The sequence below is a fragment of the Microcaecilia unicolor genome, chromosome 8, assembly GCF_901765095.1.
Source record: "Microcaecilia unicolor chromosome 8, aMicUni1.1, whole genome shotgun sequence".
NCBI lineage: Eukaryota > Metazoa > Chordata > Amphibia > Gymnophiona > Siphonopidae > Microcaecilia > Microcaecilia unicolor.
The window spans coordinates 226,526,715-226,598,803 of NC_044038.1; the positions used below are offsets into that span (position 1 = coordinate 226,526,715).

General features: G+C 46.7%; 1 protein-coding gene across 1 annotated transcript; it reads right to left on the bottom strand.

Annotated features, from left to right (window-relative positions):
* Positions 1-503: 503 nt before the first annotated feature.
* Positions 504-36,022, bottom strand: DNTTIP1 (deoxynucleotidyltransferase terminal interacting protein 1). The gene is made up of 13 exons (XM_030212567.1): positions 35,818-36,022; positions 26,465-26,535; positions 23,769-23,865; positions 18,782-18,880; positions 16,068-16,136; positions 14,027-14,083; positions 11,462-11,523; positions 11,139-11,184; positions 9,439-9,497; positions 7,404-7,464; positions 6,571-6,642; positions 2,745-2,800; positions 504-1,341 (listed from the first exon to the last, which is right to left on the bottom strand). The coding sequence occupies exons 1-13, from the start codon at positions 35,929-35,931 to the stop codon at positions 1,233-1,235; spliced, it is 972 nt and encodes a 323-aa protein (XP_030068427.1). The 5' UTR covers positions 35,932-36,022; the 3' UTR covers positions 504-1,232.
* Positions 36,023-72,089: the final 36,067 nt, after the last annotated feature.

The window sequence follows — 72,089 nt, forward strand, 5'->3', positions numbered from 1 at the left end:
ACATCTTCCTGTTTCTGGTATCCTTGGTCGTACTCCCACTCTTTATACATTTTTGTTTTTACCGTGGGGTGCTTGAGTTTTCCGCCTGTTGGTGGATCTTTTCTCACTAGTGGAATAGCAACATTCCATGTAGAATCTCAAATAGTAGCAACAGTGGAGGAGTGGCCTAGTGGTTAGGGTGGTGGACTTTGGTCCTGGGGAACTGAGTTCGATTCCCACTTCAGGCACAGGCAGCTCCTTGTGACTCTGGGCAAGTGACTTAACCCTCCATTGCCCCATGTAAGCCGCATTGAGCCTGCCATGAGTGGGAAAGCGCGGGGGTACAAATGTAACAAAAATAAAAAATAAAGCAGGTTATAGTCATAGTACAGTATTCTTGAGTAACTTGGTCCTTTTTGTATTCAAAAGAACAAAGGAAATGTCAAACAGCAGAGAGCCAGGACTAAGTATTTAAGCTTGTTTTCACCTTGCTGGAAGTTTGTACACAAATGCATACACCAGTATGGTTTCAGACAGTTTTAATAAAGAACTGACTTATGCACTCAGATTGTACTAAATTGTCCAAGGTTTGATACTAGATTTTATTTTCCCAATCTTTAAGTTACAAGGAGACAACTTGCTTCATTTAACAATGAAAGCGTGGCTGACATATTGTCTCATTTTAGTACAAACTATTTAGGTTGGCATTTCCTTTAAAGTTGCTTCTATTTATCATCACCCTGTGCATCAGACATACTATAAGTAAAAAGTACAACTTATCTCCATGAGCAAATATTAAGATTTTCCATGCAACAAACGGAAACAGCCCCAGTAAGAGACATCATTAAAAAAAATAATAAAACGCAGTACTTGAGCACAGACGTAGAAAAACAAATCTCAGATTTTTAGGAGAGAGCCTTTTGGACATGGTCTCGTTTTCCCCATTTCATGGTTATTTGCTCTTGAGCACTTTTGCCCTGTGTGTGCACAATTGCTCCCAACTTTCCCAGAGACCATCCCGTGGGAACTCTCAAACCCCGGGAGTTCAATGTAAGATGGTTCAACCTGAAGTGATGAGAGGAGAGTGGGGAGCTGAAGTTCAGATGCCACCGTCAGATCAGATCTAGAGGCTGCTCCAGAGATCACCGGTGAGGCTGAAACGCACTGAAAAAAAAAAACAAAGACCTGCTTTTCTCCTCCTCCTCTCTATTCTCATCTTTTTGTCCTTGCAGAGTCTCAGCTTTCAGCTGTGATTAGTTGTTTTCAGTGCGCATGCTTTCCATGCATTTCTGCATCTTCTCAATCATCCATGGGGGAGCGCTGAAGGGCTTCAGTTCATCCATTTTCAATTCAGGGGAGCCCCTGGAGAGCCAATGACCAAACAGGAATTCAGATTGGACAGACAGGGTGTGACAATATCAATGACAACCACATCTAAGTCTTAAGGTGCACTTAGGTGACATTCAGGCTTATTTTCGAAAGAAAAGGGTGCCCATCTTTAGACAAAAATCGGGAGATGGGCGTCCTTCTCCTAGGGTCGCCCAAATCGGCATAATTGAAAGCCGATTTTGGGCGTCCTCAACTGCTTTCTGTCGCGGGGACGACCAAAGTTCACAGGGGCGTGTCGGAAGCATACCGAAGGCGGGACTGGGGTGTGCTTAACATATGGGCGTCCTTGGCCGATAATGGAAAAAAGAAGGGCGTCCCTGACTATAACTTGGCCAACTTTACTTGGTCCATTTTTTCTTGCGACCAAGCCTCAAAAAGGTGCCCGAACTGACCAGATGACCACCGGAGGGAATCGGGGATGACCTCCCCTTACTCTCCCAGTGGCCACTAGTCCCCTCGCACCCTAAAAAAAAAAAAAAATAAAACTTTAAAAATATTTTTTGCCAGCCTCAAATGTCATGCCCAGCTCCCTGACAGCAGTATGCAGGTCCCTGTAGCAGTTTTAGTGGGTGCAGTGCACTTCAGGCAGGCAGACCCAGGCCCACCCCCCACTACCTGTTACATTTGTGGAGGAAACAGCGAGCCCTCCAAACCCCACCACAAACCCACTGCACCCACATCTAGGTGCCCCCCTTCACCCTTTAGGGCTATGGTAGTGTTGTACAGTTGTGGGTAGTGGGTTTTTTTTTTTTTTGGGGGGGGGGGGGGGGGGGGGCTCAGCACCCAAGGTAAGGGAGCTATGCACCTGGGAGCAATTTGTGAAGTCACTGCAGTGCCCCCTAGGGTGCCCGGATGGTGTCCTGGCATGTCAGGGGGACCAGTGCACTACGAATGCTGGCTCCTCCCACGACCAAATGGCTTGGATTTGGTCATTTCTGAGATGGGCGTCCTCGGTTTCCATTATCGCCGAAAATCGTGGACGACCATCTCCTAGGTCGACCTAAATGTTGAGATTTGGGCGTCCCCGACCGTATTATCGAAATGAAAGATGGCCGCCCATCTTGTTTCGATAATACGGGTTTCCCCGCCCCTCCGCAGAGGACGTCCTCAGCAAAACTTGGGCGCCCCGTTCGATTATGCCCCTCCACGAGACATATTTTCAATGAACTCCCACAGTAACTTATGGAACTTTGCACGTCTACGTGTTTTGAAAATAAGCCCCATTGTAATACAAGACAAACATGGTCAAGAAAATCAACCAGTACAGCAAATTTAGAAATACCAAGAAATGAGAAACCAAAAAGTGGTAATAACCACCACAGAGTTAATGTTCAGTCCCTGCATGAAAGAGGAGGCTTAGAAACCTGTTATCTTACCTGTAATCTTTACTGGCGGCCAGATCCTGAATATCCTCTTCTAGGAGAAGATACGCCTGAAACAACAATAAGCAAAGAAAGCTTGAATACTTTTATTTTTTTCTTGCATTGTTATCACCTTCCTCTTACAGTCCCAAAATTGAGCAGAAGCTTCTAAGCTCAAACCTAACTCACACAAAAGAAACTTTTGAAGCACTATTCCTAAAACTGAGCATGCTCATTCTGGTAGCTAAAGAGGAAAGATAACTCAAAATCTGCACAGGCAAGCAGACAGGCATGTGAGGTCTAAAGCACAGGTGAACACAGACTTCTAAAAATAAAAAAATGGGAGAAAGGATTTCTGGAAGACCTACGTGCACAAATGCTCACAGCATGAGAAATAATGCCTCGAACATGAAGGCTGGCATGACAGATATCGTATACAGAAAGCTGCAACTGTGATACAGTTCTACTGGGAATCATTTATTCAGAAAGGATAGAGTAGGAAGAAAGGGAGAGGGAGAGGGAAGTGGTACTATATGTAAAGAACTATAGATCTTACAAAGTTAGGAGGATGCACTGTGGTTTATTCTAGAATAAAGAATGAAGCGTTCATTTACACAGGTGTAATATACATATATTTAATCAATATAGCACAAATGAAGAGGTCAGGTGGTACAAAACAAAACAAAAAGAAGAGTATTAAAGTATTTTGCTGGTGTTTGATAATAGAGAACCCACAAAGCCCTAAATGGCCATGTTTCGGTGTATGCCTTCTTCAGGGGCAGGATTTCTTGTGATGTCTAGACCAGCAGTTCTCAACTGGTGTGTTGTGAGAAACTGGGAGGTGTAACAGTGCAGGCACATAAAGTTGCATGTTTATTTATTTTTATTTTTGGTAGCAGGGTCTCTCTTCGCTTTCTTTTCCTTCCCCTTCCGTCCTGCCGTGGATCCAGACCTCACCAACTTCTGACCGCAGGCCTGCGCTTCCCCCCCCCCCCCCCCAACTCCAGCGCCTCTCCTTGGCCAGCCTGGCGGTCAAACCTTTCCTTCTTTGCCAGCAGCAGCAGTCATAGCGAACTGCCTGGACCAATCCAGAGCCTTTCCTCTACAGCTGTCTCACCCTCAGGTAAACAGGAAGTTGCTTTAGAGGGCAGGACAGCTGCAAAGGAAAGGCTCCGAGTCAGCCCAGGCAGTTTGCTGTGACTGCTGCTGCTGAGGTTTGACCTCTGGGGGAGGGGGCTGGCCAAGGAGAGTTGCCGGGGGCCCGATGTCAGAAGAGGGTGAGGTTCTGGATGCGTGGGGGGAACTGAGGCACTGGAGTTGTGGGGTGGGGGGATGTTCTCTGAAACCACAAGGGGGGGGGGGGGGCTCTGTAGTCGCAAGGGGGGATGGCTGAGGTGTTGGAGCTGTGGAGAGGCTCAGGGCAGGTGAGGGGAGCTGAGGGAAGATGGTTAACGGGGTGGGGCTCACGGAAGATGATGGAGATGTCCTGCCTCGTGGGGAGTGGGGATGAGAAAGAACAGGGGAGATGGAGGCAAGGGGCGGAGATGTGCTGGATCTGCCGGGGGGCGGGGGAAGAGAGTGGACTGGCCTGGCGTTATTGCAATTGTCTGGAGGTGGCAGAAGCCCACCCCACCAAGGCAGATGACCTCCTGTCCCCACGAAAGGAAGACTGACAGAATTGAAATCGCGACCTCTGGCCAAAGGAATGCCCACCTGGCCTGTATTTCTTACTGTTCCTGAACCGTGACTGCGCCGACCCCAGGCTTGTCCTCTGGCAAATGCTGTGAATTCGATTTCACCAAGTTGCTCAGGTCTTCTCCAAACAGTAACTTGCCCCGAAAGGGCAACCTCACAAAGTGAGACTTCGAGGCCACATTCGTAGCCCAAGTACTTAGTCACAGCTGACTATGTGCAGTGACTGACAAGGACGTGCCCTTGGATGAGGCCTGCAGCAGGTCATACACTGCATCTGCCAAACAGGCCAAATCCACGTCCAGCCAAGTGGCCTGGGCAGACTCCCACGAGCCAGCCTGCTGATGCCACTGCAAATAGGCCGTCAGAAAGGAATTGCAGATGGACGGCTGGAGCCCCAGGGCTGCCATTCAAAGGCCTACTTCAAAGCCTGTTCCAGCTTCCGGTTTTGCAGGTCCTTCAGGGCAACGCTACCACCAACAAATCCACCTTGGGCAGATTGAACTTGTCCTTTTCCTCAGGCACTAAAGGGTAGACGAGCCATGGCTCTCCCTACCTCGAGTCCTGTGTCCGGGCTGTTCCATTCCACAGAAATCAGATCCTGAGTGTCCGGATGCAAGGGGAATGCTTTGGCTGGACCCCTCATTTTGCTAGAGGGACTAGCCACCGGACTTTGACACAGAGGGCTCCTCAACAGAAAGCACCTCTAAGGCTTCAGAAATCAGGAGCTCAACTCTTCCCTATGAAACATCCCAAGGACCATAGGGTCATCTCCCTCACCAGCAGGGAGCTCACCCTCCTCCAAAGACTCCCACAGAGAGGGCCCCTCAGAACAGACTAAGGCCCTCTCTGAACAAGTGGAATCCTGAGGCCAGGAATCCCAACAGCCCTCCGGCAAGTCCAACCTGGACTTCTTGGGGGCAGCGGAAGCTGCTAAAACACTCACAGCTGCCAGCATAATAGAGGAGGCTGGCATCGAAGCTCCCTGCTATAACAAAAAAGGATGGTGGAGCAATAAACTCGGGGGAAAAAGACATTTGGGCCCAGAGCCCCCAGTGGAAGGTCCCCCCGTTGCCACATCCTCCTGCACGGGCATATCCAGTGGCAAGCCAGCAAACATGGCTGCCGTTCCTGCCTCAGAATGAGGCAAACCACGCTGGTGCTGAGTCAGGGAGAACGAGGCTGATGAACCTGGCTGCCACTGAATGCTCTCTCCTCCTGTGGCACCTGCGTCCGTGTCCTCCCCAATGTTCAGGCCTGCCGGACTGCACACCTTGCAGCGGCCTGACGGCCCCAAATGTGGAGCAGCGCTTCACCCTCTCGGTGGAAGCCGCCAATGCTGCACTACTTATTTAAAAAAAAAAAAACGCTGGAACTGTGTACCCACAGAGGACACCCCGCAGCTGCGAACACCCAGCTTCCAACATAGTTCTGAGGGTGGGACACCCCCTCAAGGTGCCTACTCCTCTCCTTACTGGCTGATCCAAAGGGCCAATGCTAACCCTCTCCCCGTCTCACAAGGACAGAAAGACCCACTGCCCCGAACCTGAGAGGGGAAGAGACTGACTCCCGGGTCACAACAAGGCAATAAACCAAACCTTTTACTTGTGCATCGTTGAACAGACTCCAGCAAAACCAGGCACAGGAGAGGAAACCCCTGGCAGGGACTAGAGACCCAGGACCACTAGGTATGTCTCCTCCACAGTGGCCACAAGATAAGGCTCAACTGGGGACCAGCTGACCAAATGGACCAGGAGCCAAGGCCGCAGAACCCAAGACCGAACAGTATGTCCATCCACCTGCTGGAGATAGAAAATACTGAGGAACTGGGCTAAATGGAAGGGTCTATAAAGGGTAGCACAGTTCTGTGTTTTCTATCTCCATCTGCTGGTTGATGGACACGACTATCCCACAAGTCCTGGAATAGTGCGAAGAAACGTAATGGAAGATATGGTTTGTACTGTTTCATGATTCCATTACTGTCTAAGAAAACTGTTTTATGAATGGTTAGTATTTAAAGAAACATGCAAACTCATACTGCATAAACCACTCCTTAAACCATTGTGATGCACAGCCATGGCCACATGAAGGTTTAGACTTCTCTGAAAATCCATGTGAACCTACTTACAAGGAGCACTGCGCTACTTACCATCTTTCCTCCTGTAGCTCTCATGTGCTGATTATCCGCTAGCCACTGCTTATCCTGAGGATCTGCAGCATACTGGAAATAAGAATTTATACAAGTAAATAATCAGGAGCACAGATTAAGCACTTAACGTTTGTCTCTCGTGGACTGCTGCAAGCACACAGCCATATACACAAACACACACAGTCCTCATATGGCAAGCATGCATGCAGAAAAGTGTCAAGTGCATAAATGGCCTGATATAGGGATGTGTACTGACACACATGCAATATCCATCTTGACTTTTCCCCATGCTCTGCAGTGGTCCCTTCTGCTTTTTCAGCTCTCTACTTTCACACGCATGTTTTTCCTTGGAACTCAGTCTTTGTCTCTGCTGACATACTTCCTACCTTCCCGATTTTCTTGTTCCAGCATCACGAGTGCCTCCCTGCTTTGCATTCCTATCTTGCCCGTCATGTCTTCAGACAAAGGGACTGATTTACTAATATTTTCTTACAGACACAGATGGGGGGTGGGGGGAGATGGTATTTTGGATTTAGCTCACAATTTCTGAGTAGTAGCTTAAGGCAAGTTACATTCGAGAACAGCAGGTATGTTCCTGTCTCCAGAGGGCTTACAATCTAGATTTGTAGCCGAGGCAATAGAGGGTTAAGTGACCTGCTCAAGATCACAAAGAACATCAGTGGGATTTGAACCCCCCAACTTCAATGATTCTAAAGTCCACTGATCTAACCAATCGGGCCTTAAGCCATTTGGAGTCGAGTCCTGTACTAGGTAATGGGTCTTTCTAAAAACTCTCACACAAGTAAACAAGGTGTTAATTAGATGCCCCTCACCTTGAAAAGATCAGCGTGTTTAATATAGATTCTTCCTCTGGTCCCCCCCATACCAAGAGCTCTGAAAGAAAACAGTATGACTGAATGCAGAACTGAGCCCAGCAGGACACAGCAGCTGTACAAACAGGGGATTTTAACGTACAATCTGAAGAAAAGAATTGTTAAATCAAGGGCAAGACGACTGCTGAAATTATGTAAATATTAAGTATCAGATGTTTAGCTATAAACAATTAACTACAAGTGCAGCTCAGTCTGCCAGCCAATGACTACAGCAGTGTTTCCTAACTGGTTTGCTACAAAGGTTTTCTGTACGTTAGAGATGGTGGGAAGGAGAAAAGCTGGGGCAGGCTCTAGTCATGGAATTCTACAGAAAGTACCTCTATAGAATTCTATGCTCTAGTTCACAGAAGTGAAACTTTGCTGGTGGTGGCAAAGCTTCACATTACTTCTCCCCTCCGTTTTCATCTTGGCTTGCAAACTCCCCCCTTCTGGTCAGCAGAGGGAATCTGAATAATGCTTAACTGCTACCAGCAACCTCTGCTGGCTTCCTTTTGCAGTCAAAGCCACATGGCACACCCATAGTCTCAAGACCAGCAAGCAAGCATTGCATGCAGACACCCGCCAGCTGCAGGATATTTGGGTGGGGGAGGTATATAAATGGATGCTTGTGTGTGTGTGTGTGTGGGGGGGGGGGGGGGGGGGCTGTGTCGGGATAGATGACTGCCCCAGGGAGATGGAGGATTGTACAGTGATATGCCAGGGGGTGAGAGGAAGGATAAAAGGTGAGGTGACCATGCAAAAGACTGATGAGAGATGAAAGTGATTATTCTAAGTGGGGCATGAAGAAAGGATGAAAGGCAATTATGCCAGGGAGCTGGGGGCAGTGATGGGTGTGTACAAACTCAGAACCAGGTGTATCATAGCAAGAAAATGGTTGGTGTATAGCTCTTCAGATGTCTGATGTCTTACTCCCAAAGGAACTACTATTCTGCCAGTTCAGTCAAGATGAGCGCTTCAATGACATCATCAAGAAATGTAACATGGACATCAACCTGAGAGAAATTATTGCTCAGGATTTCCAGCATGAGCTGGAAAAGTGAGAATGGCAGAAATAGCATGCCATGAACTGAATCAACAGCCCGGTCAAAAACATGTACCCAGAGCTGCCTGCTCATTAGTAGCCTGGGGATATATATATATATTTTTTTTTAAACAGCTTGCTCGTTAAAATGCTGGGGAAGGAAAAATATTTGTATTTTTAACTTGCTATAGTGGCTGCCTCTCCCAAAGACATACACCTTTCTAAACAAAGGGTAGCCCTTCCCAGCTACGTATGGGAGATGGGGAGGAAGGGGGGAGGGACTCAGGGACACCCGAGTTTAACACCCCCAGAGGCTGTAAAAGAAAGGAAAAGAAAAGAAATCTCTATCTGACCAGCGTCTAACAGAAGAAGAAGTAGCATTGTTGTTCTTATTATTAACCTCTAAAAGAGAGAGAGAGAGAGAGAAATGGGCTCACCTCCTGCCTGCTGGAGACTGAGAAAATACTGAGGCTAGGGTCACATGACCAGGGCTCTTATTGGCTCTCTAGAGTCACAGTTTTTTCTCAGTCTCCACCTGCTGGTAGGTGTGCACAACCCATCAGTCCAATCCTGGTCCGGTCCGGAGGGACGCTAAGGAAACTGTCATTCTTAGATTGGCCTCAGCTAATGTTTTGGACCCACAGATAGGACCGGACAATCACTGAAGATAATCATACTAGACTGAGGGACTTCCAAAGGACAAGATGCCATAAGACAGCATTGATAAAGCTGGTTCCGAGGGAATGCACTGGATAGCTTACACTCTGTCCAGTTTAGGAGATAGTCCAGTGAGTCTGATGGTTCCTGTCTTTTGGGTTCTCTTGCCATTGCAAAAAGTAGTACACACCAACCTTTACTCACCAAGGTTAAGATCACACTTCAAACTCAGATGGTTTGCCTAATAAGACAGTAAGCTAAGTTAGAAGAACAAGTGACAAACTTGATGGAACTTACTTGTTTGCTCGGGATCCCAGAACAAATGTGGTCGATTCATTTAACCTGGCTGGATCCCACTGCAGGGTGACAGGAGGCAGAAGGTTAGAAATGGGCATTACAAGCTAACCTAAAAAGTCAACCCACACTGAAAAGGGTCTGCAAAACATCAGTTTTCATGCAACACAAAAATACAAAAACTCTCGCTTTAAAGCTCTCCGGCACACTGATTTTCTTTTCTGGCTCAAACGAGGTCTATCAGTCTTTAACAAAATGTCAAACAAAATGTTTTATCCTCCCAAACAAAGAACATAGCGACTCTGCAACATATGTATACTTAAACACACACACAGTTTTCTTCATAGAAAGACCAGCCACTCATCTTTACCTGTTCCTACCCAAAGACACAGTGACCTACATCACAGGACTAGACTGCCTCATCTTAACTTCATAGAGAGAGCCAAGGCTTTATTTTCCCTAGCAATTTGTCCTGGTATTTCTATGCCTCTCCTTTGCTCTCCAATCTCCACCCTACCACTGCCTTCTGCAGTCCCTATGTCCCTTGCCATCTCCATCAGTCTTGATTACTTTACAAAAAAATATGTACCAAAATGATTTGGTGATACTTAATTGCAGAAGCAGTAGAGAGGCTTACATTACAACCCCCCCCCCCCCCCAGGGAGCAAGGGGACACATTCAGAGCAGAGGGGCGAGAAGTAACAAATACAAGTGGCAAGAGGTATGGCAGGAGGTGGAACGGGAGAAGACCTGGGATTAGAGGGGGGAAAGTAATACAGGGAGATACTGTTGGAGGGCTGGGATGAAGAACTGAAGAGGCAGAGGACGAGGACAAGAGAAAGGAGAAAAAGCAGGAAGAAGGGAAAAGAGAAAGTATTATAGCTGCTGCTGAAAGAAAGAGAAAGATGAAGAGACAAAAGTGAAACAGAAAAAGAAGAAAGCACAAAGAGACTAAACAAAAAAAGAAAGTGAGAAGACACTCTTTAGAAAATCAAGCCAAACGCACCAAAGGTTGGAACTATTTTTTTTTGTCTGATAAAACAATGTTAAGTAGAAACTAGTTCCGCTGAAGGTGAAATTGGAAAGCAGGGCACCACCAGGTTTGCACTTGCTCACGAAGAGCCCTCAACCCCAGGTACTCAACAAAACCTAAACAATTAGGCTTGGAGACCTAGCCAGAGCTGCTGCTGTGCGACCACACACCTGCTGAGATAGAGAACATACTGGGGAATTTCTGCTGGTAGATGGACACAACCCACCAGTCTATGGATTGATCGGCTTGATGATAGGGAAAACAATGTTAAGTAGAAACTAGTTCCGCTGAAGGTGAAATTGGAAAGCAGGGCCTCGAGCAGGCCCCCACCCCCCAAGGCTGGCCTTGCATCTATATAACCAGAACCTTTCTTCATGGGGTGAGGGGGTAGAAGCCCTGGACAAGGTCATCAGAAGGGGTTGGGGTCAGAGCAGTGGCATCAATATGCTTTTGGAGGGGGGTTGGGCACCAGCACTCCATATTGCCTTTAGGGCTACAGTAATAGTAGAGACGATTTTTAGGAAGTGGCCATGTCCTCTTAGAGGGGCCCCGACTGGCAGGTGGCATTAGCAGAAGGGGCCCACTCCCGATCTCATCCCTCCCTGGAGACAGGTCTGCTCACTCACTATCGCTGAGAGACTGTGGTCCAGTTCTTTGCACCATACTCTACCTTTGGTCCCTCTCGTCGGATTGGTTCAGAAGATTTTGCTTTCCATCTGACAAACAGAAAAAAAAAAAAAAAAAAAAGAGTACATCTTAAATTGCAAATTTTATCATAGTGGAAACTCGACTACTCTCCAATCTTAATTCTGAGAAATACTAAATAGGCAGGGTTCTTGTGTGTGTGTGTGTGTGTGTGGGGGGGGGGGGGGTTCTAGGAAAAGATCAGAAAGGACCTGTCTCACCCATCACTGGCTGAATAACAGGAGCTAGCTTGCTTAGTCTAAAATCAGTAGCAGAGTTCAGGCTTCAGCCACTCACATCCTTACTCACACTGATATACCCTGGGCTGTGCGGTCATTTGCATGAAGATGTCCTGGAGGCCGCCCTTTCCTCTGCAACAGAGAGAGAGAGAAATCCATAAATCTCGCTGTCATACTGACAGACACCCACTCAATATATTTTTTCACCTGATCAGCAGCTGACACTGCCAGGGGAAATCTGCCGCTTGAAAAATGGTCAAGAGGAAAGGTGTGGCCAACATCTACTTTAATGAGAGAAGCTAATGCTGACAAAAGCGGTAAGGGAGTGTGCTTGTATACAAGTTTTTCCAGAGTATCCATGTCCTTTACTAAGGGGGACATACTATTAATATTTTGGGTGGGGACTTTAGGGAAAGGGAAATGGGACTTGATATACCGCCTTTCTGAGGTTTTTGCAACTACATTCAAAGCGGTTTACATATATTCAGGTACTTATTTTGTACCAGGGGCAATAGAGGGTTAAGTGACTTGCCCAGAGTCACAAGGAGCTGCAGTTGAAAGCCCAAAGACACTGCAAACACACCCATACAGGGAACAATTCTATAACTGGGCATCTAGAAATAGGGAGTCTAGTCTTAACAGTGCCGTAGCCACAAGTCCCGTCAGCTGAACATTCCTGACATCTCATCCCTAGGAGATCAGGGGATCACTTAACTCCACTCCCCCAATTCCCCCCAAAACCTTTAACTCCTTTAGTTCTTCACTAGCAGTGAAGAGGGCGAGGGAAGCATGGTGCGGCGGGGCGCCCCCCAGAGGATGGCGCCCTCCTGCCATGCTTACCTCGCTTACCGTGTTGGCACGGCCCTGAAGAGATGCCAGGTGACGGTAGAGGGGGTTGTCATGCTTACTGACTTTCAGCTCAAACCTGCCCAAAACTGGGTGTCTGGCGTGCCTACTTTCCTTTACAGAATACTTATTAACATGCCTAAAATCTAGGCACTCACACCAGCCATAGAGACGATATAAATGCAAGTGCTTCAGTGCCGCAGGTATATGTGTAACTTACAGTACTGTATAATTTGTATGTAAGTAGCTCTGCCCATGTGCATGTAATTTAAATGGGAAATTGCAGAATAGCATTTAGGTGACATGCTGGCATAAACACACAGAAGTGCGCACATAGGATGGAATTCTAAACATTTATTCGTGTAACGTGCATGTAAATGTTAGCGTCTAGGTTACAAAATTGCTCCTTTAGTTTTATTTAGAGAGAGGAAGAGTCCAGGCTTCTTCGGTCACTGACTCAGGATTCCTTGCAGGTACTGATCTCTCTTTGTATCAATCCACAAATTACGAAAGATGAGGTTTTGGGATCACATTTTCAGATGTAATGTAGCGTAATTCTGTATGGCATCCATGCTGTCTCAGAAAAATGACAGTAAGGGTAATCTTTCCATAAAAGCAATGCAGGTTTAGAAGTGCCAATTCTGTAATGTAAAATTCTTGGTGGTTGGCGGCTTGCACAGGAGGGCTGACAGATTTTTGAAATGGATTATTTTAATTGGACCATGGTTTCTAACAGTGCATGTTGTCAACCTAATCTATTTTGGCCCACGTGATATATATAGGGAGAAATATATATTACAGTGCTGAGGCAGCTGAAGCCTACAGGACTTGGGGAAAATCCACTGCTTATTTCTGGGAAAAGCAGCATAAAATGTATTGAACTTTTTCAGGATCTTGCCAGGTATTTGTGACCTGGATTGGCCACTTTTAGAAACAGGATGCTGGGCTTGATGGACCTTTTGTCTGTCCCAGTATGGCAATATTTATGTATTTACTAGTAAAAAAGCCCCGTTTCTGATGCAAATGAAACGGAGGCTAGCAATGTTTTCTTCTGTGTGCATGTGGGAGTGTGTGTGTCCCTGCCCTCTGCCCTCTCTCCCCTCCCCCCTCTGAGTCCTTCAGTAAAAAAGCCCTGTTTGTGATGCAAATGAAACGGGGGCTAGCAAGGTTTTCTTCTGTGTGCATGTGGGAGTGTGTGTGTCCCTGCCCTCTGCCCCCTCCCCCCTCTGAGTCCTTCAGTAAAAAAGCCCTGTTTCTGATGCAAATGAAACGGGGGGGGGGGGGGGGGGGGGCTAGCAAGGTTTTCTTTTGTGTGCATGTGGGAGTGTGTGTCCCCCTGCCCTCTCTCCCCTCCCCCCTCTGAGTCCTTCACTGTTACAGAGCCAGCGATTTGATTTCGTGCTCTGCTGTTTTCCTTCACTGACTGTTTGTGTTACAGAGAGGGCGGGGCAGACACTCATAGGGAAACCGGATATCTCGCCCCCTTCACACTTCTGGCTGGAGGCTTCATAGAACGTTGGTGTTCCCTTTTATATAGAGAGAAGATGTATAAAAAGGTAGGCAGAAGCAAGGGAAGGTGCAAAGATTGGACCTGCAAGCAGTTCTCAGAGGATGCGCTGAATTATGACAAAGTGTCTCTAAAAAATCTCCATGTAGCATGGTTATGACTCATTATGTCTCTTCTACTGTTGCTTCCACCTACTAGACTCAGTTCGAATGCACTTTCAATCAATTTCTGCTCCTGACATACTCTCTCCCCTCTATTTTGGGGGACAGGGTTTCACTTTACCTTTTTAGGAATGGGGCTTCCTCTCTGACTGGATTCATCATCCACTTGGCGAGCTCGCTATCAGGAAAAAGGAGGAAGATAGGAAAAGTGAACAAGGATCAACATTTAAGAGCACAGGCATACCCCACCTACTTTCCAACTCTCAATAAAACGGAGCCGATTCCCTTAGCTAGCTCAGCGACACCACCTACTAAGAAGCTGGGTACAGGATGGCCTGTAGCTAATAAAAAGAGATACGCCTCAGCACTCTCAAGACATTTATTATATGCGGTACGTATTTTATTGTAAAATAAAATAAAATAAGAGTGCTTGGATCATATATCATGTGTGCACCTGTAAAAGGGGGGGGGGGGCGGGGGGGGGGACAGATGTCTTTAGGTCACGAAATGGGGTATTTCATATAATGTAAACTAGGACTGCCAGTCAAAAACTAATACTTATAAACTCCTAAAACCTGAGATACGAAGGCTTTGGATACAGGCAGAGAAGTCAACAGTCTGATTAATACAGTAGGTGGAAAGCACAATACAGAACAAGGTTCAAGATGTACTGCCAGAGTCTTGGTATCACTAATGTGCTCCTATTCCCCAATCAGAATTGATGGAATTGCATTTCATACGTGACAGGACCTAATTCAGCCACCTACCAGTGGCGTAGCAAGGTGGGCTGCCACCTGGGGCGGTTCACCGTTGCACCCCCCCCCCCCCCCCGGTGCAGCACGATGACACCCCCCCAGTGCCTACCCTCCTCAACTCCGTCCAACCAGCTCCCGCACCCTACCTTTAAAGAAATCTCAGAAGCCGTGGCGAGGCGAGGCGCCTCGCACCTGCATGTAAATGAAGTGTGGATCGTCTCATCGGGCCTTCCCTCACTCTGTCTGTCTGTCCCGCCCTCCGCTGACGCAATTTCCTATTTACGCAAGGGCGGGACAGAGTGAGGGAAGGCCCAATGAGACGATCCACACTTCTTTTACATGCAGGCGCTGCGCCTCACCACGGCTTCCGAGATTTCTTTAAAGGTAGGGTGTGGGAGCTGGTTGGACGGAGCTGAGGGTAGGCACTGGGTCTGGGGTGTTGATGCGCCAAGGGAGGTTGTCATCGTGCTGCACCCGGGGGGGGGGGGGGGGGGGAGCTGGCAGGGAGCACCCCCCTTGAGCTGACACCCGGGCCGGACCCCCCCCCCCCCCCCCCCCACGCCACTGCCACCTACAATTAGTAAATGAATTCTTACTGGGCTACCAACTAGAAACAAGGAACCTGTAAGATTTTTTTTTATTTTAAGGGCAACGGACTGTTCACATTTTGTCGTTTAACTTTTTGTAAGTGAAGAAGCCAAGCAGACATGTTTTGAAAAAACTAAAGCATAATAGACTCCTTGTAGAAACAACAGAACACTTGGCTGTAGGGCTTCTCAGTTGTAGCATGCTTTCATCTGGGGTTCTAGCCTAAAATTTCAGAGCTCTAGGTCAAAAAATCTTTTGTGAGACTTGTTCTAGAAAAGCAAGTAGGATCATAACAGGTGAAATTTTTCCTATGAGCAGTAGTAATTGCAATCTCTCAGTCTTTCTAAAATGAATGGGTTTTACAACGTATTATAAAATGGAGAGCCTTGGCCCTTTAGAAGCCAAATACCAAGTGCAGCTAATACTCTGTACCTTTATTAACCTACACTGGATTTGCTAATTCTTGGGTTCTGACTGCTCTGTTTCCATTCATTGGTTGGAGCTCAGAGCGCTCTCTCGTGACTTTCATGGCACTTTTGTTCCCTACTGGATTATCTGCAGCCGGAGAATTCTATGGTTTGGATTCTAATCTATGTTTTAAAACAAATTCATGCCTTTTATAGTATCAAAGTGCAGAAAAGCTTCAGCAGAACTTAAAAGTACCGGCACCCTCTGCACTGTACCTCTCTTGCCTTGATGCTTAATCAGACTTTACAAAACCTTCCAATGGGCTCCTGGTGGTAGAGAAGGGGCAAGAACATTCAGAAGGCAAAATTAAGAATTCTTATCCAACAGAAGTCCTAATGCCAGGCTTTTTACCTTCATCACCGGTAGCTCGAGGATGGGCTTGGGGATTGCTTTCTCATTGCCCGAGAAAAGAATCTTGGCCTGGGAAAAAAATGTATGAACAAAGAGAAGGAAAGAAGAAAGATTTAAGATTGAAGTCCTCACTTTCTTCCTTCTAAGTAAAGAAAACGTGCAATTACTAGTAACCAAATATTTCAACGCTTCAGTAACAACACAGGACAGAAACGACTGCAACTGGGAAACAGATAGTTAAAAGGCAGCCAAGCAACTAAAATTTGAGAAACAGTCGATAATAGCCAAAAAGCAATGGCTTACAGAATGCAGTGAAAGAAATGGAATTGCACCAACCAGTTGGATAACCCCCCGGCTCTTATAAAGAACCTGGGAGCAATCGGAGGTTTGTTTTTGAGTGTGCTTTTGTTCTCATGTTAACATTATCTGAAAACCTTCTTCATAACCAAGCATACAGAGAATAATTTATCAACAGAATAAGGAGATTCATATTCTGCAAGAAGATATTAATTCTTTTTTGGGAGTTACAGTAAGACCCAGTAAGCAAAAGCAAGATTTCCCTGGACTTTACCAATTATGATGAATCCAAAACAATATCCTCTGGAATTAATATGTGGCCTGCTCACTAGCTAAGGCCCAGGATAGACTTATTTACCGAATCCTTCTTGATTGCTCAGTATGAACTCCTAAAAATAAATCTAAATTCATAAATGGCATGGAATTGGAAGCGCTTACAAGATGGCTTGCAAAGCACATAAACCTTCGTTACTGTTAAGAAAGAGGTCTAAAAGTAGGTAGCACCATTACCACGTAACTGCATTTATCAAAACTAATATATGTTGGAAAGGATTCTCTTACTTGCATGTTTGATAAGATGATGGAGAGGTAAGCATTTCAGTTGTAATACTAATATCAAACAGGAGTCGCAAACCACATTCAAATTTCACATTCCCATGTGCTTCATGGCTCCTAAATCTATTCTACTAAATAAATAGCCAAGGGGGCTATTTACTAAAGCTTAGCTTGAGTTATCTGCAGCAATAACTTGAGCTAAGCTTTAGTAAACAACCCCCCCCCCCTCCAAGTTAACTAATTCTTTAAAGGCCTTGCTACCTTCATTATGTTGACCATGGTGCTACCATGTGTAGTGGGTAGCAGTCAGACTGTTGCATTACAGGCAGTGGGGGGAAACTGCCCTATGGAACAGATTCACAAAAAAAAAAAAAAATTTAAGAACAGGAGTACAAAATAACTAAAAATCCAGTTAGCTAAAAAAGGGCCCCAAGGTCCTTAAAGAATTAGTTAACTCTGTTATTTATTTAGGGTTTCCTTTTACTAAGGTGTGCTGAAAAATGGCCTGCGTTAGTGTAGATGCGTGTTTTGGGAGCGCAGAATATCATTTTTCATTGCACCTGCAAAAAAAAAATGCCTTTATTTTTGCCAAAAATGGACGTGCGGAAAAAAATGAAAATTGCCGCGCGTCCATTTTGGGTCTGAGACCTTGCCGTCATCCATTGACCTAGCGGTAAAGTCGCACGCGGTAACCAGGTGGTAATGACCTACGCTCGCCAAAAATCACTTGGTGCGCGTAGCTGACACACGCCAGAAAAAAAAAAAAATTGGGGGGGCGCGTGTAGCGGGCGCATGTCAAAAATGAAATTACCGCGAGGGCCACGCGGTAACTCCATTTTGGCATGCGTTGGGCGTGCGTAGATGCTTACGCAGCTTAGTAAAAGGGCTCCTTAGTACTTTATTTTTGTTTTTAGCTACCTGGTTCCTTAAAGAATTAGTTAACTCTCTTATTTGGTAGTTTAACTTTTTTTTTTTTTAAACTGGGTTTTAGTTATTTTGTACTCCTGTTCTTAAATTTTTGTTTTTCCATCTATTCAAGAGTAGCTTCCCCCACTGCCCGTAATGCAAGTCTAGCTGCTATCCACTACACATGGCAGCACCACGTGTACCAATCCATGAATGTGACTGGCTGGATGCACCTTCTTCACTACTTTAAAATGATATACATCAGTAGACAATCAAAATGGAGCATTTCAGCCTAGCTGATGTTCAGGTCATATATGCCAAATACAAACAAACAAACAAAAAATCAACTTTCAATACTGTAAACTGATTGCATTCCATTCTGACACAAAAATTAATATTGATTAGCCCCACATTCAACATTATGGAGCATCTTCAATAAATTTATTTATGAACATTTATACCCCACTTTTTTCCACTTGAAGCAGACTCAAAGTGGTTACAATTACATTAGATAGGGGAGAAAGAACAGGATAAGAAGGGAAAGGAAAAGGGAAGACAGACAAGATGGACGATGGAAATCCAGACGCTGGATGAACTCTGTATCCCACCCATGGACTGCCCCAAATCCTGCCTCAATTTAAAATGCATAACTTCGGCCATACAATAACTTATATAGCCAAAAATTAAGCATTTTGTGGCCCAGGAAATTTAAAAAGAAACAGTTATGCAGTTTAGATCTACTGCCATCTGCATAACTGCTTACTGTGGTTCAGCAGCGTACCTACCTTATATGGCACCCAGGACAGAGAACCCCTGGGCAGAGTGCGCGCACACACCTCCCACGGGCAGTGCACCCCCTCCCCCAGGCAGCAGGGCTTCTCTTCTCATTGAGCAGCCCCATTACTGACCAGCTCCAGATCTGCCGCCACCCATGCCAGTCCAGAGAGCGCCCGTACCTGCTCTAGACAGCTGCGACAGGCGTCCTGAATGAGCTGTTCCGGGTCAACCTCTTCTCCAACATTATCTCTCACATTGCCTGCAGCCTTCTTGAAAAACTGCATAAAGACAAAGGGAACAGAGTTACCAGCATTTTCTGAAACAGCCCTCCATCCAATGCACCAAAATGTCTTTTGTGCTTTTCCCACTGCAGCTTCCAGAAAGAACCAGGCTGGTGGAAACCAGATGCTCTGCATTTTCCTAAATAGGGGCCCGGGAACAGCAAATAGTCTTGTTAGTCTAGTTTTACTTTAATGTTTATTCTACGGTGTATGATTGAAGTTGTGCTTGGTTGATTCTTTCCTGGTTTTCAGGAATCTCTCATATATTTTTGACCCCCCGCTATGTTCCAACTAGAGTACTGCGTTCCTTACTGAAAAATCATTTGTTAGTTCCATCCTTGCATATTATCAGTTTACACACCATTAGAACAAAATATTTTTAGTGTTTCTGGGCCTTCCCTTTGGAATGCTCTTCCTGCATTTCTAAAATTGAACAATCTTTGGACGCATTCAAAAAGAAATAAAAATATTCCTATTCGAGGATGCATTTGGCTAATGCTGAGATATTTTAGGGGGTTGTTTACTAAAGCTTAGCTCGAGTTATCTGCAGCAGGGCCCATTTTATTCCTATGGGCCCTGCTGCAGATAACTTGAGTTAAACTTTAGTAAACAACCCCCTTTATCTCCTGCGCCCACCTCTGCATCTCCCCAGATAACTGAGGAAAAGTCATTTCTGGGTTTAAGAAAAAGTTTCCTCTTTCCTATCGGCCATTGTATTTCCCTTCTACTTTATTGTTTTTGCAGAATGAGAGAAGGTGGCAAACGATATGACCACATTACACCCTTCCTGCAAAAACTACACTGGCTACCAGTCTTACACGGCTAAATTTAAAACTCTATGGGCCCTGTTTGCTAAGGTGAATTAGCATTTTTAACATGCCTACAATTAGCGCGCGTGCTAATATATACCTTCAAACTTCTCTTACTGACCTACAAGTGCATTCACTGTACCGCTTCCCAGTACCTCTCCACTCTTGTCTCTCCCTACGCCCCCCCCCCCCCCCCCCCCCCGGGTACTCCGTTCTGTGGATAAATCTCTCATCTGTCCCCTTCTCCTCTACTGCTAATTCCAGACTCCGTTCTTTTTATTTCGCTGCACCTCACGCCTGGAATAGACTTCCCGAGCCTGTATGTCTAGCCCCGTCTTTGGCCGTTTTCCAATCCAGGCTGAAAGCCCACCTCTTTGACGCTGCTTTTGACTCCTAACCACTACTCTCACTTGCCCTGTACCCTCTTATCCCCACCACTTTAATTCCCTTACCTCTTAGTTGTTCTGTCTGTCCTATTTAGATTGTGAGCTCTTTGAGCAGGGAATGTCTTTTCATGTATGGTGTACAGCACTGCGTATGCCTTGTAGCGCTATAGAAGTGATTAGTAGTAGTACTGCTAACCGTGCAGGCGCCTGTAAGGATATTGTAGGTGCGTAAACTGTTAACGCGCGTACATGGTTAACGTGCATTAATGACGCTATGCGCCTATAACACTGCTTAGTAAACAGGGCCCTATGTTTGATTTTCAAGGCCCTCAGACAAAACGGGCCAGCGTACTTCCCTCTACACACCTTTGATACCTCTAGGAGCCTCTCAAAGATCATCATCAATATCTGTCCCCTCATCAAAAGAAATTGCACGATGTGATACCCGGCAGTAGTTCCCATGCTCTGGAATTTACTCCCAGATGGGCTACGTATAACTCAAGATTACCTCTAGTTCAGGAAGCAGGTGAAAGCCTGGCTCTTCTCCCAAGCCTTTAATACACAGGGTGACTGACTATACACCCATTCTGCACTTGGACAAGCTTCCTATACACACTGTAACCGTAAAAAGAACCTGCTTTTTAGTTTAGCCACCCATTTATTTATCCCAGCTGACTCTGTACCACTCATCCTGTCCCTATCTTTATATCTACACGGCCCCTCAGCTATACTGCAAGAAGTATTATAGAAAAGCATTAGTATCATAGCAATGTTATTTGAATGTTCTTATTACATGTTTCATTAGTATTATGCTGATACTATAGCCTTGTTATTTGCATTTCAGTGGTTAAATATGAATATTTTTGATTCTGTTTCATGGTAGTCCTATTATTACATTTCAATTTGCTGTATTTATGTTTATACTTCTACATTTTACTTTTGTTATGCTGTTAACAAAATTGTAAGTTTGATGTTAAACTGTACCTACTGTACACAGCTTTGGGTGAATCTCTTCATAAAGGTTAATAAATCCCAATAAATAAATATTGTATTGTTAACACCTCAGAAAGCCTATTAATTGGGCAGTACGTTAAAAACGAACAAACATACAGAGTTCCTTTCTATACCACTGTCATATATACACTGTGAACCACGGTGACCTGCATGTCAGATATGGTAGTTCATCAAATCTCAAATAAACCAAACCAACAAACCAATGTGTTGGGATGACTTACTTGCCTGTAGACCCCAAAATGCTGGTGGCAACATATACCTTCAGGAAATTAGCCAAAGCTTGGCTATTTGAAAAAAATTTTAGCGAGTAGTGCTTTTCATGCCCTGAGGTCAATTCTTAACATGTTTTTAGGATAAGTTATTTGTGGGGTCTTTTTACTATGGTGAGCTGATTTAACAGGTGGTAAATAAGACGCCCATAGGAATATAATGGACGTCTTATCATTGAAAACATCCTATCATTAGCGCACCTTAGTAAAACACCAAAGGTCCAGACACATTCACATAAATCTAATAGGACACCAAGAATGGGGGGGGGGGGGGGGGGGGGTGGGGACGGACGGACAACAGTGGGAACCAACCAGTGTCCGGGAATCCAGAGAGCTTCAGATTTTCATTGTTAGCTCAAAGTGATTTAACTACAGTACCTGAATGTATTTTCCATTTACTGAAGACCTAACAGCAGACCTGTACTGCCACAATTCATTTTTCCTTTTTGTTTAATTTGGCAAATTATCTTCTGTTTTGTGCAGAAAATGTCATGTGTGCCATCTAAAAGAATTGCAAATATGCAGGAACAGGATATTCTTGAGCAAAGACAATTCAGGATATTTTATGTGGCATGTGATTCTATGTCACCACTACGTCTACACTAGTCAGCAAATTTACTGGGCGTGTGTACAGTCAGTTTTCCGTAACTCATTCATCTTTCGAACTCTGATCAACTGTTGTCAGCAGGACTGTCTTTACGGTGTACTAGGTAGTTCATCTGATGGCCAGCACCATTAGAAAGGCATCCGTGTCAAGATCTGAACATGGCACAGGACAGGACCTAGTACTGAATCACTAGGATTACCCCCTTCTACTACTTTTCCAGTCAGACTGATTAGTTTCCTCCAATACGGATGGAAGAAACTTTATTCTAATAGGGCACTGTTGATATGTTTTATTCCATACTTCTTTACATATAAGTAGATACCTCTATTCCATATTTGACATGCCAAACTTATTATATGTATACTAGTAAAAAAGGCCCGTTTCCGAAACCAATGAAACGGGCGCTAGCAAGTGTTTTTTTTTGTGTGTGTGTGTGTATGTGTCACAGAGTTATTTTGTGTGTGAGTGTGTGAGGGTGCGGTGTGTGTGCAGGTTGTTGATGATGGAGGTGGTGCGTCGGTGTGCGGTTGTTTCGTTAGTTTGGCAGCCAGTCTCCAGCGATTCCTAGGCAGGGAAGGAGTACTCCTCCCCCTTCCTTGGTCGCTGTTTGCTGCTGGCTGGGTCACGGGTAATCCAGCTGGGCCGCAGCTTGTCCTGTTCGCCCACGTCCAAGATGGTGACGGGCACGTTGTTTTCCGGCTCCTATGACTCCATGTCAAGCGATCCCAAATATAGTCTGTGCTATAGGCCCTCTGGCACTCTTCAGTACTGGCATTAGGCATTTAAAAATTTCTCCCCCCCTCCCCCGGTCTACTTTTGCACATACCCACAGTAGGAATATTCTTCTCTCGTTCCAGAGATGGTTCTGTGCTCTCCGTGCTGCACAGATAATGAGCCATTCTGCTGGGGAATGCTCCTCCCTTATTGTCACGTAGTTTCCTCTGATTGGTCCGTCTTACGTTGCCTAGTGTTGCCTGGGAACGGTGTTGTGATGGTCCTTTGTGTTTCAGAATGTTGAGGGTGTTTTTTCTGATTGGTCAGTCATGCGAGGACGGGGCAGAGAGACATGGTCAGTGTTGTGGCTTCAACACCATGAATCCATGAACCCTTCAGTGAGTGACTGAGTGACTTCAGAATGTTGTCTTCAGAACGTTGAGGGCGAGTTTTATTATAGTAGATTCTTTTCTTGTGTGTGTTCCTTAACTTGGATTTAGTTTACTGCTATTGATGTAAATATATGTCTAGATGTGCCTTCAGATAGACTGTTTTATAAACACACATATATTTTTCCATATATTGTTAGATCTTTTACAGTTTATATTTTTACCTTATTTATATATGCTCTTCTCTACATATTTTGTTTCAATATTAGTGCAGTTGTTCCTTTATGTATATTTTATTCATTTTGTTTCACACATATGTATATATACATGTCTTGTTAGTCATTACATTTATTGTTTTTATATCATTGTATTATTTATTGTAGACCCTGAAGCAGGCACTTTGTCAAAACACGGTGCTGTGTCGGGCACTATTAGAATAAAGTTTCTTCCATCCATATTCCCGTCTTGTTGTTGTTTTTGGATGACCCTTGCTGGCCACACTCCTCTTCTTCTGTAGACAGACATGACCACCATTACTCAGCTCCACTCAGAATACCTAACAATTTCAGAATGCTATATTTTGAAAAGCATGTCAGCATAATGCAGAGGAAGTTTATAAATGTTAGAGCTTCTCTTAAGGATACCGCAGCACCCAGCAAGACTGCTCCATATTTGCCACAACCCATTAGAATCTTACTTTCATATATTTGTTGAACACAGACTGGATATCTTCATTAATGCTGGGCTGTAGGACAGTTCGAAGTAAATCCATTGAGATGACAGGATCTGTGAAGCTAGATGGGGGAAAAACAAACAAACAAAAAAGAGTCAATACCCAAAAATCCACCCTGAAAACACTTATTTCCATCCAAACCATTCCAACTTTCATCTAGAAGGAAATTCCAAGCTCCCTAACATTGCTGACAGCGTCTGAACGGCTGGGACATGGGCTTCATAACTTATTCCTTTATCAATATTCCATGGCCAGCTTTCACCTGCGTTGCTTTTAACCACATTGAAATACAATATCGCATATTGCCTCAGGTACAAACTTAGATTGTAAGCCCTCTAGGGAGAGGGAAATACTGAGTGTACCTGAATTTCTCACCTTGAGCTACTACTGAAAAAGGTGTGCAAATCCAAATAAATAAATATTATGTTTAGTGAGAATGACTAATCCGTGACAAGCAGACCAGAGAAGTAAACCCACACATGAGTTAGAAAGATTCAAAGTTTATAAGTAAAATTATTCGTGTACAATCCATGAAATTTTCTAATTTTCCAGTGTTTGTTTCACCTGACTGATAGCTGTACAGCAGAATCATTTTTTTTTAGAACACATCTTTCTGTAATTCTGAAACACTACAGGAACATGTATCATGTCTGAACTCAAGTAGAATTTTTACTGCAAAGATACGTATACACAATTGCACACACAAACACATATACACGAATTAACTACAGTACAGCAAGATCAACCGCTGGTCTTGTATCTAAAAGCTGGTGAATGGACAGAAGACATGCCACAAGGTTCGGTTCTTTGGCAGGTTCTTGTTAACATTTTTGCAAGTGATATTGCTGAAGGGCTGTCTGGTAAGATTTGCTTCTTTGCAGATGATACCAAAATCAGCAATAGGGTAGACACCCCTGATGGTGTGGATAACATGAGGAAGGACTTAGCAAAGCCAGAGGAATGGTCTGGAATTTGACAGCTTAGATTTAATGCTAAAAAATGCAGGGTCACGCACATGGACTGCAAAAACCTGAGGGAATAAGAGGAACGGGACTTGGGTGTGACTGTACGTGATAATCTTAAGGTGGCCAAATAGTTAGAAAAGGCAACAGTGAAAGCTAGAAGGATGCTTGGGTGCATAGGGAGAGGAATGGCCATTAGGGAAAAAAAAAAAGAAAGGTGATAATGCACCTGTATAAGACTCTGGCGAGACCTCATTTAGAATAGTGTGTACAATTTTGGAGATGGCACCTTCAAAAGGATATAAAACAGGATGAAGTCAGTCCAGAGGGCAGCTACTAAAACAGTCCGTGATCTTTATCATAAAGAGTATGGGGAAAGACTTAAAGATCTCAATATGTATACTTTGGAAGAAAGGCGGGAGGGGAGATATGATAGGTATTTAAATGTATCTATGTGGCATAAACACACAGCAGGCAAGTCTCTTTCAATTGAAAGGAAGCTCTGGGATGAGGGGGCATAAAATGAAGGTGAAAAGGGATAGACTCAGAAGTATCCTGAGCAAATACTTCATCAAGGAAAGGGTGATGAATTTGTGGACTCCTGGTGGAAGTGGTGGAGACAAAAACAGTATCTGAATTTAAGAGTTTGGGACAAGTACATAGGGAGTGATAAGGAGAGTAGATGGCATGGATGGGGAGACTGGATAGGCCATACGGCCTTTATCTGCCTACATTTTTCAATGTTTCTATTCTTTTTCTAAGGCAAGAGACATTTGATAACTCAGGCTCATTAACAATTTTGCTACATCAACAGCAAATGAGCAAAATTTTGTTTCAGAATACAAATTACTTAACAAACCAGACTATATTACACTACTGTGTTGTTTCTTTTTTCAAAGACAAGTAATAAATATGAATAACTTAAGTAGCATTTCAACACTTGATCTGAAAGTCTACTCATAAGTACATAAGTAATGCCATACTGGGAAAAGACCAAGGGTCCATCAAGCCCAGCATCTTGTCCACGACAGCGGCCAATCCATGCCAAGGGCACCTGGCAAGCTTCCCAAACGTACAAACATTCTATACATGTTATTCCTGGGATTTTGGATTTTTCCAAGTCCGTTTAGTAGCGGTTTATGGACTTGTCCTTTAGGAAACCGTCCAACCCATTTTTAAACTCTGCTAAGCTAACCGCCTTCACCACATTTTCCGGCAATGAATTCCAGAGTTTAATTACACGTTGGGTGAAGAAAAATTTTATCCGATTTGTTTTAAATTAACTACTACTCAACTCTCTATCTCTCCTCTGTGTTGTCTTGAGCACTGTCCAACAAGCCCAAAAAGTGATTAAAGAGTGGGGTGACCAATTGGTTTTGGGACATAAGGATGGTGGGGCGAGTTATCAGTTTATGTTTCAAAGTTTTTAATATTACAAAACATGCTTTCCGCCATGTGATCTGTGATTAGATGACTAACAAAAAAAACATCTGCAGGAAAGACTGCTTATATAGAGAACAGCAACTTAACTCAAATGCTGGTTTCTTTACAAAGGATGGACCGCATGATACAATATTGATAAGATCTCTGCACATGCGTCTTTTTCTCGTGAAAATGCAATACTGCATGCACAGAAGTCAGTTCTAGAAGAACAGTCAAACTGCATGAAGGAGCTAAGTTATATTACAGAGGCCTTACCTCACTGCCATTTGGGATCGCCGCCCCCTTCGCTGAACCTGGCGGTGTTTGATCATAATATTCCATGGATTCTGCATTCAGAGAGGAAAGCACAGCTATTAACTTCCAAAACTCATATTTTCTAATCTGAAATGTCAATTACAACAGTGCAGTTAAAAGTATATATTGGTGAAAAGCGCAAAACTATGGTTGTTTGATAAAGAGATATAGAAAGACCATATCTTATGCTTTAAAAGCTAAAAAGGAAATCAATCAGCAGGATAAAGATTCTCTCAGCTTGCTAGTGGGGGTATCAGATCCCAACTTCCTGCTCTCCCTTATCCCTACTTTCATATACTTTCTTCAGGAGTGAGATAACAACCCAGCCTGCTCTTCACCCTGCCCCTAGATGTGAACACCAGCAACTCAGCCTCCATGTCCCGATCTTTAGCTATGGGATTAACATCAGCAGTTCATCTTCCTCCTGTGATAGTGCTGTAAAACTTTAATCCATGGATTGAAGTGTTTAATCGGAGTGACATTTGAGACGAGTGACCCTTTGGCAGGATTGCCAAAGTTTTTATATCAATAACATGGATGGTTATCGGAATACACAGCTTTAGTGGCATTGGACTCCTGATGCAGGCCTGTGTTGAGTCGAGCCATACTTTAATTAACGTTTTACAGCACCATCACTGACAGAGTGCTTTTTGTTGTCATCTTCCCTGTGTCTGTTTGCCACAATATACTATGCCATACCTTATATTGTTATTTTAACATTTTTACTGCTGTAATTGTCTATTGCTTATGTTTGATTTATTCTTTGTACACTGTCTTTAGTGAATTCCTTTAAAAATGTGGCAAATAAATCCTAATAAATAAATAAAACTGAACACAAGGCCCCACTAGGAGTATTGTGTTCAGTTTTGGAGGCCGTACCTTCCTAAGGATACAAAAAGACTTCAAGAAGTTCAGAGGAAGGTGACAAAAATGGTATGGGGCTTGCGCCAAAAGACATATGAGAAGAGACTGGACGACCTGAATATGTATACCCCAGAGGAAAAGAGGAGCTATAATGGTAAAATTATGTATAATCATACCTGATAATTTTCTTTCCATTAATCATAGCTGATCAATCCATAGACTGGTGGGTTGTGTCCATCTACCAGCAGGTGGAGATAGAGAGCAAACTTTTGCCTCCCTATATGTGGTCATGTGCTGCCGGAAACTCCTCAGTATGTCGATATCAAAGCTCCATCCGCAGGACTCAGCACTTAGAGAATTACACCCACGAAGGGACACTCTGCCCAGCTCACCACCGCCGAAACGGGGGAGGGGAATCCGTCCAGCTCATCCCCGCGGAGCGGGGGAGGGACACCACACCCGCCGATGCGGGGGGATCTGGCTTATCCTGCAACCGCAACCGCGGGAGGAGCTGACTGACCCTAACACCGCCGAAGCGGGAGGGGTACAAAACTGCCCTACAGCCGCACGAAGCGGGAGGGAGTGCCGGCAGAATTTTAAGTCTCAATCCAGCCCCGTAAAACGGAGGGGAGAGGAATGCAGCAGCTCACTGTAACACAAACTCGTCTTAACTCTTGAAGAATCCAAGTGAAAAAACTTGAACACGAAGTCTTTCTGAAGTAACTGAAGACTAAACTTGAACCTGAAATGCAACCAGAATAAAACAATACAGATATCTGGGAGGGGCTATGGATTGATCAGCTATGATTAATGGAAAGAAAATTATCAGGTATGATTATACATAATTTTACCTTCCATATCATCAAGCTGATCAATCCATAGACTGGTGGGATGTACCGAAGCAGTACTCACCCAGGGCGGGACATAGAAATCCCTGACCGCAACACTGAAGCTCCAAACCGGGCCTCCGCCCGAGCAGCCACAGTCAAGCGGTAATGCTTGGAGAATGTATGGGCCGAAGCCCAAGTTGCCGCCTTGCATATCTCTTCCAAGGAGACGGAACCGGCCTCTGCCATCGAGGCCGCCTGAGCTCTTGTAGAGTGAGCCTTCAGCTGGATAGGCGGCACCTTCCCCGCGGCCACATAAGCCGCTGCAATGGCTTCCTTGACCCATCTTGCCACTGTCGGCTTAGCAGCCTGCAGACCCCTACGAGGACCTGTATACAGGACAAACAGATGATCCGATTTCCGGAAATCATTGGTCACTTCCAAGTATCTGATGATGACTCGTCTCACATCCAGATATTTAAGAGCAGAGTACTCCTCTGGGTAGTCCTCCCTACGAAAGGAAGGGAGACATAGCTGCTGATTCACATGGAAGCGAGAAACAATCTTGGGCAGGAAGGAAGGCACTGTGCGAATAGTCACTCCTGCCTCAGTGAACTGTAGAAAAGGCTCTCGACACGAGAGCGCCTGGAGCTCGGAAACTCTTCTGGCTGAAGTGATAGCCACCAAAAAGACTGCTTTCAACGTCAGGTCTTTCAGAGATGCCCTTGACAAGGGTTCAAACGGCGGCTTCTGCAATGCTCTTAGCACCAGGTTGAGATTCCACACAGGCACCACTGAGTGCAGAGGAGGGCGCAGGTGATTAACCCCCTTGAGAAAGCGCACCACATCTGGCTGCGAAGCCAGGGAAGCACCCTTCAGGCGGCCCCTGAAGCAAGCCAGAGCCGCTACCTGGACCTTAAGGGAACTGAGCGACAGGCCTTTGTCCAGACCTTCTTGCAGGAACGTCAACACTGAAGAAATTGGAGCAGTGAAAGGAGAAAGAGAGCCTGCTTCACACCACGCTGCAAAGATACGCCAAACCCTGGCGTAAGCAGTAGAAGTAGAGCGTTTCCTCGCTCTCAGCATAGTGGCGATGACCTTGTCTGAGAAGCCCTTCTTCCTCAGACGCTGCCGCTCAATAGCCAGGCCGTAAGACCAAAGGGGGAGGGATCCTCCATCACCACGGGACCCTGATGTAACAGGCCCTGCTCCACTGGCAACCGCAGAGGATCCTGCCTGATCAAGTCCGCATACCAGGGACGCCTGGGCCAATCCGGACCCACCAGGATTATCCTGCCGGGATGCTTTGCCACCCGGTCTAGTACCCTGCCCAACATGGGCCAGGGCGGGAACACATAGAGAAGCTCTTGTGTCGGCCATTGTTGGAGAAGAGCATCTACTCCCAGGGATCGAGGGTCCCGTCCTCTGCTGAAGAAGCGCGGCACTTGGCAATTGGCCGATGACGCCATCAGATCTAGGCTCGGCTGGCCCCAGCGCTTCGTGATGTCCAAGAACGCCTGAGCAGATAGCTGCCACTCTCCGGGCTCCAAGGTATGGCGACTGAGAAAGTCCGCCTTGACATTCATGACTCCGGCAATGTGGGCCGCTGACAGCTGTTCCAGGTTCGCTTCCGCCCACTGGCATAGACTCATAGCTTCCTTGGCTAGAGGGGCGCTCTTGGTACCTCCCTGGCGGTTGACATAGGCCACAGCCGTGGCATTGTCCGACAGGACCCGTACAGGCTTGAACACCAGTACCGGGATGAACTCCAAAAGCGCCAACCGAATGGCTCTGAGTTCCAGGAGGTTGTTAGACCACTTTGCCTCTGCAGGAGACCAGAGCCCCTGCGCTGTCCTTCCCAAGCAGTGGGCTCCCCAGCCCGATAACGAGGCGTCCGTCGTGACGACAATCCACTCTGGGGACACCAGAGGCATTCCCGCAGACAACTTGTCTGTCTGCATCCACCAGCTCAGCGCCTTGCGCACTGCTGGATCCAAGGGAAGACGCACAGCATAATCCTCCGACATCGGAGTCCAGCGCTGCAGCAGAGAGTGTTGTAGTGGTCTCATATGAGCCCTGGCCCAGGGCACTACTTCCATCGTGGCCGTCATAGAGCCCAACAGCTGCACATAGTCCCAAGCCCGAAGAGGAGAGGCTACTAGGAACTGGTCCACCTGAGCCTGAAGCTTGACAATCCGATTGTCTGGCAGGAACACTCTGCCCACTTGGGTGTCGAATCGAACTCCCAGATACTCCAGGGACTGAGTCGGGCGCAGCTGGCTCTTCTCCCAGTTGATGATCCATCCCAGGGAGCTCAAAAGAGCAACTACCCGGTCCACAGCTTTGCCGCACTCTGCATAAGAGGGGGCTCGGATCAATCAGTCGTCCAGATAAGGATGGACTTGTACTCCTTCCTTTCGCAGGAAGGCCGCTATGACCACCATTACCTTGGAAAAGGTCCGCGGAGCAGTAGCCAACCCGAACGGGAGGGCTCTGAACTGGAAGTGTCGGCCCAGGACTGCAAAACGCAGAAAGCGTTGATGAGGAGGCCAGATGGGAATATGCAGGTACGCTTCCTTGATGTCCAAGGATGCCAGGTACTCCCCTGCCTTCACTGCCGCTATAACAGAGCGGAGAGTCTCCATGCGAAAGTGCCGCACTTTCAAGGCCCGATTGACCCCTTTGAGGTCGAGGATAGGCCGGACCGAACCTCCTTTCTTTGGTACCACAAAGTAAATGGAGTAACGCCCCTTGCCAAGCTGACTTTCTGGCACCGGAACGACCGCACCCAGGCGGATCAGATTGTCCAAAGTCTGCTGCACTGCCACAGCTTTGACCGGAGACTTGCAGGGAGAGAGTACAAACCCGTCTCTTAAGGGTCGGCAGAACTCCAGCTTGTAGCCGTCTCTGATGACTTCCAGCACCCAAGCGTCTGAAGTTATTGTGGTCCACTCGCCCAGAAACGAGGACAGCCGTCCTCCAATCTGCACTGGGGCGTGGGCCAATACCCCGTCATTGGGTACGAGACCCTGGGGGAGGACCGGAGGGAGCACCTCCGGGACGGCGGTCTCTGCGAAAGGAATGCTGCTTGGGGGAGAAATTCCTCTTAAAGGAAGTGGGGGCAGAAGCACCCGACCTGCCCGGGCGGTACCGACGGGCTTCCTGAAACCGTCCTCTGGAGGTACCGGGACGAGCACTCGCCCGAGCCCTGACCTCCGGCAACTTCTTGCCCTTAGACGTGCCGAGATCAGTCACGATTTTGTCCAGCTCGACCCCAAAGAGCAGCTTGCCTTTAAAAGGCAATCTAGCCAGGCGGGATTTTGAGGCGTGGTCAGCAGACCAATGTTTCAGCCAAAGCCACCGCCGCGCAGAGACAGTCTGAGCCATGCCTTTAGCTGAGGCTCTCAAGACATCATACAGCAAGTCTGCCAAATAGGCTAAGCCCGATTCCAGGGCTGGCCAATCATTCCTCAAGAAATGATCCGAGGGGGAAGCCCGCTGCACCATAGTCAGGCACGCCCTGGCCACATAGGAGCCGCAAACAGAGGCCTGCAAACTTAAAGCAGCCGCCTCAAAGGACGACCTTAAGGCCGCCTCCAATCTCCTGTCTTGGGCGTCCTTTAGGGCCGTGCCACCTTCCACCGGCAATGCCGTTTTCTTAGTCACCGCAGTGATTAAAGAATCCACGGTAGGCCACAGATAGGCCTCACGTTCACTCACAGCCAAAGGATAGAGGCGGGACATAGCCCTAGCCACTTTAAGGCTCGCTTCTGGGACATCCCATTGAGCCGAAATTAAGGTGTGCATGGCATCATGCACGTGGAAGGTTCTAGGCGGGCGCTTAGTCCCCAGCATAATGGCAGAGCCAACAGGGGCTGAGGGAGAGACGTCCTCCGGAGAGGATATCTTCAAAGTGTCCATGGCCTGTAACAACAGGTTGGACAAATCCTCCGGGCGAAAAAGCCGCGCTGCAGAGGGGTCATCCGCTCCATCCGAGCGGGGATCCGTCTCCACCAAGGAATCCGCAAAGGACCGTTGGGAGACCTCAGACACGCTGCCCTCATCTACATCGGAGGAGACAAATTCCTCCAAGGCCTGGGAATCAACCCGAGGGCGTTTACCTCTGGGAACCTCAACCTCTTTACCAGAGGAGGGAGCGGGGGCAGCGTTGTGCATGAGGAAGGCCCGATGCAGCAGCAAAACAAACTCGGGGGAGAAACCCCCCAGACTGTGCACCTCCGCAGCCTGGGCAACAGCCCTAGGCGCGCTCTCAACCGGCGCTCGCAATAGCGGGGGAGAGACATGCTGCGCATCCAAAATGGCGTCCGGCGCGAAACTCCGCGAAGGAGCCGCGCGGGAAGAACGGCTCTTAACTTTAGCCGCTTCTGTGCCGTCGCCCAAATTAAGGGCGTTCATGGCATTAATGTCTCCAACCTCAAGGGCGGCCCAAGAAGAAGCCGTCCGAGCCGCGTGGCCGGCCAAGATGGCGGAGGCGAGGAGCGGGGGATGGGCGTTTATGGCGGGAAAAACCGCCACGCCGGAGGAAGGACCGGGACATGCATCGGTCGCGAAACTGTCACCCACCAAGGGCGAATCCGGCTTGAAGACCCCCGCATCCCCTCTAGAAGCGCTCGAGCGACCCGGGGAGCGACCCTTTGCGCCCTCGCCCTCCGACGCCATGAGCCACGAGGAGAAGAATCGGGGAACCCCCGCCCGCTATAAAAAGGTAAAATTACCTGCTGTCCGCTCCGAGTTGTAACGACCTGGTGTCTCAGTGAGTAGCTGCAATAGACGCTTAAATAAACGTCGAAATAAACGCCTTTAAGGCCGTTCAAAAATTTTTTTTTTTTTTTTTTTTTTTTTTTTTTAACGGAGCCAGCGGGAGGGGGGAGAAAAGGAGGGACCTGGCACCACCAGGTTTGCACTTGCTCAAAAGAGCCCTCAACCCCAGGCACTCAACAAAACCTAAAAATTAGGCTTGGAGGCCTAGCCAGAGCTGCTGCTGTGTGTGACCACCACCTGCTGAGATAGAGAACATACTGAGGAGTTTCCGGCAGCACATGACCACATATAGGGAGGCAAAAGTTTGCTCTCTATCTCCACCTGCTGGTAGATGGACACAACCCACCAGTCTATGGATTGATCAGCTTGATGATATGGAAACAGATGTTGAAATACTTGAATGAAACACATTTCCCCAGAGACCTGGAAATGGTAAAACTAGAGGGCATGAACTGAGGTTGTGGGGTGGTTGACTTAGGAGTAATGTGAGGAAACTCTTTTTCAGAGAGGGTGGTCAATGACTGGAATGCCCTCCCGAACGAGATGGTGAAGCAAAAACAATCACTGAATTCAAAAAGGCGTGGGATGAACACAGAGGATTCCTAATTAGAAAATGGATGGTATAAAAAACAAAACGTAAATGACTACATGTCTGTTGATGTGTTGAGTGGTGTTTTTACAGGTCAATGTCAGGCAGACTTCTATGGTCCCATATACGGCAAAACAGTTTAGGATGGGCTGGGGCTTTGATGGCTACACCAGTAGCTGGAAGATGAGGACAGTGCCAGGCGAACTTCAATAGTCTATGTCCCAGATATGGCAAACAAAGACTAGGATCAAACTTTTTATATTACATCTGTTGCTGGTTTAAACATGAATTGATAATGTGTAACTGTTGGCAGATAAGAACCTGAACGGTCCATCCAGTCTGCCCATCATCTTCTGTTACTATATTACCATCAATCTCTCCCCACCCACCCACACACACATTCACTCCTTTCACCTTCCATCCAGTTTCCTTGCGCTGTAACATAAGAGTTTCTCATTAAGTGGCTACAGTTTTTGTCCTTCTCCTTTACCAAATCTCAGCTTCATGACTTATACCTTCCTTCACCAAATCTGGAACAATCTTCCTAAGTCAATGCATCTGGTTATACTCATACCCTGAAAACCCCAAAGTTTTCAGAAACTGCTGTTAATTCTTAGTCTGCCTCTCCCCACCACACCTAAAAATTCAATTGCTGTCACATTTCATTTGAGTCATAGCCAGATGGTGAACATCTGCAGGAGACAGGGTGTCTCTGGTAGGTCATGGTACTTGGCATCTACCTACTGTAATGGTAATAAGGGTAATAGTCGTTTCCCTAACTGCAGCTTTTTTGCTCTCTTTCGCCTCTAGACAACAGCTCCTATCATCAGCCATTTTGCCACGGCAAAAGCAAAGGAGAGAGAGAAAATGCTGGCGTTAACACCCCAAGTACACTTCACAAGAGCCACATTTGCTCCTTGCCGTCCATCTGACTTCATGTCTGTCTCAATGAGAAAAAAATGCTACAGAACTGTATAGCACTGTAGAGTTATATAAATGTAAGGTTGACAATTATCTTTAAATTTTCCAGGCAGTGTTGATCCACTGCTGGCTTTACCTGACTGCATGCAAAGAACACGTAGACCTCATTTCCCAATTGCATTCCATAAGATTGGTAGCGCTATAGAAATGATTTGTAGTAGTAGTATAAGAACACCAAGACTACAAGCCTTTGCATGGAGTGGGGTAAACTTAGGCCTGGATTAAGTTTGCAATGGTTTACAGCAGCAGGCTGAGAACCAGCAAAGCTGAGATCAAATCCCACTGTGGCTCCGTGTGATTTTTGACCCCTTAACCCTCTGGTGCCAGAGGTGCAGGCTTGCAAGCCCTCCAGTTAGTTGGTAACACTATTTATTTATTAATTACATTTGTACCCCGCACTTCCCCACACACTGCAGGCTCAATGCGGCTTACATAATAAATTACAATCACAAAGTTTTTTTTAAAGAGAATATATGAACTATAGTAGATGTAGTGAGCGTGGGGTATTAAGGAATAAGTAAATTGAGCGTGTCAGGGCAAACAAGGTAGGAAAAGCAAAAGGGTAAGGGGATTGGGAGGGTTAAGAGATGGAGGATGGAGATATGATTTTCTGAACGGAGAGGCAAGATAAAGGATGAGTACAAAAAGATAAGGGAAAAAGAGATTAGGAAATGTAGTTAGGGTGTAAAAATCGTAGACTGAAGTTACTACTACTACTTATCATTTCTATAGCGCTACCAGACGTACGCAGCGCTGTACACTTGAACATGAAGAGACAGTCCCTGCTCCACAGAGCTTACAATCTAATTAGGACAGACAAACAGAAGACTTGAAGACAGCCAGCGACTGAGTCTTCAAGTCTAGGCTTAAAGCCCACCTCTTTGCTACTGCTTTCGACTCCTAACCATGACTCTCTTGCTCAACACCGTCACTTATCACCCCTACCACTGCAATTTCCCCACCCCTAGCTGTCTGTTCAATTTAGATTGTAAGCTCTGTTGCGCAGGGACTGCCTTTTCATGTTAATTTGTACAGCGCTGTGTAAGTCTAGTAGCGCTATAGAAATGTTTAATAGTAGTAGACAGACAAACAAGGGAATATTCAAGTGAGGATGATTAAATAAGGGTTCTGAACAAGTGAATAAGGGTTAGGAGTTAAAAGTTAGGAGGAAGAGTTTGAAATTAAGTATTTAGCAGCAGTCTGTTCGTGGGTGGGCTTCCCTGCCTGCCACACCTCCTCGTTCGCTATTTCTTTGCCCGTCACTCCCTCACCGTAGGTACCAACTGTTCCACTTCCCCGGCCCTTCCTTCCTCTTCCTCCTCGTCGTCCTCCTCAGCCTCCCGGCCTCTCTGTTGCTGTTTCTCCGGCTCCCTGGTGGCGCCCATGGCGGTTCCGCCGAGGCCTGTCGCACTCAAACTCACTCACGCCCCGCCGCGTCGCAGTAGTATCCGGGGGCCGCTGCAGCATCCGACCGGAAGCGACGTCATCGAAGCGCGCCGCGAACACCTGCGGCGCAGGGGGTTGATCAAAGAGAGAGAAAAGTGTGAGAGCATTTAGGAGGGAACAGGGAAGTGGGGGAGAAGAAGAGAAACGAAAGCGATGATAATAAAAGAAAAAGTGGAAGGGAAGCGTGAATAGCCCTTGGCCAGAGGAGAGGTTTAGGATAGCGGAAGGAAAAGAAGAGGTGCAGGAGGGAGAGACACACTGACCCGACACTCAACAAAAAAAGCTTACGTTTGGCATTTGTTAATAAAGATCAGTTTTGGAGGGGCATTATTTAACCGTTATAGTTAGACACGGCGGAGCAGGTGGGGGGAAGAGGGGGTGGTGGTTGGGAGGCGAGGATAGGGGAGGTCAGACTTGTACGGTCTGTACCAGAGCCGGTGATGGGAGGCGGGACTGGTGGTTGGGAGGCGGGAAATACTGCTGGGCAGACTTATATGGTCTGTGCCCTGAAAAGGACAGGTACAAATTCAAGGTAAGGTATACACATATGAGTTTGTCTTGGGCAGACTGGATGGACCATGCAGGTCTTTTTCTGCCGTCATCTACTATGTTACTATGTAGTAGCTACCGGGGAGGGGTGTGGATCACTAGCAGGACCCATCAACATGCAGGGGCCCTTTTACTGAATTGCGTCGAGCAGTTAAGGAACTAATTACTATGCATTTATTTATTTATTGCACTTGTATCCCACATTTTCCCACCTGTTTGCAGGCTCAATGTGGCTTACAAATCCCTGTAATGGCATCACCATTGCAGGGTACAGAAATACATTTGGTGTTACAAAGATGTCAAAGAATAGTAAGGTTGACAGGTTGATGTAACCAAGCAATTATAGAAAGAAGATAGTCATAAGAAGGAGTGGTGGTGTGTTGTAGTTGGTTAAGGGTTAATGCATTCATTACCTGTTATTACTGTTAGGGGTGGGAACTGGCCTGACAATGGATGTGGACTATATGTTGCAGTTAGCATAGGACAAGGGTTTCCACGTGTCTGGGATTTTGCCCGGACATGCCCCCATCGGGAGTCCGGGTGGGTTTCCGAGTTTTCTCTATTTGTCCGGGTTTCTTCTCAGGTCGGGTCACATGACCATGACCTGTGCATGGGCCGACGCCGGCAGGCAGCAGCGTCTGTAAGTGTGCCAGTCAGCCTGATCAGCTGATCTACTCGTCTCGCACTGGGACCTTCTGCGCCTGCGCCAGCAGTGTCACCATGCACACAAGGTCCTCGTGCAGTGCATGTGTTGGGTGGCAGCTGGCTGGTGGGCAAAAAGGAGCTTGAACTCGGGGAACAACAACAGGAGGACAACGGAGTAGGTCAGGAGTCGTGACCGGACGACGGCAAAGGGCCAAGGCACGGTGCATGTGTACACCACACTGACTCACCGCTTGTTTGATTGATTGACCACAATCTAAGTCGGGAGTCAGGACTGGACAGTGGCAAAGGGCCAAGGCACGGTGCGTGCGTGCACCACACTGACTTACTGCTTGTTTGATTGATTGACCACATCCTAGGTTGGGAGTAGAGAGTTTCACAGGAACATAAATCCAACCCGTCCACGCCTGTCCCCACTGGAATCCCATTCGTCCCCATAGGGACCCATCCCCACCCATCCCCGTGGGGAATCTAACCGATCCCCGCCTGTCCCTGCAAGAATTTAACCTGTCCTCACCCAGTCCCACAAGAATTTAATGGTACATAAAAAAAATTCCTTTTGGCTCTCTCACTCTCTGGGTTTGAGCTGCAGCACTGCAGGCAAGGAAGGAACAGAAGTTAGAACACCGGTGCGCACATGTAAGACTTCTCTGATTCACTGGCATTGTGTGCTAAGAGATCACCACATGCACACGCTAGTAGGTCAGGTGGCATCTGATGCTCATGCCTATGTCAGAGCCGAGGTCTGCGCATCAACCTGGGAACAGAAAGGATTAATAGTAACATAGTAAATGACAGCAGATAAAAACCGGATCGGTCCATCCAGTCTGCCCAATAGTCACAATCATTATCAATTCATGATTAAATCAACAATGAATGTGATATTATATACTTGGTTATGGTATTTCTGTGGCATTTCTGGGACAAAGACCATAGAAGTCCACCTGGCCCTATCCTTATGTTCCAACTGCTGGAGTTGCCCTCAAAGCCCACTCCAGCGTATTCACTCATTTGCAGGACATAGGCCATAAAAGTCTGTCCAGCACTGTTCTCATTTTCCAGCCACTAAAGTTGCTGTCTAAACCCTTTCCAGCCCATCCTAAACCAGATTGCCATATATAAGACACAGACCGTACAGGTCTCCTGGTATTGGCCCTAGTTCATCACAGCCAGAGTCACCATCTAAGTGTCACGTGACACATCCACACACATGCAGCCATTTAAGTTTAGTTTTTTTTATAACTTCCATTTTCTAATTAGAGATCCTCTGTGTTCACCCCATGCCTTTTTGAATTTCATCTCCATTTGTATCTCTACCACCTCCTTAATGGAGACTTTCCACATCTGTGCTGTTAAAGCAAGGAGGAGGAGAAGACAGCACTCAAAGAACTTGGTAGGTGAGAGGCTGGCGCAAGTGCAGCTTACGCTTCACGAGAACCCAACAGGAGCTGCTTCCGTCCCCACGAGATCCCCACGTTCGGTTCCTCTTCTGGAAGCCGAGCTGTAGGACTTGCTTCCATGCCTCCTCCTGGCTGTGGGGGAGCCGCACGCATGACGGGGCTCAAGGAAACCCCGTCTACACTGCTGGCCAACTCAGAAGCGTCGGCGCCAATAGCACGGGAAGAAGCTTGTCTGGGTCCTGTCGTCAACCCAAACTGCTCCAGCGTCGGTTGATGCAAAGGGTGAGTCCCGGTAGGGGTTGAGCAATACTCCCGTACCTTTCCTCTCCTTTTCCCCATCTCGCGAGGGGTTCAGGGATTCTCCACGGCACTAACTTTGGAGCACGTCTGGGAGCGTCTGGTGCTGTCGCTCACTACACCGTCATCTTGGATCTGCCCATCGTGTTCATTGGTTTTAACAGTATATCAAATAAAGATGATACTTGATACTTGTCATAGTACCGATTGCATAAAATGTACTTTGCAGCAAACAAAACATGTTCTATCAGTAACTGACACTTACTTTATGTTTTTCCTAATTCACCATACAAGCAAACATGAAATCTGGTATAAAATTAGAACATAAGCATTGCCATACTGGGACAAACTGAAGGTCCATCAAGCCAATATCCTGTTTCCAATCCAGGTCACAACTACCTGGCAGAAACCTGAATAGTAGCAATATTCTATGTAGAACCCCAAAGAGTAGCAAGATTCTAGAATTCTAAAGAATAACAAGATTCCATGCAGAATTTCAAAGTGTAGCAACATTCCATGTAGAACCCCAAGAGTAGCAAGATTCCATTCAGAATCCCAAGTACATAAGTACATCAGTGTTGCCATACTGGGACAGACCAAAGGTCCATCAAGCCCAGCATCCTTTTTCCAACAGTGGCCAATCCAGGTCACAAGTACCTGACAAGTACCAGAACAATAAAACAGATTTTATGCTGCTTATCCTAGAAATAAGCAGTGGATTTTCCCAAGTCCATCTTATGTTTAAATCATATTTTATTATTAAACATTCTGTGAAAATAATACAGTTAACATTTGTCTCCAAGTACAACCATTTTCCACAATTTCCATGTGCTAATATGTGAGTATTTGTTTTGTTTTTCTTCCCCCCCCCCCCCCCGTACCTATATCTAGTACATTTATATTCTAGTGATCAACTTGGCAGGTAGTATCATATCATAGGTATCCTATCTTCCCTCCTCAAACCCCACCCTCCCCCTTCCCCCATTTCCACCCTACTCCCTTCCTCTTACAGTGTCCTTCCTATTGGTATCCAAAACATTGCCGTCAGGGGTTCAATATATGACTTTGTGCTGCCGGTGTCATTGTGCTCCAGAACGGACTCCATCGTTGTTGAAATTTAACGCCCATCTCCGAGTCAAGGTCTTTTGTAGCTATACGTTCCATACGTAACATGTATCATACGTGTCCGCCATTGTTGTAACGTAGGGGAGTGGTATGACATCCATTCTAATAATATCGTTTGCTTACCAACAAGTATTGCTCTCAGTGCAAAAGCAGTGTAACCTCGCTTAGGTTTCGTCCCTAATTTTGGTTGTCCAAAGAGCAAATTAACTTCATAATGCCATTTTTGTCCCCACATGTTGGTCACCGTTGTTACAATCTGCTTCCAGAATTTCTGGATATTCACACAATGCCAAAACATATGGCCCACCGTTGCACCAGGGGTCCCACACTTTGGGCATTCACCCCAAGGTGACAATTCCATATGGAATGCTTGTCTCGGTGGGATGTGTAAGCGAAGGGCCATCTTGTACTGCAACTCCCAGTGCGTGGTAAAGTCTGTAGTTCTTCTAATCTGCAATATGTGAGCTTGCAGCATTTGTGCAGTTATTGTAATTTGTAAATCCAGAGTCCAGGAGCTTGCCAATTTATGGTAGTCCAGCTCCAGAGCTGTGTCCCGTATATGTCTATGATGATATGTCATAGGCACTTTCTGCTGTGACTCCATAGAGTATGCTGAAGAGAGTTCTTCCTGTATGTCCTCTGTTAACGAAGTCCATGGTAGAGATGATACATAGTGTCGCAACTGTCCATAAAAGAAATTGTCACTGGTAGGTAAGTCATATGTCCTCTGTAAGTCACAGAATGGTCTAATGCGGCCCTCTCTAGTCACCACCTGAAGAAGATACACTATTCCTTTCTTTTTCCATCTACGAAACACAGAGTACATCTGTCCAGGTGTAAATAAGAAGTTATCACATATAGGTAAATATGGTGTCACCTTTGGGGAAACTGGTGCAAGCGACACACCCACTCCCAAACTGCTTTTGCAGTTATCAAAATCCCGGAGTGTTTCAATGAATATGGCATGGGTGCCCCTGTACTATGTAAATAATTACTAAAATGTATCCCAGGTATTAGGCCCAACTCCAGGGATGTGTTAGTATAGTCACTTGTACACCTAAACCAATCATTTATATGTCTCATTCCGCTAGCTATACTCAGAAAGCGTATGCTCAATAGCCCCAGCCCCCCGTATTCCACTGGTATATACAAGATATTAATTGGTAATCTTGCTTTTTTTCCATTCTAGAGGAATTGTTGTAAATGATGGTGTAGTATTCGTTCATCTCCCTTTTTCAAGTACAGGGGTAATGTTTGGAATATGTATGTCCATCTTGGGGCAATGACCATATTAAATAGTGCAATCCTACCCAATAGGGACACGGGGAGTGCACCCCAGGCCCTTAAGGTCTGTTTAGTGTCAGTGAGCAATTTATGTATGTTTAGGTCATATAGTTGTGAAAGGTCTACTGATATGCGTACTCCTAGATATTTGATAGAATTCGTCTCCCAAGCAAGTGGGAATTTGCCTGTCCATCCTTCATGTGGGCCTTTTACTATTTCAAGGGCCACTGTTTTAGTTAAATTCAGTTTGAACCCTGAAATTCGGCCAAAATGCTCTATTTCCTTTAATAATGAGTCCATGGATCTAGGGGGATCTGTCAATGTCAGCAATAGGTCGTCTGCAAAAGCTAATACTTTAATTGCCTGACCGGCCATCTGCACTCCAGATATAGCTTCCTGCTTCATTAATGTGCGCAAGAGTGGTTCTAATGATATCACAAAGAGGGCAGGCGAGAGAGGGCAACCCTGTCTAGTCCCCCTCATTATGCTAAATTTAGCCTCTCTTATACCATTAACCAGGACACTCGCTCCTGGTCTACAATAAAGAGCTTGAACTGCTTGCATAAACCGACTGCCAATCTCCATCGCCTTCATAGTCTGAAAAAGATATTTCCATCCCACCCTGTCGAAAGCCTTTTCGGCGTCTGCACTTATTACTACTGAGGGAATCCCTTGTCCCTGACATGACGCCATGGCCAACAACAGCAGGCGGACATTGTGTGTTGCCTGCCTGTCTTTAACAAATCCTACCTGTTCAGGGCATATCAGTCTGGGTAGGCATTTAGCCATCCTCTCTGCCAACATTCCCGCCAGAATCTTGGTATCGACATTTATTAGGGAGATTGGGCGGAAGTCTGCTTTGTTTAATGATTTCCCCGGCTTAGGGATTAGCGTGATTAGAGCTGTATTGGCATGTTGTGGGAATACTCCCGTAGCTATCACCTCTTCGTAATATTCCAACAATGCCATTTGGGCCTCTAGAGGTAGGGTCTTATAAAATTCCCCAGTGTATCCGTCAGGACCTGGGGCGGATCGATATTTTAATTTTTTGATTGCCTGTTGGAGTTCTTTTATTGTTAGGGGGGCATTAAGTATAGCCTGGTCTTCCTGTGTTATTGACGGGAGACCTGCCCGCTTTAAGTATTCCCGTATCTGTTGTTCACTAGCTGGTGTCTCAGCTGAATATAATTGAGCAAAATATTCAGTAAAAATATTTCCAATGCCTTTTTGTGTAACTATCAATTTACCATGTTTATCCCTCAGTGCCGCCACTGCCCGGGACCCCCCCCCCCCCCCCCCCCCCCCCCCCCAGTTTTTTATTACTTTACTCAGCAATCATCCCGTTTTATTCCCATATCTGTGGAGCTTATATTTATAGTGTATGGAGGATCTCATTTCATTTTCATGGAGTAGGGTATTAAGGGTAACCTGTATAGTCTTCCAGTGCTCTAGTGTATTTTGGGTAGGCTTATGGATGTGGGCTTGTTTGGCTCTTAACAACTGTTTTTCCAATCGTAGTATAGTCACTGCTCTGCGCTTCTTCCTCATATTACAGTAGGCTATAATGTCCCCTCTAAGTACCGCTTTTGAAGCAGACCAAAACAAGACCGGGTCCGCTTGTGCGTGTTCTTTATTATAAAACGCATAATCTCCCCATTTAATCAGTAGATGTTCTTGGAATTGGGGGTTCTTGTCTAGGTATGTTGGGTACCTCCATCCTGCCCCTCCTACCTGATCACCTGGGATTTCTAAGTCCAGCCACACTGGGGCATGGTCAGAAATCTCTTCTGGTCCTATATTAGCTCCCCTTACTTGATGGAACATAACTCGATCTAGGAAGATATAGTCCAGTCTTGATAACGTGCCGTGGGCCCTAGATCTATGTGTAAAGTCGTGCTCTCCTGGGTGTAATGTCCTCCATACATCTACTAGGTTTAAAGTTTTGATGAACGTTTGCAGTTCTCCTGCTCGCTGCCCTGAGTAATGTGCTGACTGTGGGTTAGTGGTATCAACTTTTGGGTGTAAAACTAAATTGAAGTCCCCCAGAACCAAAGTCCTACTCATTTGCTGTTGGAGACACCTACTCCCCAGTGTCCGATAAAACTCCTTGTCATGTTCATTGGGCCCATACACTCCAACCATGAGGAATTCAAAGCCCTGTACCCATACTCGTAATGTTATGGATCGCCCCTGTTTCCCTTTCTCCACCACTGACACCTAACATGCCAATCCCTTGCGGATAAGTACTGCTATTCCTCCCTTTCGACCTTGGGCAGCTACTGCATAACATTCTCCAACCCAGGCCCTTTGTAGTTTAGCGTGCTCTTCATCATTCAATCGTGTTTCTTGAATACAGGCAATATCTGCCCGGTGCCTTTTAAGGGCTGTTAGTATTTTGCTTCTTTTTGCTAGGGAGGTTATGCCCCCCACGTTCCAGGTTATAACTCTGAGTGGCATAGTTGCGTTTTTAAGTTTAAATCCCTCTTTTTATCAACCCTGGAGTCCATTATTAGGGAGTGTCCTATAAATGTCCCTGTATTTATACCCCTGCGGTTTCTTTGAACAACATTTCTGTTCAAAGAGTCTGATTCTGAATCCCAATATTTTTTATCTGGAGTAGGTCCTACCCTCCCCGTATCCCCGCTCCCCCTCCCCCCAAAGCCAACACATACCCTTTTTTCAGCCGTCTGGTCATGCCAGGCGGGTGAATTGTGACTCCAATGAACGTCTGAGGTCCCGAATTCCCAAAGGTTTTTAACATTATACATTAACTTTCCACAGAAAATATTCAGTATTTCCATTTAACAGCTTGCGTTATCAGTTTATAGACAATTCTAAGTTCTTGCTTCAGGCTGCCTCCAGGATTTTATTGTCCATTAGATAATTCTGGGCCTCCGCTACCGTGGGAAATGACTGCCATTTTTCTTGTGCATATACTTTTAATTGTGCTGGGTATTGTAAGCGAAACTGGATATTCTTCTGTACCAGAACTGAGCAAAGAGAATGGAATTGTTTTCTTTTTTCTTGTACTGCAGTGGAGTAATCCTGAAATATTAAAACATTCCTGTTGTTATGTTTTAAAGAGCCCCGTTTAAGCTTGAAGCCTTGTAGGATTTCAATTTTATGACAGTAGTTTAGTAATTTTGCTATGACTACACGTGGTCTGGCTCTGTCTTCCATTCTTCTGCCCATGCGGTGCGCCCTTTCGATAACAACTGGGCCCATCGTATCTGTGAGCGCTAACTCTTTGGACAGCCAAGATTCTAGCCACGTTTCGAGGTTGCGTTCTGGAAGGGCTTCATCCAACCCAACAATGCGTATATTGTTCCTACGCGCTCTATTTTCGTAGTCATCCAAGAGGCTGCGCTGGTCCTCCAACTGCTGTCTTAGATTTAGAATGTCCGGACCGAACCCCCGGGTGTCGTCCTCCGCCGCCGAGACCCTGGTTTCCAGATCTCCGAGCCTGATACCGAAGCCATCCAGCGTCGTTTGGTAAGCCTCTAATTTGTTGTTTAAGGCTATCCATTTAGGCTCCCAGGCCCTCTCGATCGCTTGCGTTAGCTGTATCAGTTGAGTCTCTGTGAATGTAGGCCCTGCTGGCGTGATCTCTTCCGACACCTTGGTGTCGCCACTTCCCGTTTTTATTTTTGTCTTTTTTCAGCGATTTTTGCGCCATACTTGCGGGCAAGGATATGAGATATTTGTCCATATAGTAGAATCACGCTTTTTATATTTTTGTCCGTGGAAAGTAAGTTTTAAGGGGATTCGCGTCGGAGCCTCAGTATCGAGCTGCTTCTCAGCTCATGACGTCACCGGAAGTCCCCCATGTCCATCTTAATAATGGCTTGTGGGCTTTTAGGAAATTATCCAAATCTTTTTAAAACCCTACTAAGTTAACTGCTTTTACCACATTCTCTGGCAACAAATTCCAGAGTTTAATTGCGTGTTGAGTGAAGAAATATTTTCTCTGGTTTGTTTTAAATGTACTACTTAGTAGCTTCATTGCATGTCCCCTAGTCATAGTATTTTTGAAAAGAATAAACAAGTGATTAATCCCTACCCATTCCAGTCCTCTCAGTATTTGATAGACCTCTATCATATCTCCCTTCAGCCTTCTCATCTCCAAGCAAGTACAATAATTTAAACCTCTAAATCCCCCTTTATATGCTTATTAGTGGGCTTTGCTATTACTCAGTCTTCTGAGGAGCCTCTTGCCAAGCCCAAGCTGTGGTATCTGACATAATTCACTCTTTGGTTATTATTATTATTTATTACATTTGTATCCCGCACTTTCCCACTAAAAGCAGGTTCAATGCGGCTTACATAGTAATAGGTAACACAGAATTTTGTTATGTAAAGTAGGAAATTAAGTATAAACATAGTAATAGGATGGATGGGTAGGTAGAGACAGGTGATAGAGAGGAGGGTAAGGTGGGAGATAGAGTCTGGGTCAATGTCGTTTTCTCTTCAGTATATGTAAGGTAGATGGGTTCATAAGATTAATCTGGGTCCTTCGGGTAGGCTTGCTTGAATAAATGGGTTTTTAGTGCTTTCCTGAATGGTAGGTGGTCATGGATTGCTCGGATAGGTCTAGGGAGAGCATTCCAGAGTTGGCTGCCCAGGAAGGAGAAATTGGATCCATAAGAAGTTTTGTACTTGAGACCTTTACAGTTGGGGTAGTGCAGGTTGAGGTACTTTTGCGAGGATACAAGACATGTTTCTTTATTATTCTACTATAATAGTGGAAGTGTTCATTGACTGAACATTTGTGACATAGATTTATATATTCATTTATTAATTAGTTAATCAATTATCTTCCCGAATCAAAAGTTCTACCTAAGGTAATGTATAATGATAAAATAAAAACAAAATTTTCTAAAACCAGATAGTTTGTCTAGGTGTTAAATAATTTATAGAGAAAAGGAAGTACAGGGTGGTTAGTGTTGGCAAGTTTGCTGTTCTATATTTCATCCAGACTACACCTCCACATCCTGTGAAGTGAAGGTTTGCTATGCACCCAACACAGGAAATGCTTAAATGTAGGTTACTGATCATGGATGGTCAGTGTGAGCAAAATAAAAAATAAATGGATGTTTGTAACGTGCTCAGTTTCACTAAAAGGAATGTGCCAGATGTGAGGAGGGCAGGCAATGTGCTTCGCCGGAGACAGGCACAGAACAACCTTTCAGCTGGTGGGGGTTGGGGACCCCCTGCCAGCAAAACCAAGGGCCCAGAGGAAATTTGGTGGTGGTGGGGGGGGGGGGGGGCCCAGGCCTCCGTGGCCCCACGTAGCTCATGTGTACACCACCTTGCAGCTACACATTATGGTGGTTATTTTAGAAGCTCTATTCCTGTTTTGGGCATCTGAAAACTGGCATTTAGATGTCCATATTGTATGGATGTCAAAATCCCAAATTTACAAAGGCAGGATATGGACATCTAATACTGCAGCACATCTGTTTGGAAAGGGGGCACGGTCTGGGTGTATTTTGGGTGGGACTGGGGAGGGCTCAAAATATGGACATCCAACTCTGATCACAGAAGGGGAAGGGATGTCCAAATGTAAAAAAAATGAGAGTTCATAATTAGACCTGGCACTTGCCATATCCAGGTTATTGAGCAGTTCTCTACTGAACGGAGATACAAGAAGTCACAGTATGTATTTTTCTGTCTCTGGAGTGCTCACAATTAAAAGAATATCAAAGAAAAAGAAACAAGAATTACAAAAGGCAACAGTGAGCCTTGAACCAGCAACCTCATGATCTCAGCCACAAGGTTTTTTTCCACAGTGGGGGGGGGGGGGGGGTGCCTTTTTATAATATGGATGTTCTGCTGCTGCCACACAGCCATCTAGGTCCCTGTTCCATTCCCCCTCCCATTCATAATTTGGACGTTGCAGTTTGTAAATTGGATGTTCATACCGGACGTTTCTAGCACATGGACGTCCATCTAACATTTTAGAGCAGGATGTATACTGTTCTAAAATACATGTGAGATGGACGTCTATTTGTGCTGTACTGACCGGGAAGTTGGATATCCTTTCTTAAATGTCCTTAGGAGTGGAGGAGTAGCCTAATGGTTAGTGCAGTGGACTTTGATCCTGGGGAACTGAGTTCAATTCCCACTGTAGCTCCTTGTGACTCTGGGCAAGTCACTTAACCCTCCATTGCCCCTGGTACAAAATAAGTACCTGAATATATGTAAACTGCTTTGAATGTAGTTGCAAAAACCTCAGAAAGGCGGTATATCAAGTCCCATTTCCCTTTCCCTAAAGGGAATGTTGCTACTGTTGGAGATTCTAGATGGAATGTTGCTACTATTGAGATTCTGTTGCTACTATTTGAGATTCTACATGGAATGCTAATGTTGCTATTCCACTAGCAACATCCCATGTAGAAGCCTGCCCTTGCAGATCAGCAATGCGGCCGCACAGGATTCTGTTTCTGTGAGTCTGACGTCCTGCACGTACGCGCAGTACGTCAGACTCACAGAAACAGAAGCCTGCGCGGCCGCGTTGCTGATCTGCAACAGCAGGCTTCTACATGGACCGCTGCTAGTGGAGGAGTAGCCTAGTGGTTAGTGCAGCGGAATGTTGCTACTGTTGGAGATTCTAGATGGAATGTTGCTACTATTGAGATTCTGTTGCTACTATTTGAGATTCTACATGGAATGCTAATGTTGCTATTTCATCCATTTGGATACAGAAAGTGAAAGTGCCTTGGTGCTTTGTAGCTTTTACTATATGAGACGTGAGGACCCCTGACGCAGGTGCTAGTCACCGAAACACGGCCCGTGTCGGGTCTTTTTGTCAAGGCTCATTCATTAAAGAACTGTGTTCCATTTTTAAAGGCCCGTGGTGCTGTTTTTTTTGTTTGCTATTCCACTAGCAACATCCCATGTAGAAGCCTGCTGTTGCAGATCAGCAATGCGGCCGCACAGGATTCTGTTTCTGTGAGTCTGACGTCCTGCACGTACGCGCAGGACGTCAGACTCACAGAAACAGAAGCCTGCGCGGCCACGTTGCTGATCTGCAACAGCAGGCTTCTACATGGACCGCTGCTAGTGGAGCAGTAGCCTAGTGGTTAGTGAAGCGGACTCTGATTCTGGGGAACTGGGTTCAATTCCCACTGCAACTCCTTGTGACTCTGGGCAAGTCACTTAACCTTCCATTGCCCCTGGTACAAAATAAGTACCTGAATATATGTAAACCGCTTTGAATGTAGCTGCAAAAACTTCAGAAAGGTGGTATATCAAATCCCATTTCCATTTCCCCCTTTCCCTCATGCATCATTGAACATGCTATCTTACAGAATAGTGCAAATATATATTTAAGTGGTGCTATATAGAATTGCTATTCAAGCCATTAAGAAGCTGGGGTAGAGGGAATGGCTGTCTTACCTGCCTCCACTTTGTCCTCTAGGCACCCAACGTCTGCATATTCAAGTGGATTAACACAGCAAACATAATATAAAAAATTAAAAAAAAAAAGCCAAGCTCCTAAATTTGTGCTCTATTTTCAGCCAAATTTATGAGGCTAAGTTTTCAGCTGAAAATTCCGTTTTTATTGTCAAGGACAGTCTGTGACAGATGCAGAAGGATGAGGGGGCCATGTGCAGACACCCCTTGCAAGGCTTTATTTGAATAAGTAGGCAGCTGAAAACCAATTCAATAAAGGGAGACCACGTGTGAAAGCACAGGACGGAAATTATTTGTAGCTTTTATTCTTGCATTTTGCTTCTTTTTGCATTGCTGTTATTCTTTTTTTTTCCATTTCATCTGTTTTCCCAAGCATTAAGACTACAAACATGTAAGTAGTTCACAAAACACCAGATGTAGCACTTTGTTATATTACGCATACTGCTTGATCTTGGAGTTGCATTGTGCAGAGGCTGTGTTGCTATGCTTTGAATAATCTGGAGTCCTCTGTATATGAGCTGTTTTCATTTCCTGAGACAAGCAAAAATCCCCTCAGTTTCATGTTCACAAAAGCAAGGGCTGAAATAAAAAGCAGCTGGGCATCATGAAAACGTTTCACTTGGGTGAGAATAAATCCCTTTCCTTTCTCCTCCTCTCCTTTGTCTGTACCTCTCCCTTTCATCTCACATTTTCTCCCCTCCCCAGCTTTTTGCTGCTTCTGGTTGTTTGGATTGCCAGTACCAGAACTGGATGCAGATTCAGTGCTGGCTCTTACAGCCCAGTGTGGAGAATCAATGATTCTACCCTGTTCCATTGCCATGGAAAGACCAAACGGCTACAGAAGAATTACTTGGTACAAGGTACGGTAAGCACGAGTTTGATCACACTCTCTCTTTGAAAGGAATTAGTGCACAGAACATAACTGTTCATTATCTGTTTGGCACAAGTTAACTACTATTACTACTACTACTATTTAACATTTCTAAAGCGCTACCATGGTTGCGCAGCGCTGTACAATTAACTAACGTTTTCTCTTCACTTCTCTGGATTCAGTAAAGTCAGAATGCTAGTTGTGATACTGATCAATATTTTGTATCCTTTTTTCCTTCAGGTACTTTCTATAAAGATATTTGGAAGGATCTCAGTTTATCCAATCTTTCTTTTGCTCTTTGTGTTACTGCCTAGAACTCTTTGCCGGTGGATATGGTAACAGCAGTTAGCGTATTTAGGTTTAAAAAGGCTGAAATAAAAAGCAGCTGGCATCATGAAAACATTTCACTTGGGTATCCTGTTTTCCAAACAGTGGCCAAGCCAGGTCACTAGTGCCTGGCAGAAACCCAAATCGTGGCAACATTCCATGTAGAACCCCAAAGAATAGCAAGATTCTGGAATCCTAAAGAGCGACAAGATTCCATGCAGAATCTCAAAGAGTAGCAACATTCCATACTACAAGTCCCAGGGCAAGCAGTTGCTTCCCATGTCTGTCTCAATTGCAGACTATGGACTTTTCCTCCAGGAATTTGTTCAAACCTTTTAAAAATCCAGATACGCTAACTGCTGTTACCATCTCCGCAAAGAGTTCTATTTGTTGAGTGAAAAATATTTCCTCCTATTCGTTTTAAAAGTATTTCCATGTGACTTCCTTAAGTGTCCGCTAATCTTTGTACTTTTGGAACGAGTAAAAAATCGATTTACTTCTACTCGTTCTACACCACTCAGGATTTTGTAGACTTCAATGATATCTCCCCTCATCCATCTCTTTTCCAAGCTGAAGAGCCCTAACCTCTTTAGCCTTTCCTCATAATTGAGTGAGATAATTAGTGCCAATAATTAGGCATTAACAATCAATTATTGACACTAATGCCCATGAGCTGCCCTTGCCCCACCCATGGCCACACCTCTTTTTCAGATCTACACAGGGGTGATACGATACTTGAAAGGTATTAATCCACAAACAAACCTTTTCCAGAAACTGGAAGGTGGTAGAACTAGAGGACACGAATTGAGGGTGAAGGGGGGACCGACTCAGGAATAATGTCATGAAGTATTTTTTTCACCAAGAGGGTGGTGGATACCTGGAATGCCCTCCTGCGGGAGGTGGTTGAGATGAAAATGGCAGCGGAATTCAAAAATGCATGGGATAAATACATAGGAATTCTGTTTAGAAGGAATCGATCCAAAGATGCTTAGCGGAGATTAGGTGGCAACACCGGTAATTGGGAAGCAAAGTCAGTAATGGGCAAACTTCTACGGTCTGTGCCCTGATCTTGGCTGGACAGATTCAGCTTCAGAAGCTGGAGAACAAGGCCAGTGCTGGGCAGACTTCTATCGTCTGTGCCCTGATCATGGTTGGATACATTTGGATAGGCTGTAGTGGAGCTTTTCAGGGGCTTCGATGACAACGTCAGAAATTTTAGAACAAGGACAGTGCCGGGCAGACTTCTACTGTCTATGCCTTGAAAATGGCAAGGACAAATCAAGATCAGGTATATGTATGGAGTATCACGTCATACCTTATGTAATGAGTTTATCTTCTTGAGCAGACTGGATGGACCGTACAGGTCTTTATCTGCAGCCATCATCATCTGCTATATTACAGATCTTTGATGGTTTCTAAACATTACAAGGTTAACCCTGTACAGTCAGTTTCTTTTTTGATTATGAGTGCTACGTACTGTCCCCCAGATTCTATACCCAAATTTATGTGCATACCCAAGATGCTTGCACAAATTAATTGAATAACACACCAGATAACATCACTAATTGGGTGCCCACAAACTATTATTGATTTTAATTGGAACTCATTAAAATTTGCACGTGCCCTAGAGGGAGGAGTTTGGTACTCAACATGCTGTAAATCATGACAAAAAAGGAAGGTACCCATTGTGAAAAATGATGAGGCTTGTGTGAAGATGAAGCTCCCACCTCAGGATCCCAGGTCCCTCTTTCATTCGGGGTGACCTGGTTCTCAAAAAGGCAAACATAGTCAGGTCTTATCAACAGGATTTTTCTCATACAAATCTTTATTCCCACCTCTGGGGCACACTTCTTTTAGCTTAAAACACTTCTTCTTGCACAGTTCAAACCCAACAGATTTCTTCCCCCTGAGCCCTCTCACACAGGCATTTGGGCTCAGTACTAACTCAGTCCTGGACACACAGTCTTTTCATCTTGGACACACAGTCCCTCTTTGAACACACAGTTCTTATACTTGGTACTCTAGGGCCTTCTTACCCCAGCCAGCTTTCTTCTTGGGAGCACACAGTTCTAGACACCCAGTCTTTGTAGCACACAGCTCTAGACACACAGTCTTTTCACCACCAGGCCATAGGGCTCAGCCAGTACTTCTCATGGGGGATCCTCCTGCTTCAGCTACCAGCCCTCTTCTTCAACTGCTAGCTCTCCTCCTTTCCCTCCCACTCAGGTGGGGTATTAAGTGGTTAATGGACAAACAGGACCCAGCCCATAACCTGCTGCACCTGTTTCTATCCCCAGGACTTTCCTCGGTCCTAGCGACCTCCTGCTACACATCCCCTTACTGACTCACCCAGCCCTTCTCCCTGGACCTTTTAGGGGAACAGCGCCCTCTAGGGGCCTAACCAGGGTAGGACAGCCTCTTCCTTATCACACCATTCAGTGTAAACAACAATGGGGGGGGGGGGGGTTAGGGTTGGGAAGGAGTAAGGGGGAGGTAGGGGTAGTAGGGGGGGGGTTCAGAGAGGATGGATAAGGAAGGTTGTGCTGGGAGGTCGAGGATGGAGGAGGGGAGGGGTTAAAACATAAATATCTGAGAACAATAAAGACAGTTTGATCTGTGCTGGTATAACAAGTTTTCTTTTATTGATGATTTTGATATCTGTAACATGGAACCCATATGTACAATGAAGCATTTAACCTTTGTATTGTTGATCTCAATAAAAAGTTAAAACATAAAATTTGTACGTGCATCTGGCTGTATATTATTCTGTAATGCATAGCACCTAACTCTAGCAGCATGTCATCAAAAGGGTTCGTAGCCATGGGCGTGTCAGGGGTGTCCTGAACCATTGCATGTGGAATTATAGAATATGGCCTCAGTGCCCCTGACTTGGATGCAAGCAGTTCCACCAGGTTTTAGCAGGCATAAATCTGGTGCGGGAATTGGAGCTAAGTGTGATTCTATAAAAGGCGTGCACTTTTTATAGAACTGCGCTTAGCGCTGATTTTTTCGAACGCCAAATTTTGAGTTCCATTTATTTATTTATTTGTAGCATTTGTATCCCACATTTTCCCACCAATTTCCAGGCTCAATGTGGCTTACATTATGCCGTGATGGCGATCGCCATTTCCGGGTACAGAATTACAAATGGTATTGCATTAAGGTGCATAAATACATGGTAAAGAAGAATACATTATGGTATTACATAGAGGTCCTTGAGTGATAGAATGAAAATTTACTGAATCCGGCCCTGTATGCTGATAAAAGTTTTATTTGTTCATTTATTTTTGCAGGTAGCCAATGAGACGTCTCAAATTTTACTAATAAGAAGTCAAAATAAAATGGTAGATAAAGAGGCTCATGGGAAGTTTCATATGGATTATAACGAGTCTCTAATTATTCGTGACTTCCACTCAAATGATTCTGGGAAATACCGTTGTTATCTATGGGCCAAAGTTGGACAAACTGATGCCTACCTAGACGTCTCCCTTCAGGTATCAGGTAAGGTCACACACACCACTTCACTTTGTCCTTAAGGCGATGTAGATTCTATAATATATGAAGGCGTAGTCCAGCCCAGCATTGGACAAAATAAGTGATGCCACACGAGACAAGAGCAAATGTAACAAATAAATAAAAATAAATAAAAATTCTGTAGGCGAACTGTGGAAAAGCCCACTCAAGGGGAGGCCATGCTGGATCTTTCGGCCGGCATTATGGAAGGTGCCAACAGAGCAATTGCCTTGGACCTCCCAAGTTCATCTGAAGCTGTAGGAGATACGGCCTGCTTACAGGCTTCGGGGCCTCCTACCAACTTTCTGCTCTGGGCCCCAGAATGTTAGTACCAAATCCAGCATGTCCAGTGCAGAAAGTTGGTAGGAGGCCCTGAAGCCTATCAGCAGGCCATATCTCCTACAGCTTCAGATGAACTTGGGGGTAACAAATCCAGCATGGCCAGTGCTAAACATTCTGGGGCCCAGAGCAGAAAGTTGGTAGGAGGCCCTGAAGCCTATCAGCAGGCCATATCTCCTACAGCTTCAGATGAACTTGGGGGTAACAAATCCAGCATGGCCAGTGCTAAACATTCTGGGGCCCAGAGCAGAAAGTTGGTAGGAGGCCCTGAAGCCTATCAGCAGGCCATATCTCCTACAGCTTCAGATGAACTTGGGGGTAACAAATCCAGCATGGCCAGTGCTAAACATTCTGGGGCCCAGAGCAGAAAGTTGGTAGGAGGCCCCGAAGCCTATCAGCAGGCCGTATCTCCTACAGCTTCAGATGAACTTGGGGGTAACAAATCCAGCATGGCCAGTGCTAGACAAACGGAGACAGTGTCACCAACCTCATGGTAAGGAAAAGCTTAGGGGCTAGTGATTGCTTCAATTATTAAATTGTAAGCTGACAAGAATCATCCTAAGTCTATGGGCTTGGATTTCAGAGCGGCTGACTTCAAAGTGATGAATGATAATGTTGACGAGTCCCTATGGAGGAACTTTAGTCAGCAATAGACAGGTGAACTAATAAGACAGGATGGTGGCATTTTCCACAGATAGAGAAATTCTTGCAGTTTCAAATCATGACCCCTTGTCCTTGAAGGTCGAGAGGAAACATAAAAGTACTTCTATGTTACTGAGAGGATGGACAGATTTATTTATCGCAGTCAGAGAGAGCTCAGGAATTCCACGCAGAAAGCAAATCGCTATCAAGTAAACCATCTCCAAGTATATAGATAATATATTTTTTTACACTTTAGCATTTGAAAACCCACATTTTGATTGGATGGTTAGCAGAAGGAGTTGAAGGGGCAGCTGCCACCTCCTCTTTGGCTTTAGTCTGGAGACTGCAGTGCTCAAGGCTGACAGTCTTGCAGGTTCTTCTAGAGCTGTTTTGGTAGAGGAGGTGGGAACAAAGGAGATCATGCTGGGGTGGAGGATGAGCATAGGAAAAATTAGAGGGATCATCGTGCTTGAGTGAGGAGAGAAACTTATATATGTATGTCAGGGATGAGGAAAGTGAGAAAACCACAAGTGTATGGGTGGGAGTGGGGAGGGAAAAGTGGGGCCTCATGAGTTTGGATAAAGGCAGGAAGTGAATGAGAGCAGTGGCGTTCCTGGCCTGGATGGCACCCGGGGCAGAGCGCCGATGCGCCCCCCCCCCCGGGTGCAGCGCCCCCCCCCCCTGCTAGATGACACCTTCCCCCCCTCCGGCGAAATGACACCCCCCCGGGTGCACGCCGCTGGGGGGGTGCTGCAGCACGCGCCTGCTCCTCCGCGTTCGCTAAACTTCATTCGCTGCAGCTCCCTCTGCCCCGGAACAGGAAGTAACCTGTTCCGGGGCAGAGGGAGCTGCAGCGAATGAACGAAGTTTAGCGAACGCGGAGGAGCAGGCGCGCGCCGCGGCACCCCCCAGAGGCGTGCACCCGGGGCGGACCACCCCCCCCTTGGTACGCCACTGAATGAGAGGATCCTAAATAGGCTGTTTACTCCTCAGCATCACTCTCTCTGGCTTCTATAGATTATGGCGCATTTAGGAAGCAATATTTCTGGACAGGAGCATTCAGAAGCCTGTTTTTCAGGTAACATACATTCAGTAATTTACCTTGACAGAGTGTCCACCTCGCCAAACCTTCACATCTATTGGGAATCTCCTGTTGGACTCAAAGATCAATGCCGTGTCCAACATCACCAGCTGTTTGGGGAAGCCGATTCCTGTCTCAACTACTGTACTGTGCCTCCTGGGTATGAATCTTGGAAAGGGGCTGCTGAGTTATGTTCTCATTTTGGTAAGTCCCAAAGGAATAGCAAGTTAGTCGCGACTCTTTGCACCAGTGAAAAAGTGGTGCAAATGCCCATACCTAAATTTAGGTACAGAGCTCCCTTATTCTATAATTACATATGCAACCAAAAACCATGCTCATGATCTGCCCCGAACTATGCATGAGCCTCCCGTTTCCACGCCTCCCTTTTGGTGTTACTTCAAAGGTTGGAGAAAGTGGGAATCCATTATACTGCAGATAGAGCTGTTCAAATTTCATTTGCAGCGACAAGGTCAGAAAATGTTCCAGCGTTATGTGATGCTTTTTAGGGGTCCATTCTCAACTCGTGTATAAAATACTGACTCATGTAAAAGTATACTCCATAACATAATGACATGTCCTTTGCTGGTAGGCGTGTACAGGGGCAGAGTTTGGATGGAGCATGGGCAGAGTTCACTAGTACATGCGTAATTATAAAATGCCTGTTGTTATTCACACTAGTATTTTATAAAGACAAGTAGGTACCTACTCATCTTTATCAAAGAGCACTTAAGTAGGTACCTACCCCCTTTGAACCTTTTCGTGCATAAAAGGAGGCCACGCCTACAAGTGCATATGGCACAAACCAGTGCATATTTGTAGAGTAGGCATGCTCAGGGGAGGAGATGTGGTGGACAATGGGCAGAGTCATGATCTCTGGGCATCCTTGTACTGATGGCCTGATAGCTTTCTTTTCACTCTGTGAAGGGGGGGGGGGGGAAATATTGGACACGGGGTAGGCAAAAGAAGGAGCGATGCTGGACATGGATAGAGAAAGGAAGGAGCCCTGTTCAATACCTGGGGTGAGGGGGGAAGGAAGGAGAAGAAGAGATGCTGGACATGGGGGGGGGGGGGGGATATGAGATGCTGGGCACCTTTCTTGGGGGTTAGGGAAGGGAAGAGGAGATGTTGAACATCTTGGGGGCAAGGAAGGGGAGAAGTTGAGGGGATGAGGGGATACACAAGGGAAGAAATAGGAGGCCAGGAAATGGCATGTGTTTGGGGCAGGACTACTGCCAGTGGCCATGTTGGGTTGGCGGTAGTCCCAAAAGAGCAAGCGGTAAGCCCGCATTGGGCTTACTGCCGCTCTGTAAAAGGGTCCCTGGGTAAACAGGGCCCTTAGATAGGTAAAAAAGTCAGAAAATAAGCCTTAGTAAACAGTTCCCTATGGGTCCCTTTTACAGACCAGAACTCTTACCGCATGTGTGCTGGGGGCTTTTTTACCCACTAAGGTAAAAAGGGCTCTCGCGAGCAGGAAAAACGGCCCCCACCGCCAATGCTGGGCCCTTTTTCCCACAGCTTGGTAAAAGGGCTCCTTAGTGCGATATTCAGCACTTAACTGATGGTCACCGCATCTCAAGAAAGATATAGTAGAATTGGAAAAGGTGTAGCGAAGGGGCGACTAAAATGATAGCGGGGATGGGACGACTTCCCTTTGAAGAAAGACTAAGGAGGCTAGGGCTTTTCAACTTGGGAAGAGACGGCTGAGGGGAGACATGATAGAGGTATATAAAATAATGAGTGGAGTGGAACGGGTGGATGTGAAGCGTCTGTTCACACTTTCCAAAAATACTAGGACTAGGGGGCATGCGATGAAACTACAGTGTAGTAAATTTAAAACAAATCGGAGAAAAAGTTTCTTCACCCAACACATAATTAAATTCTGGAATTCATTGCCGGAGAACATGGTGAAGGCGGTTAGCTTAGCAGAGTTTAAAAAGGGGTTAGAGGGTTTCCTAAAGGACAAGTCCATAAACCACTACTAAATGGACTTGGGAAAAATCCACAATTCCAGGAATAACATGTATAGAATGTTTGTACATTTGGGAAGCTTGCCAGGTGCCCTTGGCCGCTGTCGTGGACAGGATGCTGGGCTCGATGGACCTTTGGTCTTTTCCCAGTGTGGCATTACTTATATACTTATGTAACTGGCTGTGGGTTAACTGCATAAAGATAGGACTGATATTTATACAGTTAACCTGGCTGGTTCAGTGCTGACTCCACCACCAAAATGCCCCCAAAATAGCTGGTTTTCAGTTTCAGGTTTATTTAGGGCCCCTTTTACAAAGGTACACCAGTGTTTTTAGCGTGCGCTAAAAATAAGCATGCACTAAACGTTAGAAACGCCCATATATTCATATGGGTGTCTCTAGCGTTCAGCGCGTGCTAATGAGTAGCTAAAAACGCTAGAATGCCTTTGCTATCCCGTCCATCAAATGTATGTCTAGGCGGCTTACAGACTATATAGGTACATTAAAGGAAGAGATAGAGAGAAATAATAATAATAAAGAAAGCAGGACATGACTAGAAAGGGAGGGGGTAGAACTACAGTATTGATAGGAATTCGTTGCCGGAGAATGTGGTTAAGGTGGTTAGCTTAGCAGAGTTTAAGAAAGGTTTAGGCGGCTTCCTGAAGGAAAAGGCCATAGGAACGTAGGAAAAAAACCCACTATTCCTGGGACAAGCAGTACAAAATGCTTTGCTCCGTGGATCTTGTCGGGTGATTGTGACCTGGATTGGCCACTGTCGTAGACAGGGTGCTGGGCTAGATGGACCTTTGGTCTGTCCCAGTGTGGCGATGCTTATGTCTTATGTCTTAGGATAGGAGGAAGGGGAGAAGGGGAGGGAAGTGCTTTTAAAAAAGAAAAACCCACTGTGCAGTCAATCGTGTTCAGTCTCCAAGGACAAATGCGTAGAAAAATTAGGTATATACATCTAGAAAAAGGAAAATCTTAAGTTCTGATTTAAATGCTTGCAGTGAAGTCTGATGATGAAGGAACTGTGGCGGTTTATTCCAATGTTTTGGTCCTTGAACCAGTGGCGTAGCTACGTGGGGCCAGGGGGGACCTGGGCCCCTGTAGATTCGGCCCTGGACCCCCCTGCCAACGACCCTCTCGACTCCCCCCTCCTGCAGGACTTCAGAAACAGAAGGAAGCCTTTTGCGGGAAGAAGAGGACCTCGGCTGGCAGGGGTTGGGGTCCCCCACCAGCAAAGGTAGGCGACGGCGGGTTGATGGTGGGAGGGGGTCGAGAGGGTCGGCGGCAGGGGGGAGGGGGCGGCGGCACCCTGGGGGGGGGCTAAAATGTGCCCCCTCACCTCAGGCTCTGGACCCCCCTCCCGCCAAAGTCTGGCTACGCCCCTGCCTTGAACAGAAAAAAAAATTGCTTTGGCGCAAACCAGAAATTTTCAGTAGCACTAACCGGTTAAGTTCCCTGAAGATGACCAGTTAAGCCTCAAACAGGAGATTTATCTGGGCCAGTTAAATCACTTTGAATATTGACCTTGTTGAGTTCAGTTCTTGCCTCACTATTGCTCTGTGATATGATTATTTACCCCGTTTCTCGTCTCTCCACGATCCTTCAGGTTATAGTCACCGTGAAGAAGCTCAGAAAGCAGAACCGACGGACAACAGAGCTTCAAAGAAGATGCGGATAAGGAAGAAGCCCACAGTGGTTTAGTCTCCTCCTTTAGGTGGACATTGAAAAGTCCAGGAGATGATGTGTCTTGGATTATTTCATACTGTGAAGTTTGATGGAATTCAGGTCTTCCTTACCTGAACTGGACACTGTTGGAGACAGGATGCTCTGCGTAATGGACCTGGGATTTACTCCATCAAATCAAACGTTTATACATTACTATGTCATTATACATGTAAAGATAGAGACCATGTACAATTAACTGGAATTTTATCTATGACTTAAAGAAGGTGAAATTAGGCCTTACCTGCTAATTTTCTTTCCTCGAGACCCTCCAGACCGGTCAAGACGCGTGGGTTATGCTCGCCTACCAGCAGAGGGAGACTGAGAACACTAACTTCAACTATGTACATATAACCTGTGCCCATCCCACAAAAGCCAGTATACACTTAGCAAAGCAGAGAAAACCCCCTGCAACCTGAACTCTGAATGTAGAAAAACCCCTGTACCTGGAAAACCAATAGACAACACCAACAGTGTGCTCAGACAGACGGAACGTCAAGCGCCCCGCTCTGTCAAGTATTATGGACGAAGAAAACTCTCCGACCCAATGAAAGATAAAAGGAATTGTCATAGCAGAACACGGCTCAAATACTTCTGATACGAACAATATCTCTGAAATCCATAGGGCGGGCTCTTGACCGGTCTGGAGGGTCTCGAGGAAAGAAAATTAGCAGGTAAGGCCTAATTTCACCTTCCTCATTGACCCTCCAGACCGGTCAAGACGCGTGGGAAGTACCAAAGCAGTAGAAACTTAAGGGTGGGACCCTCGAAACGCAGAAGACAGCACAGCCGCTCCAAAACCTGCATCCTCTTTTGCCTGAACATCAATCCTATAATGCTTAACAAAGGAATGAATGGACGACCATGCCGCTGCTTTACAAATATCCTGCGGAGGAACAAAACTACTCTCCGCCCAGGAAGCGGCAACCCCCCGAGTTGAATGCGCCTTAAGCAACGGGGGCACCGAACGCCGCCTCAACAAATACGCCGAGGCAATAGCCTCCTTCAACCACCTAGCCAGAGTCCCCTTGGAGGCCGCAGCTCCTCTCTTGGGACCTCCAAACAAAACGAACAACCTATCCGAATCCCGGAAATCTCGCGTTCTGCTCAAATAGAACCGCAAGGCGCGCCGAACATCCAACTTAGCCAACCGACGCTGAGAGGCATCCCCCGAACGATCCCCCAACACCGGTAACGAAATCACTTGATTCACATGGAACGCTGAAACCACCTTAGGAACAAAGGAAGGAACCGTCCTCAAAGTCACTTTCTCTTTCGCAAAGGACAGAAAAGGCTCCCTACAAGACAAGGCTTGCAACTCTGATACTCTCCGAGCGGAAGCAATGGCCACCAGAAAAACTGTTTTCAAGGTAAGATCCTTACATGTGATGGACGCCAATGGTTCAAACGGAGGACCCACCAGAGTCTCCAAGACCAAATTCAAATCCCAAGGCGGAACCATTGGACGACGGGGCGGCCGAATCAACTTCACTGCCCTCAGGAACCGCCCTACATCCGGAGAAGCCGCTAAGGAGACTCCTCCAACCTTACCTCTGAAACAAGACAAAGCAGCAACCTGCACCTTCAGGGAAGAAAGGGAGAGCCCCCTGTCCAAACCATCCTGCAAAAACTCCAAAATCTCCATCACCGAAGCCCGCAAAGGGACAACATTCCGTTCAAGACACCAACTCTCAAAGATGCGCCACACCCGCACATAAGCCAACGACGTGGACTTCTTACGCGATCGCAACATTGTATCAATGACTCTGGCCGAGAAACCCTTCTTTCTCAATCTGTGCCTTTCAAGAGCCAAGCCGTAAGCAAGAATGGAGAGGGGTCGGCCATCTCGATCGGTCCCTGCACCAGTCTCACCTGAGACCCCAGGGGAAAAGGATCCTGCACTAACAACCGCAACAGATCTCCGTACCATGGCCGACGAGGCCAATTGGGCGCTATCAGAATCACTAAGCCGGGATGACGACCGATCCGCTGTACCACGCGGCCCACCAGCGGCCACGGCGGAAACACATAGAGCAACTGCTGAGTCGGCCACGGCAGAACCAACGCGTCGAGACCCTCGGCTCGAGCATCTCTTCGACGACTGAAGTACCGCGGGACCTGCGCATTGTCGGCCGATGCCATGAGATCCAACACCGGCCGACCCCACTGCAACACTATCCGTTCGAACACTGAGGGATGGAGGGCCCACTCTCCGGGATCCAACATGTGCCTGCTCAGATAATCCGCGTCCACATTGTCCACTCCTGCTACGTGGCCTGCCGAAAGAGCCTGAAGATGGGCCTCTGCCCACCCCAACAACTCCACCGCCTCTACAGCTAATCCCGGGCTCTTCGTCCCCCCCTGCCGATTCACATAAGCGACGGCCGTGGCATTGTCGGAAAGAACTCTGACCGCCTTGCCCTCTAGCAGACTCTGGAAGGACCGAAGAGCCAACCGAATTGCTCGAGTCTCCAGGCGGTTGATGGACCACGCCACCTCTACCGACGTCCATCGCCCTTGGGCCACCTGCCCTAGACAATGCGCCCCCCAGCCTAACAGACTCGCATCCGTGGTCAGTACCACCCAATTCGGCACCTCTAGCGGCATACCCTTCGCTAGATTCGGAGTGTGAAGCCACCAGCGGAGGCTGCGTCGAACCCTCTCCGGCAGCGCTAACCGCTCCTCCAACTCCTGGGATTGAGGGGACCAACGAGTCAACAACGAACTCTGCAACTGTCTCATGTGGGCCCTGGCCCAAGGGACTACCTCTATGGACGCAGCCATCAGACCTAACACCTGAAGATATTCCCGCGCCGCAGGCGCCCTCTGAGCTCGGAGCTGATGTATCTGAATCTGCAGTTTGGAAATGCGAGGAGCCGTCAAAAACACCCGGCCTCGCTCCGTGTCGAACCGAACTCCCAGATATTCCAGCGACTGTGACGGAACTAGGTGACTCTTGGCCAGATTGACAACCCAACCCAGCGACTGCAAAAAGGTCACCACCCGGGCGGTAGCCTCCTCGCTCTCCGCCTGCGTTTTGGCTCGAATTAACCAGTCGTCGAGATACGGATGCACCAAAATGCCCTGCAACCGTAAAGCCGCTGCCACGACCACCATCACCTTGGAGAAAGTGCGAGGAGCTGTAGCCAGGCCGAACGGGAGCGCACAAAACTGAAAGTGACTCCCTAACACCACAAAACGAAGAAAGCGCTGGTGCGCCTCTAGAATGGGGATGTGTAAATAAGCTTCTGTCAAATCCAATGAAGTCAGAAATTCCCCTTCCTGAACCGCTACAATGACCGAGCGCAACGTTTCCATCCGAAAGGAAGGAATCTTTAGAGCCGCATTGACCCTCTTGAGGTCTAAAATGGGCCGAAAAGAATCCTCTTTCTTTGGCACCACGAAGTAAATGGAGTAGTAACAACCGGTACCTCGTTCTTCTGGCGGAACCGGCACCACAGCACCTAAATCTACCAGACGTGACAGAGTGTCTCGCACTGCCCTTGCCTTGCGCCTTGAATGACAGGGAGAGACGAGAAAGAAATCGGACAGAGGACCGTCGAACTCCAGCGCGTACCCGTCTCGCACTATCTGCAGCACCCACTGGTCCGACGTGATTTGGGCCCACCTCTGGTAAAACAAGCATAAGCGAGCCCCTACACGAACCAGAGGCTGGACCCCCAAACCATCATTGCGACCCACGGGACGTACTGGCCGCTCCAGAAAAGGCAGCTCGCCCCCCCCGGCGGCCCCCACGAAAGGGCTGGGTTCTCTGAAAATAACGACCCCGGAACCCCCCCGAGGGCCTACCCGGCCGATACCGTCTAGCTTCCTGAAAACGGCCTCGCACCGCCGCGCCCCTAGGCGCCTTAGGCCGAAGCTCTGGAAGCCGCGGGATCTTAGTGTCACCAAGACCCCTAACCAACTTATCCAATTCGTCTCCAAAAAGCAAAGCGCCCTTAAAGGGAAGCGAACACAACTTTGCCTTGGACGCGGCATCTGCCAGCCAGCCCCGCAACCACAGGGCCCTTCGAGCCGCCACTGCAAGGGTCATGTTCTTCGCCGATGCACGCAACAAATCATATAGCGCATCTGCCAAGAAGGACGAGCCCATCTCCAACTTTGCCAAATCCTGCACTAAGGCAGCTCTATCAACCTGCGGAGCATCTAGCAGCCGCTCAGCCCAGCGGAAACATGCTCGAGCCACCAGACCTCCACAAACTGAAGCCTGCAAAGCCAGCGCCGATAAATCAAAACTGCGCTTCAGAAATGTCTCCAATTTCCTGTCCTGAGGGTCCCGCAAGGCAGCCCCTCCATCTACAGGAATTGCAGTAGCCTTGGTCACCGCCGTCACTACGGCATCCACAGTTGGAGGCTTTAAAGAGTCTCTATCTTCCTGCGGAAGGGGATAGAGCTTAGCCATGGCCCGTGCCACCTTACAAGGTGCCTCCGGCGAGAGCCATTCCTGCGTTACCATCTCTCTAAGATCCGCATTCATAGGAAAGGTCCGAGATACCCTGCGGATCCCCTTAACCAACGGGTCCTGCTTTTCAGAGGGAGCCGGATCTACTGCCGGGTCAAACTTGAGCATAGTAGACACCTGCTCAATAAGATCCGCCAATTCCTCCCTGTGAAAAATGCGGACCACCGACGGATCCTCCCCGGGCACTGTCTCTCTATCTGGTCCGGACAAGGACCCCTCCTCCTCCTCCAGGGGACTAAAGTCGCCCTCTGACTCTGGAGGAGAAAAACAGTCCAGGTCTTCAGCCCACTCAACACGTGGCCTCTTAGCGCTCAAGCCCGCCCCCGGACTAAGGGGCTCCGTGCGCGATGGTCCCGCCTGCCAGGCTTGAAATAAGGACCAAACAAATTCCGGAGGGAAACCCATCCTTCCCGAAACGTCCCCTCCCGAAGCACCAGCCACCGGGCTGCCCTGAGGGCCGCTGACTAAATCCGGGATTCTCGGGCCCGAATCCAAAATGGCGGCGGTTCCCGCCAAAACCGGGACCGCCGCTGAACCGCTAGCCGAAGCCCCTGCAACCTCCAGCAAGGCTGGCGCGGGAAGTTCCGCCGCTAACACCGGCGGAGCGGAGGCCTGAGTCTTCGGTTCCCCGCAAAAGCGGCAGGAACCGCCAATCGCGTCGACCCCCCCGACGAGCGCAAAAACGACAGCGAAGCGGCTTCGAGGACATCTTCGCGCCAAAAACCTCCCCAAAGGTAAAAGAACTGGGAACTCACCCAAAGAAGCCACTCACAGCTCAACTTGAACGGCTGCCCAGCTCCGGCACTCCGGAGTGCAGCTGCACAGCTCTCCACACCGTCTGGGTCTTTTTTTTTTTTTTTTTTTTTTTAAACTTTATTGCAGCACCATTTGAGCCCTGCTGCTATTAAATCCCTGGCACTCAAGGCTGCAATATAAAACTGCAGCCGAGGCACAAAGCTGCCCAAACTGGAGAGCTAGCTCGGGGGAGGGACCCGGCCACCCGGGTGTGACACCCCAGGGGGGACAATGGCAGGCCCCACCGGCACCGCCAATCCCCAGCACACAGAGTAGTCCAGGCACAGGGAAGTTCCTCAGGAATGATCAATAGACCAGGCTAAAACTCTCAACTGATCCCTGACTCCTACCAGACCGGACAAGCTGCACAGGCTGCCTGTCTACCCTCTGCTGAGACTGAGAAAATACTGGCTTTTGTGGGATGGGCACAGGTTATATGTACATAGTTGAAGTTAGTGTTCTCAGTCTCCCTCTGCTGGTAGGCGAGCATAACCCACGCGTCTTGACCGGTCTGGAGGGTCGATGAGGAAGCAGGCCTTAGCTACCCACAGCTGCGTCCAGGCTACATCCCAATACCAGTCAAGCATGATGGCTTGGAAAATTGGCAGCACCATCCTTACTCATCCCTACAGCAACCTGGTATGCAGAGAGTCCGAGAAGAACCAGCTTTTATACCTGTAAGGTCTCATCGCTCTCAGTCACCTGCTAGAAGTATACCTGAAACATCACAGACGGATAAACAGTGTGGACAGACAACTGTGTCCAGCCAGAGCCCGTCTTCCTCTGGGTTAGAGGTAAACTTGTGACTGCATGCACTTTTATGTAGTTTTTAGGACTTCTCAAGCAACTGCTGTCAGAACAGACTTCCTGAGCCCATACGCCGTGCGCCCTCCCTGCCCATTTTCAAGTCCTTACTCAAGGCCCATCTCTTCTCCCTTGCTTTTGGCGCCTAACCACCTTCCCCATTCCTGATACCTACACTGACTACATAGCTTATTACCTTTAGATTGTAAGCTCTCTTGAGCAGGGACTGTTCTTCCCCTTGTCTAAACTTGTACAGCGCTGCGTAACCCTGGCAGCGCTATAGAAATGCTAAGTAGTAGTAGTAGTAAAATAAAAGACTTGTTCTGCTAATGCTGGAGAAGGGCATTCACAGAAACATGACGGCAGATAAGGGCCACATGCCATCCAGTCTGCCTATCCTCACACTGACTTTTCCTTTTCCTAAGGGATCCCACGTGCCTGTCCCATGCTTTCTTAAATTCTGACACAGTCCTTGTCTCTATGACCTCCACCGGGAGGCCATGCATCCGCCACCCTTTCCGTGAAAGAGTATTTTCTTAGATTCCTCCTAAGTGTAACCAGGGGCGTATCTGCGTGGGGCCTCAGGGGCCTGGGCCCCCGCAGATTTCGCCCTGGACCCCCCTACCGCTGCCAACCCTCCCCCTCCGTTGCTCGCCTACCTTCGCTGGCGGGGGACCCCAACCCCCGCCAGCCAAGCCGAGGTCCTTTCATTCTGTCAGACTCAAAAGAAACTTTCGTCGGCGCCAGCTTCGGTGGAAAAATGAAAGGACCTCGGCTTGGCTGGCGGGGGTTGGGGGTCCCCCGCCAGCTGACGGAATTCTTTAAAGGCAGCCGGCAGGGGCAGGAGGACGCGGACCTCGGCTGGCGGGGGTTGGGGTCCCCCGCCAGCGAAGGTAGGCGAGCAACGGAGGGGGAGGGTTGGCAATGGCAGCGGCTGGGGGGAGGGGGATCGGCAATGGCGGCGGCAGGGGGGGGCTATAATGTGCCCCCTCACTCTGGCCCTGGCCCCCCCTACCGCTGCAGTTCAGATACGCCCCTGTTATGCTCATATTCTATAATGGAATTTGTGCCCCCAGATGCTGATAAACAATCAGATCTTGATGAGCTGCATCTAGGTGCCTAACTGTGTGGTGCCCTTTATAGAACTGCCCCCATTCCCCCCTGATTTTATAAAGGTTGCCCAAAATTTAGGTGCGTTCTCAATTTGCACATGCAATTTAATAGATTAAGCTAATTAGTGCCAATAATTGGCTTTTTATTGGCACTCATTAAATTTAATGGGGACTAATATGCGTAAATTTTGGCACAGGATCTGTGCCTAAAATTTACACAAGGTCCACAAAAGGGGGTATGGGAATAGTAGGGTGATGGGCATTTTGAGGCAGAATGGGTTTGGTTTTGAGTTACGTACATTATGTGGGTGCGCTACACATAAATTTAGGCACAGACAGTTGCATTATGTTATTATTGGTGCAAATGCCAGGTGCATACGTTTATGCGCAACCTCTCCGCTTAAGCATTTACGAATACCAGGGGACACTCAATGAAATTGCAGGGGAATATTTTTTCAACAAATAGGAGGAAATACTTTTTCACTCAAAAAATAGTTAAGATCTGGAACTCGTTGCTGGAGTATGTGGTAATGGCGATTAGCGTATCTGGGTTTTTAAAAGGTTTGGACAAGTTCCGGGAGGAAAAATCTATTTCTGTTATTGAGATGGACATGGGGGAAGCCACTGCTTGCCCTGGGATTGGTAGCATGGAATGGGGCTACTATTTGGGTTTCTGCCAGGCAGGGGCGTAGCTACGGGTGGGCCTGGGTGGGTCCAGGCCCACCCAATTTCAGCCCAGGCCCGCCCAGCGCCAGCGCCCATTGCCGGCCACTGCTGCTTTTCCTGTTGAGCAGCAGGGCTGGCGCTACAAAAAGAAGAAGCGCTAACGGCGCTAAGGACGAGAAATGTTTAAAAAAAAAAAAGCGCGGCACCGGCAGGCACTGTCTTGGCAGCCTTGAGGCATTGGCTGCTGAGGCATTGGCTGCTGGCTCGCAGGCTCCTCCCGCAGACGGGAGGAGCCTGCGAGCCAGCAGCCAATGCCTCAGCAGCCAATGCCTCAAGGCTGCCGAGACAGTGCCTGCCGGTGCCGCGCTTTTTTTTTTTTAAACATTTCTCTTCCTTAGTGCCGTTAGCGCTTCTTCTTTTTGTAGCGCCGGCCCTGCTGCTCAACAGGAAAAGCAGCAGTGGCCGGCAATGGGGGCTGGCACTGGCATGCAGGGCGGGCCTCGTCGAAGAAAAGAGGGAAAACATGGAAGGATGGGGAGAAAAAGAGGGAAAACAGATGGAAGGATGGGGAGAAAGAGGGAAAACATGGAAGGATGGGGAGAAAAGAGGGAAAACAGATGGAAGGATGGCAGAGAATGAGGGAAAACATGGAAGGATGGGGAGAATGAGGGAAAACTTGGAAGGATGGGGAGAAAAGAGGGAAAACAGATGGAAGGATGGCAGAGAATGAGGGAAAACGGATGGATGGGGAGAGAGACTCTGGATGGAAGGATGGGGAGAGAAAGGGGAGAGACTGGAAGGATGCAGAGAAAGGTGAGAGACTGGAAGGATGTGGAGAGAGAAGGGACACTGAACAGAAAAGGGTAGAGTGATACAGAGACACTGGTTAGAAAGAGGGAGAGAGACATTAGATGGAAGGATCAGGAGAGAGGATAGATGGAAGGATGGGGAGAGAAAGAGGGAAGACGCTGGATGGAAGGGTAGGGAGAAAGAGGTGACACTGGACGGAAGGATGCAGAAAGAAAGAGGGGAGACTACTGGAAGGATGTGGAGAGAGAGGGGAGACTGGAAGGATGGGGAGAGAAAGAAGAGAGCTGCTGGATGGAAAAGGAGATTAGTGAAAGACTGGAGAATAAGAGGAAGGGGCATGGGGAGAACAAGGGTGAGAAAAAGATGAAAAGCCATAAGTAGATGAAGGAAATTAAAGAATGGATAGTAAGAATGAATTAAATCAGGACAGAGAGAGAGAGACAGAAAAATATTGAAGAAAGCAAAGAAAAAGGAGAGAAAAATGAGAAATGGCCAGGAAACCGTGGCAGAAGAGTTAAGCGAAAACGAAGGAAAGCAGAATCTAGAGACTGGGAGTGACACAATGAGAAAAAGTAAATGGCCATACAAGAAAGGTAAGGAAAATAATTTTATTTTTAATTTAGGATAAAGTGATATGGTACCTGTGTTAATGAAGTTTCAGAGACCAATACTTCCTTCCTTAGGTCAGGCGAGGATACCTTAACAGCATTATACTGACCTGAGGCAGGAGGTTTTGGCCTCTGAAAGCTCATTGAAAAGGGTGTTAGGCTATTAAATACATTTTCTGAAATCTGATGCACTGAAAAGCAGCACTTTACCCTGTGTGACAAATGCATCTGATTAGCGTGACTAAATTTTGCTGGGGGAGGGGGGTAGAGAGAAAATTTTGTGCCCACCCACTTTGGGTTCAGGCCCATCCAAAATTGGCAGTCTGGCTACGCCACTGCTGCCAGGTACTTGTGACCTGGATTGGCCACTGGTGGAAACAGGATACTGACCTAGTATGGCTATTCTTATGTTCTTAAATCGCTCTGAAATTTAGTCACAGCTTAAAGAATACTGATTACTTGGGTAGTTTTCAGCACTGATTTTTTAGGTGCCATATATAGAATCTAACCCATTATGTATATAGCCATTATTTTTAGTTAAATTAATACCATTTGACCATTGTCACACATGTAAAAACTACTGCTCTCTAACCCATTCGCAAAGGGACCAGAATATTGTCATTTTGGCAATTGAGGGGACCTTTTACTAAGGTGCATAGCTGCCTACGCGCATCCAACACATGTCAATTGGAACTACCACCCACCTACCGCGTGCCCCGGGCGGTAAATGCATTTTTGATGCACGTCCAAAACACATGTTAGAAAATATTTTCTATTTTCTACCGCATTGCGCTTACCCGGCGGTCATCAGCAGTTTATGCACGCTGACGATTATCACCCGGTTAACGTGTGAGACCTCACTGCTAAGTCAATGGGTGGTGGTAAGGTCTCCGGCTGAAAATGGACGCGCACTGGTTTTAATTTTGCCACACGGCCATTTTCGGCCACAAAAGCAGGCCTTTTCTCCAGGCGCACTGAAAAATGGACCTGCGCGTGTCCAACACACGTGCCTACACCAGCACAGGCCATTTTTCGGCATGCCTTAGTAAAAGGGCCCCTGAATACTGTAAGTCATTAATGTTCTCTGTTAGTACATTAAAACATAAATATTATTGAAGCTGCCCCATCCTACTTCAGTGTCTGTAACAAAATGATAATTAAAACACTTTACTCATAATGGTAAACATCACTGCAAATTAAGTGTGTGATGGGCCAATACAGGAAAGCAAACTGTGAGATCTCCAGCTCTGAGAAAATGTGCTCTATTATAACAGCAGGATAGTTTTAATTTAATTATCATTATATTTATCCTATATAATAATTCTCACCTCCAACAGGATGTGCTTGGGACCGTGCCTGCCGGATGTGGTCTGCTAGGCAGGCACGCACTGACCTCAGTGACATCAGTGACAGACAATTTGGCAAAGCAAAACAATCTGAGTGCTGGCCATTAGGACACAGGGTTGATAGGAGAGTTTTAAAAGACTGAAGGAACCGAAAGTGTTAAATGGGGGGAGGGGGGGGGGAGTTCTGAAGGACTGAATGCCAGGGGTGAACTACTTGTGTTTTAAACTGGCTGGAACCAGTTTAAAACACAAGTTGTGGGCTCCTTAGGTTTTGTGCATCTGGGCCTGAAAGACATGAACATTTGGGAAAGGAAAACAATCTGAATGCTGGCCATTAGGACACAGGGTAGATAGGAGAGTTTTAAAAGACTGAAGGAAACCAAAGTGTTAAACTGGAGAAGGGGGGGGGGGGAGTTGTGAATGACTGAAAGACATGCAAATTTTGGACAGGAAAACAATCTCAATGCTGGCCATTAGCACACAGGGTACATAGGACAGTTTTAAAAGACTGAAGGAACCAAAAGTGTTTGGGGGGGGGGGGGGGGGGGCAAGTTCTGAATGAATGAAAGAAATGAAAATTTATGAGAGGAACACAATCTGAATGCCAGGCATTTGTACACAGGGTAGATAGGACACTTTTTTTAAAAAAAATGAAGGACCTGAAAGTATTACATCTTGGGGGAGGGGTGAGGAGGAAAGCGGTGGGGTATCCGGATACTGGGCGTTAGGGCCACGGGGGTACATAGACTTTTGAAAGCCTTAAGGAACCCAAAGTGTGGGAAGGAGGAGGAAAAGGAAGGGAGGGAACGGGGTGAGGGGCATTAGTGAGGCAGTGGGCAAAAGAAATTGAATAATTCTGAGAAATCATATTAAGGGTTAATTTTGGTTAAAGGTGCTCAAATACTATTTCTGCAAATTCTCAGTTTTGCAAGCAAGTAGTGAAGGAATGCAGGCTGGAATTAATTACTAGAACTCTGTTGAGCCAAAGGTTAGGAAAGGTCAGTGAGAAATGAGACTCTGTCCTTTGTGAATTGCCAATGCTAGCTGGCACATCTGTATACTATTAAATCTTGAGGGGATATTATTATGAATGGACAAAGGAATGAGCCAGATATATTGTAGTTTAAGATTAGATAGAAATACTGTTTAGAGAGAGGCAATAGATTAGTATTTACAAGTTTTTGATATTTAGAATATGTGTTATAAGGATGCTTATTTTAGAATATGTATTCTGTGTAGTTAATATGTAGGAAACCTTTTTAAATTCTGTATCAATTCTTTGTCTGATGTTTCTAAGCAAAGACTGTAGTGAAGAGGCCAACATGTGGTTTGACTTAGCCATAGTTCTGGCTGGTTCAATGTATAAGCTGATAGGTGAACGAGGTCAGGACTAGTCAGCTCTCTTCTCCTTGATTAATTATAGGTAAAATGTAGAAATGGTCTTGAAAGTGATAACCTGATATGTATGCTATTAAGTAAGACTGGCTTTTGACCTCTTTAATGAATGCCAGAGTTTAGTTAGCAGTTAGTATGAACCAGACTAGGAATATGAGAATAACCAATCTCACTAGGGCCTCTTGGTCTCTAAGGGAACCCAGTTTAAGCTATAGATGAGACATTAATCATAAGGAAAATGTAAGAGACTGGAGCCCAAATGTCTGGTGTAAGGGGCCCCAGGTCACAGGTCAGTTTAGGATGTCTGGAACCTATGTAACTGATATTTTTAAGGTAATGATTGGTTGAGGCAAAGTGACCAATCTATTCCTTAACCAATTGGAGAGTAAGGGGGGGCTAGGCTAGGAGGGGGATAGAAACAGTATTTAAGTAGGAGCAGAAGCAGTTTACGTCAGAAGGAGCTCAGAAGGAAGAGAAGGACAGAAGGAACAGACAGAAGAAGGAGAAGACAGCATAAGAAGAGAGCTGAGACAGAGAGCTGAGAGAAAGACACAGAGAGCTGAGAGAGAGAGAAGAGAGCTAGAACTGATGTCCTGCTTTGTTTGCTGGCAAATAAAGAAGATTACTCTCTCATTCTGGTGTGTGCTGTCTGACTCCTGAAGTATCACAAATTCCTATCTCAATTCCTGCAACATTAGGAACAGGGGAGGGGGCCCTGTCACACACTCTCATTCTCACACACACACTGTCACACAGACAGTCTCACTCTGTCACACACCCGCACATTCACTCTGGCTCTCTCTCTTTCTCAAACATACACACTCCCAGGAAAACCTTGCTAGCGCCCGTTTCATTCGTTCCAGAAATGGGCCTTTT

Coding starts and splice junctions, on each gene's coding strand:
- DNTTIP1 (XM_030212567.1), bottom strand. CDS start 35,931: ATGGGCGCCACCAGGGAGCCGGAGAAACAGCAACAGAGAGGCCGGGAG. Junction 23,866..26,464: donor CGATCCCAAATGGCAGTGAG/GTAAGGCCTCTG, acceptor TCCCCCATCTAG/CTTCACAGATCCTGTCATCT. Junction 6,643..7,403: donor AACACGCTGATCTTTTCAAG/GTGAGGGGCATC, acceptor TCTTATTTCCAG/TATGCTGCAGATCCTCAGGA.